The 72,089-nt window shown below is 35.4% G+C and overlaps 3 protein-coding genes across 6 annotated transcripts; 1 reads left to right on the top strand and 2 right to left on the bottom strand.

The window, feature by feature from the left end:
• Positions 1-22,892: 22,892 nt before the first annotated feature.
• Positions 22,893-24,447, top strand: LOC114299983 (transcription repressor OFP1). Its single transcript, XM_082918984.1, has one exon. It carries the CDS (start codon positions 22,947-22,949, stop codon positions 24,228-24,230), a length of 1,284 nt encoding a protein of 427 aa, XP_082775110.1. The 5' UTR covers positions 22,893-22,946; the 3' UTR covers positions 24,231-24,447.
• Positions 24,448-44,422: 19,975 nt separating this feature from the next.
• On the bottom strand, positions 44,423-47,910 carry LOC114300023 (2-oxoglutarate (2OG) and Fe(II)-dependent oxygenase superfamily protein). The gene is made up of 3 exons (XM_028244877.2): positions 47,268-47,910; positions 45,032-45,362; positions 44,423-44,865 (listed from the first exon to the last, which is right to left on the bottom strand). Exons 1-3 carry the CDS (start codon positions 47,741-47,743, stop codon positions 44,644-44,646), a joined length of 1,029 nt encoding a protein of 342 aa, XP_028100678.1. The 5' UTR covers positions 47,744-47,910; the 3' UTR covers positions 44,423-44,643.
• Positions 47,911-49,121: 1,211 nt separating this feature from the next.
• Positions 49,122-63,318, bottom strand: LOC114300024 (uncharacterized). 4 transcript variants are annotated; one of them, XM_028244878.2, is made up of 9 exons: positions 62,744-63,318; positions 57,443-57,628; positions 54,266-54,358; positions 53,300-53,482; positions 53,112-53,214; positions 52,830-53,015; positions 51,294-52,330; positions 50,146-50,564; positions 49,122-49,598 (listed from the first exon to the last, which is right to left on the bottom strand). In XM_028244878.2, the coding sequence occupies exons 1-9, from the start codon at positions 62,942-62,944 to the stop codon at positions 49,535-49,537; spliced, it is 2,472 nt and encodes an 823-aa protein (XP_028100679.2). In that variant the 5' UTR covers positions 62,945-63,318; the 3' UTR covers positions 49,122-49,534. The 4 variants fall into 4 exon arrangements, with proteins under 4 accessions (XP_028100679.2, XP_028100680.2, XP_082775107.1 ...); XM_028244879.2 differs by having other exon boundaries at positions 57,524-57,628; positions 62,744-63,219; XM_082918981.1 differs by having other exon boundaries at positions 52,830-52,949; positions 62,744-63,215.
• Positions 63,319-72,089: the final 8,771 nt, after the last annotated feature.

Raw genomic sequence — 72,089 nt, 5'->3', positions numbered from 1 at the left:
CAAACTTAGAATTTGTTCACATGGTTCACAAAAGACTTCTGGGAATCTCATCGGGAGGCACACTAGTTGGCTGACACAAACAGATCCAGACTAGAAGTCTCAAGCTTGGTCACACGCTTGATCACTTACATACATAATATAAACAATGAGTTGGAGCCTAGTGAACAACAATAGAGTAAAGGTTTTATGAATAATGTCCATAATAAATTCAGAAATCAAAATTCAGATCAGAAACAAATTCATATATATATATATATATATATTTGGATTTGTAAACAATCATACGTGGTACATCCATTAGCGCTAACACTCATGTGCTATTGAAGGATGACTTTACCTATAATGAATGACCAATCTAAATTGTTAATCGCCAATTCAAAAGATTGAGAAACAAAGAAATCCCATTAGTGAAAGTTGATTGGCAACAACATGGAGGGACATATGTGACTTGGGAAACTGAAGAAGACATAATGAAAAGATATCCGAAACTATTCCCATTAGATCCTATATTCTTCCGAAATAAAGGTAATTTGTAGTTTGGAGGACCAAACTCTTTAAGGGGAGAAGACTGTAACAACCCCGATCCATAATTAGCCGTTAATCTGTAATTAAGAATGCTAATTAAGTTTTAGGAATGAGATTATGTGTTACTTGTGCATTTTATATGTGTTTTGCATTCCTATCCGTTAGCCATAGGAACATCTGTTCAGTATTCTACTTTGTTCTGTTAATTGAATGCCTTATTGGCATCCGAACATGAAATTGACTAACTCAACATATTATTTGGGATTTTTAGAATTTTATGAGAAATTTAATTGGAAGTCGATTTGGATCCAAATAATTATAAAAAATTAATTATTAAGTTATCAACTTAGCTTGAATCACAAGTAATTACTTTAAGCCTAATAAGCCTATATAAGGCTAATGTAGTATCTAAAATACATTCATACATGCATTTCATCATCTTTTGAGCCTCAAAACAGTGTAGAGAGAGAGAGAGAGAGAGAGAGAGAGAGAGGTTAAATTCAAAGCTAGGAGAAGAAGAATTTGGAAGAAAATTTGGAGAATTGACTTGCTAGCTCAATAATTAGCTACTAAGAGTCCAATTGGAGAGTGAAGGTAAGGAATTCAACTTTTAACTTTTGTATTTGAATCACCAATGAAAGAATTCTAGGGAACTTAGAGATCAAATACTTGAATTGGACTTAAGAGGTAGAAATAAGAATCACCTCATACATGCATGCATGTATAGTTCATAGATTTTGGGTTTAATTTCCACTCAATTCTTACATGCAAGTGTTTATTTTTTATCAAATTATGAGAGCTCACTATGATTCCACACTTAAACACTTCATTTGTGCATGTTTGGGAAGTTTTGAATTCATATTGTTGCATGCATGTTCATAACATGTAAAAAAGAGCATAGTTTTGAAGAATTGACAAGCTTTTGGGCTTTGATTTTGCGAAATGATCTTCAATTCATTATGTTCTATGAGTTTTTAAGTGTTTTCTAAAGTTTTGACCCAAAAGAATGGGTTTTTATGTGTTAAACTTGTGTTTTGAACCTTGAATGCAAATTTGGAAATTCCAAAATTTGGTCGCATCGCTCGAGCAACCAAACCGTCACTTGAGCGTAAATTTTGAGCTCTCAGAAGTTTTGTAGAGTTTGATGGTTGGCTCAAGCCACCAAAAGACCGCTCGAACGACCACCCTTTGTTTTGAACCTTGGCTCGAACGACCAAAAAGTTGGCTCTAGCATAAAATGAGAACATCTTGTACTTTTGTAGACTAAGGGGTTCGCTCTAGCAACCAAAGCTTCGCTCGAGCGAACTGTCATGTTTTCTGAAATTTTGTAAAGTGTTTCAAAGTGCATAATCACATCCTCATTTCATCTTAGGCATTCTTAAGCCATGATTTAGGCTACAATAATAAGGATAAGGATTAGAAATACACCTAGAAAGAAATGAAATATGACAAGTGTTTACAAAGCATGTGTTTCAATGTGTATTTGTCATGTGTTTGTGTAGGTCACGTGCTACCGTTTGTCTGATTCGTCTATTCTGCTTTCGGAGTTATCTATGAGTAACAACTATGCAAAGATACGTTTGTACTTAAGTATTTTCTAATTTAATGGTATACTCTGTTTCTAAAAAATTATTTTCTAATTAGAATGAATGATTGTTCAACTCTCTAAAATGTAATCATGGCATCCTTAGCGTCTGTTATCTGATATGTGTGATCTGTTACCTGATACTAAGGATTTCTGTGGGTTCCAATCATGGAACTATCTGTGAAACCTATATGGTTATCTGTTACGATTGTACACAGTCATCTATCTGACATGGGTCTTAATGACCATCTACTTTGTATATGGGTCTTTATGACCAATCTAATCTAATAGCGCTAATGGATGAACTGTGTATGACTGTTTACAAATCTGAATATGTATATGAATCTGTTTCTGATCTGAATTCTGATTTCTGAATCTATTATGGACATCATTCATAAAAAATTTACTCTGTTGTTATTCACTAGGCTCCAGCTCATTGTTTATATTATGTATGTAGGTGATCAGGCGTATGACTAAACTTGAAATTTCCAATCTGGATCTGTTTGTGTTAGCCAACTAGTGCACCTCCCGAGGAGGTTCCCAGAAGTCCTTTGTAAACCATGTGAACAAATTCTAAGTTTGTTTTATTTTCTTATGTTTATTTTGTACGCAAGGCTAAGTCTTTTTTTTTTGTTTATCTGTACTAGTGATGACGCAAGTATAACGTCATAAATATAAAGTTAAATTTTTTGTCCCATATAGGTCTACACAATTCTATAGACGTTGTATATTTGTTATTTGTTTCTGCTAGCCCCCTAATCTGCTAATTTGTTTCAGAGGCCTTCGATAATCTTATGATTACTGACCGGTTATGATACTAAACCTATAGGGGAGGATTTGGGTTGTGGCAATGTGAGTAATTTTTTTTTTTTTCTCTATTTGACCTTTTTTTCCAATGTATTTTTTTCCCAACTAAATTGATAATAAATATATATCTGTTTAACTATTTTTGTTTTAGGAGTTGATTTGAAGTTTTATTTTTATTTTTTTGGGTGGATATTTGTGTATTTTCTATATTGTAGTTATTATTTCTTTTGATATATGTAAATTTATAATACGATTATGAGTTTTCTTTTATAGAATAGAGCATCTTATATTGTTCTTTATAATTTGGCCATTTTTTTAAATTTCTTAAACAAAATTTTCAAATTTTTTTATTTATAAAAAATTAAAAACTTTTAATTGACTTGCCCATCAATAAATAAAATTTTAAATAATGAACACTATTCTATAATTTATAGATTTTAAATATATATATATATATCACCCATATAAGGAATAAGAAAAACTAAAATCACAAAAAAAAATTCATTTTTTATTTTTAACTTTTTAAAACTCTGACGGCACCTTTTTATTTCTCCAACATTGTCTTTTTAAATTTGCAAAGATAAAAAATTAGACCGAAGTTGCAAAGTGGTTAGTAGAGGTGATGAGCATGGCAGCAATAAGAAGATGCTGAGCTTAGTCAGGGTATTGTTTAGATGAGTTTTGAAAATATGAATATTACTTAAAAGAATACTAGATAGTTTGGATGATGAATTAATTTAGAAAATTAATGTGTGGTTCAGATTAAGTGAGAATTTTATTATCTAAAAAATTGAATATGAATCATATATTTTTTTATATATATAATTTTGGGTACTTTTGTATAACTATAAAAAAAATTATTGTGAACACATGTTACTTATTATCTGATGTATTATTGTTGCATTATTGTAATGAGTTTTATTATTAATGTATATTATCACTGTAGTGGTGAGACGTTATGTGATAAATAAAAATATATTTTGTTATTATTATTATTATTATTGATAATATATTTATTTTTTTATTTTTTACAATGTTCAAAAAATGATTTATGTTCATTGTTAGTTTATGTAGATAAGAAGTCAAAAATAAATTATATATAATTCAAGTTATAACTAATTTGAGATTGAAAAGGAAAGTTCAAAAGAAATTATAATTATATAAAATTTTAAAATGTTTTTTAAAAAATACAAAGAAAAATTGGAATTATAAATTATAAGGGTAAATTATAAATACACTCCTGAAGTTTAATTAAAATATGAATCGCTCCTGTGGTTCTAAAAATTACATTTTATCCCTTGAGGTTTCTAATTTCATAAAAAATTACCAATTTTATTAATAAATTAACAAATCAATTAATAGTTTTTAATGATGTTAGAAATACATTTTAATTAATAATTTAAGTAATTTTATTATTGTATATGAAAGCAATTATAATTTTATTTTTTTAATTAATTATGTTAAATAAAAAATTTTGACAAGAGAGTATTTGTAATTTTCCAAATCACATGAGGTAATTTGTACTTTAAGCAAACCTGAGGGGGTGCATTTGTAATTTTCCCAAATTATTAAATATAATTATCAAACAACCTAATTCTATTATGAAAAAAATTTAAATGAAAAATTGATCACATTTAAATTTATAATTATTAAATATTTTTAATAAGCCATTAATTTTTTATTCAAGTTCTAGCTTGATCTAGTCTTAAATAGTTTTTCAAATATAAATATATCTTAATTAGACATATTTTAAGAAGGATAAATTATATCAATAGTTCCTCCATTTTGTCTCTTATGTCAATTTAGTCTCTGTAATTTCAATTAGCTTGATTTTGACCATTAATCTTAGATTTTGTATCAATTTGATCTAATTGATAATGCCGGTTCAAGTTTTTGAAAGAAAATAGTTATTAAGTTGGTTTAGATTAACTTACTGAGTTGAACAAATTTATAATTTTGTCATTAAAAGTATAACGGATGCTACTCATGTATATATTTTCAGTAAATAAACACTGACAATTATAACATTTTTTGCCAAATTGAGACAAAATTATAAATTCAGGATTAAAATCGAGCAAATTAAAATTACAATGGAAAAAATAACACAAGAGTTAAAATATAGGGAGTACCAATGCAATTTATCTTTGTAAGAATAACTATATAATTTCTTAATTAATTTCAAATTATTAATAAATATACCAAACAAATATGTACATATTTCCTATTTTTGTTATAAATTTTTTAAAAATATATATTTACTAATTAAAAATTAAATAAATAGGTGGGTCTACTAACTCATGAATTGGACATGAATTAGATGATTCTCCAAATCAAGTATTGGCCAGAAAAAAGCAACTTGAACTAAATTTTTGGCTACTTTTTAGTGTCTAATTCAATATTAGAACTTCCAAATTAGTTCATATCAATCACGAACTGATAAACTATGATAAAATTTAAATTGATTTCAACTAGAATATGACCTAAAATTTAGAGTCGCTCTATCTTAGATAATTTTTTAATATATAAATATATATATATATATATATATAACTATTCATTTAATTGTTTTGAACATAAACATAAAGTTTTTTTTAAACTAAGTTCAATTTTTTTAATAAGTACGCATAGAATATGTCAATATTTCTTATTTTTATTATAAAAAATACTTACAAATATCTATTTGCTAAGTCAAATGATTAATATAAACTGGGAATAGTCCAAGACAATTTTTAATGATTAGGTAAAGGACAGTTGGCATAAATCTAATGTTAAATCCAAATTTAATATCGCAAGTGAATCTTAATTCATTTTTACGCAAATCTTATAATATAAGACAAATTATAATTTTGATGCTAGACAAATTTTTAAACTTTACAAAATATGAAAAAAGTTAATATATTGACAAATGTAATTTACGACTATCATATAATAAATTAAATTTACGAAATTCATAAGGCAAAACGTATTTATATTTTATCATAAATATAATTTTTTTGATTTAATTTTTAATTTTTACCAATTAAATTATGGCATGCATTTGTTATTAAGAACTTAGAGCACACAATTAATGATATAAGAATAAATTTTAAAAAAAAAATCTATTATATGTAATTGTGATAAAAATGAATAAAATTTAATTGATTCTAAATGATTTTTGCTAAATATTCTAGATAAATTTTTCTAGATTTTTATTTAATTTTAAAAATTAAATTTTAATTATTTATTTATACCCGTGCATATCACGAGTAGTTATGCTAGTATTAACAAGTGCCATGAGGGCATTTGTTAGTATTTGCTTAGAATAATAGGCACTAATAGAAGTTCACTACAAGTTTTATTTTCATAATTTAAACCATTTATCTTTTAAGTATTTGTGTGTAGATCATTCTCGAAAAAGAATCATATTGATCCGATCGTAGTCACATAATTTTATTGTATTTGATTTGAAAAAAAAAATAGATTGGATATTTTTAAAATTATATTTGTTATTTATTTTTCAAAAATAAATACGTTGAAATTATGCAACTACACTTTCCCGATCAAAATGATTTATTTAAAAATAATCTACATATAAGTGTCTAAAAAATAAACAATTCAGATAATCAAAGCAAAAGTTATGGTGCGCCCACGAGTCCAAAACTAAATGATCAACAAGACTAGAGACAAGCCAACTTCATAATAATAAAATTTACGTGCCAAAAATACATAATTTTTAATGAAGTCTAACAGGATTGTGGAAGATGTAAAGCATCGTGATACTAGACGAAACAATGATCAGACGAACTGCTTTGAAAGCCAGCATGCTATCCACTTCTAATTTTAAGCTCTGTCTTGTAGCCAAACAGAAGCTGAGCAGGACAATTATTAGGGATCAAAACTGTCTAGCGTAAGAGAATCATCCAATCACGAATAAAGTGTGTAGAGACGATACAAATAAATTTGTTGTGTGAAATTTTTGTATAAAATGATGTGATTTTTTTGTAATTTTTTCATTTTAAATTATTATACATTTGACTAAGTAATTTCAAAATACAAATGTCGCAATGATATCATTTTGAATTAATCTTTTATATTAAAATTTTGTTTTTAATGATTTTTTTTTTATAACTCAAGTATCTTTAACTCTCTAATTTTAAAGGAAATCAGGACTAATCCTGATAAGTATATAACCGGTGTGTTTTTAATGATTTTTAAAATGGGTATTCAAGTGAAAGTGGGAAAATTTGCAAACTTAAAAAAGTATTAAATCTTAAATGACCTTTTAAAGAAGCAACCAAGTGCAGGAGTAGAAGTTATCTTTTTTCAGCTTTCGATCCAGTACTATGAATGTAGAAATCGATCAAATAATCGAACACATAATATATATATATTGTGGGAATATATTTCTGAGTACCAACACATGGCAAGATGACGCCGACGTGTCAGCCGAGGTGCCACGTGTCCTGATCATTATGCCGAGGTTATTTCAGCGTTGCCGAGGTTATCTCCGAAAATATCGGAATCCGAGATAAACGGATAAGGGACAAGAGTTCTACAATGAAGAGGAGACTTAGTCAAGATGAGGATAAAACTCTTGGGAAGTTTATCTTTATCTCTTGAAGAGTCCAAAGTAAATATTGAGATGGAATCCATAGAAGTCAGGCTTCTAGTGGGACTAGGATTGAGTTAACTATAAAAGAGAGGCACCCCCGTGGGTCTAAGGTATGCAATTTTATGCTTTAAGGAGGGAGTTTAGCACATGATTATCTTTGAGAGATATACTGACTTGATCGTCGGAGTGCCCCCGGGTGGAAGAGCCACCGCCGGAGCCTTTTCTTTCTGTTACAGGTTACAGAAGCCATCTATTCTGCCAATGCTCTCTAGCTGATTACTAAATGGGCAGTGTGATCAGAAAATTACTCACACAATTTGGCGCCGTCTGTGGGAAGAAGGAAGAATAGATGGCCAGTAATCCACAGAAGGAAAAGATTGGGGACGACGCTCCTACTGGGAGTGGCAGACCAATCGACCTTGATATTGAAGGAGACAACCACAATGTAGAAACTCGTGACCAGGGCCACGGAGAGAACGACGTCGGCCAGGAGGGCGACACTTCGAAGAAGACAAACCAAAGCAAGTACTATAACGAAGATAACCTCCAGGTATGGAGGGACAGGTGCATGCGGAGGGATGAAGAAGTAAAAGAATTAGCAAACAAGTTGGCAGACCTACAGTCGGTCGTCAACTTCATGATGCAAAACAATGTCATGCAGCCACCGTACCCGCTGCACGACACGCCGATTCCAGCAACTAATACCCAGAAAGGAGGAAGGAAAACAATCCCCGAAGCCCCTCAGCACACCAGAAGCGGAAGGCACTCTCATCGACCTTCCAGGGAAGTCGGACGAGAGGAGTCCCGAAGGACGTACCACACGAAGGACCCAGAGCCCAAAGAACATCGGCACGTTCAAGGCAGGCGCTCTGCTTTGACACAACCCATGGAGAAAGGTCAAAACGGGCTCACCACGAGGCCGAAAGTAGTGTGCCGAAAAGATTGAAGTCCAAAGATAGCCGAGCTCCAGAAAGGAGTAAAGAAGACTTGAGAGATTACCTCAAAAGGAAGCAACAGAATGCTGAAGCCGAGGTAACTTCCCCGGTTAAGCCGAAGACACCATTCTCGGTGAAACTGGACAAATTTGAAGCACCAAAGAGATTCAGTATGCCGAGGTTCCAAATATATGATGGTAAGTCAGATCCCAACTGTCACGTTGGACTATGCCTGAATTCAATGGCATTTTATAGTGGGAACGAGCCGTTGCTCTGCAAAGTATTCCCCTCATCCTTCGGGGAAATTGCATCAGATTGGTTCCATAAACTACCGAAGGGAAGCGTAAAGACTTGGGAAGGCCTGGCCGAGATGTTTGTGGCCAGGTTTGAGACAAATAAACTACAGCCCTTGAGGGTCGACGCACTAATGGCTTTAAAAATCACCAAGGATGAAGGCCTTAGGGCCTACGCAAAAAGGTACTACGAGGTGTTCAATTGAATACCTGAATGCAACCAAGAGGTGGCGGTCGTGTCTTTCAAGAACGGCCTGAAAGATGACTGCCCACTACAGAAGTCTTTGGCAAAGACATTGCCAAAAAGCATAGAGGAACTCATGGCGAAAATCGAGAAGTACGCCAGAGCCGAAGAGGATACGTCGGGAAACAAAGAGACAAAGCAGGAGAAAGGAAACGGCTCGCCGAAGCGAAGCCAAGGTAACAATGGACCGGTCAAACAAGAAACGGAATTGAGGCCTAAACAGGCAGTGACGACTGTGTTCCGAATCCCGATCCACAAAGCCCTGGATCAAATACGAAACCAACCCTATTTTAGAGGACCGACAAGAACACCAGGGAAATTTATGGGAAGAAACGTCGATAGGCGTTGTGCTTACCACAATGAAGAAGGGCACCCAACTCAGGGTTGCAGAGCCCTAAAAGCACACCTAGAAGACTTGGTGAGGCAAGGCCATCTGAGGGACCTTGTCGATGAGGCCAGGACAAGGGAAGAACAGGCAAGATTGCCTCAAGCATCAGCAGCTCCGCCTCCCCCAACACAGCAACCACAGGCAGGAGGACCACGGGTAGTAAATGTAATTCACTCAAAAGTGAACGAAAACGACATACGAGGGGAGACCCAGAAGGTAAAACACCTACAGCACGTAAACTAGGTCGGACATAAAAGACCTCGGCCTGAAGAATGCCAGGGACCAACGATAGCCTTTACTGAAACCGACCTAGAGATGGTCCAGCATCCACATAATGATGCCTTGGTAGTATCCCTCCAGGTTGGGGAGTGCCAAGTAAAACACATCCTGATTGATCAAGGCAGCTCTTGCGACATCATATATGCTAGATGTTACAAGGAGCTAGGCCTTCATCCTGATGACTTGGAGCAATCCAATGGCCCGATGGTCGGCTTCAATGGAACGCAACGTGGCTACTGGGCGCAACAAGCTTGGAAGTACAAGCCGGCACTAAGAAGGTCAGGACAGAATTCATGGTGATTGACACGTCTTCGCCATACAACATCATCTTAGGAAGGCCATGGTTGCATGCAATGGGGGCAGTTCCCTCAACATTGCATCAACTACTGCGATTCCCAACAGAGCATGGGATAGAGGAAGTTAGAGGCGATCAGCTTAGGCGAAAAGTAGCTCCATGGTAGCAATGAAATCTACCTGCAGCGTGCGAGAGCCAGAGAAGGCAGAAATTGAATATGAGGACTTGGAAGTCCTAGAAGACGTCGGCAAAGAACCAGCCGAGAAGAACGAAGAGGTGCTGAAGAAAATCCTCGTCCAAGATGGGGATGAAGAACGCTTTTTTCTTCTCGGCTCGGGCTTTGCCGAAGAAGAGGAAAAAGAGTTAGAGACTTTTTTAAGAGCAAATATTGAGGTGTTCGCTTGGACACCTTACGAAATGCCTGGCATTGACCCCGAGGTCACTTGCCACAAACTGAATGTTGACAGGTCAGCCAAACCTGTAATTCAGCGAGCCAGAAGACTGACGTTGATACACGTCGAAGCAGTATAAGAAGAAGTAGACAAACTTCTGGAGGCCAGGGCCATTAGAGAAGTACACTACCCAACATGGCTATCCAATACAGTGGTGGTAAAGAAGAAGAACGGTAAATGGAGGGTCTGTGTAGACTTTACCAGCCTTAACAAAGCCTGTCCCAAAGACAGCTTTCCCCTGCCCAAAATTGACCAGCTAGTAGATGCCACTTCAGGGCATGGAAGAATGAGTTTTCTAGACGCCTACAGGGGGTACCACCAGATCGCCATGTACCCCCCAGACGAAGAAAAAACCGCATTCATCACCCCAAAAAGCCTGTACTGTTACAGGGTAATGCCATTTAGGTTGAAAAACGCAGGAGCAACTTACTAAAGGCTGGTAACCAAAATGTTCAAACACCTGATTGGCCAAACGGTAGAAGTCTACATCGATGACATGGTCGTGAAGACCAAGGAACCTAAGGGTCATCTTGCCGACCTAAGAGAGGTCTTTGATATACTCAAAACATATCGGCTCCGACTCAACGCATCGAAGTACACGTTTAGAGTTGGATTAGGTAAGTTTCTGGGGTACCTGGTAACAAGAAAGGGCATTGAGGCCAGCCCAGATCAAATCAAGGCCATCCTAAAGTTGAAGAGCCTGACATCGGCAAAACATGTACAGATGCTAACTGGAAGGGTCGCAGCCCTAAACAGGTTCATTAGCAGAAGCTCAGACAAATGTAAACCCTTCTTAAACCTGGTGAAGAAGACCACGGACTTCCTATGGACTGAGGAATGTGAGGCCGCTTTGTCCAACCTAAACAAATATCTGACCACGGCTCCAGTCCTCTCAACACCTGAACCTGGGAAAGAACTATTTTTGTATTTAGCAATTTCAGAACACGCAGTAAGTGCAGTACTAATCCGAGAGGAAAAAGGGAAGCAAAAGGCTATTTGTTATGTAAGCAAAACCTTGGCCGATGCAAAGACAAGGTACCTACCACTAGAGAAATTAATGTTGTCCTTAATAATGGCTTCAAAGAAGCTGAACCATTACTTTCAAGCACACAAGATTATAGTGCTAACAGAGCACCCACTGAAGTTCTTGTTACAACAAGGAGACTTAACAGGAAGGATAGCAAGATGGGCAATGGCCTTGGGCCAGTACGACCTGGAGTTCAGGCCGAGAACAGTAATTAAGGGCCAAGTTTTGGCCGACTTCGTGGCCAAATTCACGCCAGAATCCATCAAACATCGGGCTCCGTTGAGCCAAGATGAACGATGTCCAAGCAAACAAGGAAAAGCCCAGCCAAAGGCAAAAGAACAAGGAAAGAAAAAACTCAGACCCTACAGTATTTACATCGGCGACTCCTTTCGCCTGTTTGTCGATGGGAGCTCAAACCAGCAAGGAACAGGGGCAGGAGTAGTGTTAATATCTCCTGATAGAGAGATATTAGAACAGTCTATTCGATTAGGGTTCAAGGCCTCGAACAATGAGGCAAAATACGAAGCATTGATTGCAGGACTAAAGCTGGCAGTGGCAGCAGAAGCAGATGAGGTAATAATTTTTTGTGATTCACAACTTATAGTAAATCAGACAACAGGAGAGTTCGCAACCCGAGATGAGAGAATGTCGACATACGTAAAGGAAGTCATCAGGCTGGCAGCCTTATTTCGCAACTGCCGACTTCTTCAAGTTAGCCGAGATGATAACAGCCACGCCGACGCGTTGGTCAACTTGGCAAGCTCAATGCAAACTGGAAAAACAAGGACAATAATGATTGACTATCTGTCAAGCCCGAGCATAGAACAACCGATCACAGAACAAGAAGTAATGTGTGTGGACTTGGGACCAAGCCGGATGGATGCAATTGTTGCATTTCTAAAAGAGGGAAAGCTGCCAAAAAACCATAAGGAAGCACACAAGGTCAGATTGAAGTCGGCAAGATTCAATCTGACAGCGGACGGACATCTTTACAGAAGGTCCTTCGCTGGCCCCTTTTTAAGGTGCATACACCCTTTGCAGGTAGAAGATTTTCTATATGAAATTCATGAAAGGATTTGTGGAAGCCACGCTGGGGGTAGATCACTAGCTCATAGGGCCATTACCCAAGGGTATTGGTGGCCTTACATGCAAAAAGATGCAGAAGCCTACATGAAAAAGTGTGAGCAATGCCAAAGATTCGTACCTTTGATACACTAGCCAGCTGCTGACCTGAACCCTGTATCCAGTCCATGGCCATTTACCCAATAGGGCATGGATCTCATTGGGCAGTTACCCCAAGCCACTGGACAAAGGAAGAACTTGTTGGTAGTAACAGATTACTTCACGAAGTGGATACAAGCAGAACCTCTAGCCAAAATCCGAGATGTGGACGTCAAGAACTTCATATAGAGAAACATCATCACCAGATTTGGCATTCCAAGGGCAATAGTTGCCAACAACGGAACGCAGTTTGACAGCAAACTCATCAAGAACTTCTGTGCAAAATTCAAGATAAAGAATTACTTTTCAACACCAAGTTTTCCCCAAAGCAATGGGCAAGCAGAAGCATCCAACAAAGCAATTTTGGATGGGACAAAGAAGAGACTGCAGGCAGCAAAAGGAAAGTGGGTAGACGAGTTGCCCAATATACTCTGGGCATATCGGACTACGCCGAGAAGATCAACAAGGGAAACCCCTTTTGCCATGGCCTACGGCACAGAAGCAGTCATCCCACTGGAGATCGGCATCCCAGGGATCAAAACCCAGGGAGTAGAGAATGAGACTAATGACATACTTCTAGCCCGAGATCTGGATCTCTTAGAAGAAAGAAGGGAGAAAGCTGCAATTCAGCTCGTAACGTACCAGCAGCAGCTTGCTAGAGCTTACAACAAGAAGGTCAATCCAAGAGATTTTCAGGTCGGCGACCTAGTCCTTAGAAAAGTTGTTGGCAACAAGAAGGACCCCAAAGAGGGCAAGCTTGGCCCAAACTGGGAAGGACCCTACAGAATCACTTCGGTATTTGGCAATGGAGCATACCGGCTTGAAGACAATTAGGGCAAAGCATTGCCAAGACCCTGGAACACTTGTAATTTGAAATTTTTCTATCATTAGATGTTCCTTGTTATTTTTTACCGACGTCATCAATAAAATTTTAGCAGAGTTCTCCAAAGACTTGTGAATTGATAAAAGATGCATAATGTTGTTTCTGAATAATGAGAACCCAAGTAGAACTCAGGTTCACATAGGGGGGCAGAGAGAAGACAAAAATGCTTAACGCTTGTTAAAATTTGTAGCAATTTACAAGTTGAAGTTAAGCCGAGATAATTGTTTATCTTCACTTGTTGAAATTTGTAGCAATTTACAAGTTAAAATTAAACCGAAGTAATGCTTAACGCTTGTTGAAATTTGTAACAATTTACAAGTTGAAGTTAAGTCGAGATAATTGTTTATCTTCACTTGTTAAAATTTGTAGCAATTTACAAGTTGAAGTTAAACCGAAGTAATGCTTAACACTTGTTGAAATTTGTAGCAATTTACAAGTTGAAGTTAAGCCGAGATAATTATTTATCTTCACTTGTTGAAATTTGTAGCAATTTACAAGTTGAAGTTGAGATTAAACCAGTATATGTTTATCCATGTTAAAATTTATAAGCAATTTACAGGACAAGAACTTACCGAGGTAAATCTTCAGGTGACATAATCGAGGTGTCACCCCGAGAAGATTGCACAAAGAAAGAAGAGTACATAAGACATGCAAAATGCTCTAAGTATAGAATGAGGCACAAAGTAATAAAGAAAAGACAAGAAAAGAAAAATTATATTCATTCACCAAGAAAAAGGCACATCGGCCATACAAAAAGCATACATTGTTCCAAAGATAAAGAAACAACAAAATACAAGTAAGCAAAAGAAAAACATGAAGCTAAGACTCCTCCCCATCAGTTGGTTGAATTTGAAGATCAGATGCTGGTTGAGAAGACATCCCAGCAGCCTTATCCGCCGCTATATTTCTTGCAGAGTTTCTTCAACACTCTTGTCCGTAGAGGAGATGTCGGCTAGTGCATTCTTGGGAACAGATTCTATGGGAACCTCATCATCTTCCTTATCCTGAGTCAAGTCTAGGACTTGCTCATTCTGGGAAGGGGACTTGGGCCCTTCGGCATCCTTTGGATTTTCTCACCAAGGCCTGATCCTCATCCTCATCATTTTCTTCGGATTCGGATTCGCCGACATCTTGATTTGGAGGTTGAAATGGAGGGAATGGCTGAGGAATGGCATCAGGTTTTCTTAATGGCGAGTCCTCTAGGACGTTAAGTTTCTTTAGAAGGGACATCCAACCAAGGGTAAAACCCTTGTTGCATGCCTTCTTCACTTGCTGTTCGTAAGCATCTGTGACGTCGGCCATGCCTTGGGCATATGCCTTTTCATCGGCAGCTTTTATTTCTGCCTCTTTAGTGGCCAAGGCTTCTTGAAGCTCCTTCTCAGCTTGGGCCATATTCTCCTCGGCCTCCTTTCTTTGGGATTCAGCCACTTTTCTGATAGCCCCAGTAGCCTCAGCCTTCTCTTCGGCCTCATTCTGAGCTTTAATTGCAGTCTCGGCTTGATCCTCCAACTTCTTTATTTTTTATTCAAGGCCCTTATTGATCTTTTAGAGAGAAGAGAACTCCTTCTTCATGTCGGCCAGCTTTTGCCGATTTTCAAAGGATTGAACAGAAAATGAGTGGGCATGCTGGATTGCCTGAAAGAACAAAAGGCAAAAATTAGCACAAAATTTTCTAAATACAAAACAGAAAGAAGAAAATTACCCAGAAGAAGACACTTACTTGAACAGAGCGTTGAAGCATCAACGCATAATTCTCGTACTCGCTCAACTCGGCGTTGCGGTCAAGGTCGCCGGGAAGGAGCAGAGCTGTGCTTAGGGCTACGCCGACATTGATGTCGTCGGCACTATCAGTAGCCAAGACTGGCTTGTCCTCTAGAGTAATTTTTTGGGACCAGGGGGCATCGCTCTTCTTGGATCCCGAAGTCGTAGCGGAAGAAGACCTCGGCTTTTTGAATTTTGGGGACTCTGTTGGCTGGGTTTCCGAGCGCCTCTTCCCAGTAGAGGGTTGAGGTTTGTCACTCTCAGCCAACCTTGATATAGGCAAAGCATCCTCAGACTCAGTCTGAGTAACTTTAGCCTTTGGTTGAGCCTTCTTAATTCTTTTTGGCTTAGGTGGAGGAAGGGTTTGTGCTGGTTGCTCATCAACAGATGATGGAATACTGGCTAGAAGATCTTTTGGAACTGGCTTAGGGCGACCCATCTCGACAGTAAGGACAAGTCGATGCCGACGTTTTCGCTCTAATATTGGAACCAGATATGGAGCTGAAGTGGGTGGCTGATCAATTGGATCAGATGTTGACCCCTGATCTGTCCGAGATGTGGATGCAGTCTATGGAGTAGTGGCAGAAGGTGGAGAGAGGCTTTTCTTCTTTCTCTTAGGGACGTCGAGCAAGGTTGACTTATAAGTTGGGATAAAATTGAGGAGCAGAGGCGCCTTTCTTTTGTGGATTGGCAAGGCTAGAAGTTTCTTCAAATCCTTGCTGGGAACAAAAGATTGACGAAAATTTTTCGGTGGCTGACGAACAGCTGCAAGAAGAACAAACGTCAGAAATAGACAAAGTATTTAAGACTTCGAAAGAAAAACAGGCAAAGCTGACTATTGGGCTCTTACCCTTGCCCTCTAAAACTGAACGAGGAAGAGGGTAGAGATGGATGTCCTCGTCTGGAGCAAACTCCCAATTTCCTGAGGTAATGAAATAGTCATCTCCAGCCCTCTTGTTGGAGTTTGGGAGGTCGGCTACAATTTTGAATTCTGTAGACCTCGGCTTAAGGTAATAAATGTAGCCTTTTTCTTTCAAATTAAGGGCACACATGGTATAGCAATACTGGATATCGGCTAGGGTAATCCTAACGTTTTCCTGTTTAGCTAAGGCAATAATGTCGTGGATCACTCGATAAGAGTTAATGGCCAGTTGCATGGGGTTCAACTTGTAGTAATAAAGAATCTCGCGAAAAAGGATGTTAAGTGGAAACCGGAGTCTACACTCGATAAAGGCAACCACAAGGAAGGGCATGGAGTTTTCTGTAGGCATGATGGAGTCATCATCCCCAGCCAACCTCAGATTGACATCGGTTGGGATTTCAAACTCTTGCCTAAAAAATTCCAGCTTAGAGGGGGTGTTTACCCGATGTTCCCACATACCCATGATGTCGGGATAACAAAGGGTATTGGGTTTCAATAAGAAGATGGTTCAAATAGGGTTATTGGGACCTCAGCAAAAAACCTAAGTTTTAGTTGATGAAGAAATTTGAAAGGGATGTTTCAGTTTTGCCCTAAAATGTGGGTTTACAAACAAATCCCAAACCTAAAACTATGGAGATGAAGATCAAAGGCACAGATCTGGAAAAGACACAAAAAACAGAAAACAAATACGAAGTTTCAGAATCAAGAACAGAGATGGACTATCAAGAACATGAAGAATATAAAGGGTTGAAGGCCAAGAACAGTGGCAAGGCGTGCAAGAATAAACTATGAACAGTACATGTATTCAAGGCATAAGCAAAAAGTGAAATCAACGCATTCAGATGTATGATTCACAAATTGATTATTTAAGCAAGGCAGTAGTAAACAAGAAATTCCAGAAAAGATCAAGAATTGGAATAAGAAGAAAGCAGTTGCTTACCAGAAAATATGAAGCCGGTATGAAGATTGCCGAAATCAGACGACAGTTACAGATGTAAAGAGGATGACGAAAGCTTCACAGGAAGGGAGAACGGAAGGCAGTTGCAGAGCTTGAAAACTGGAACAATGGCGTATCTAGGAACTAGAGAGAGAAAAAGCAAAGAGAAATCGAATGCAGAAGTGAAAAATGAAAACGGCGGCAAAAAGTAATCAATACGCCTAGAAGAATGTATGCATCAGACGGCGCACGTGAGGGAGAGACGGCTTGCAAGCACGTCATGAACACGGTCCAATGAGGTAAAGACACGTGAATGAAACGGTTGAGTAAATGATGCGTGACAGCTCATACACGTGAAAGACTTCACTGGAATTCTTGTTCTCTAAAAAGAACATGTCGGCCTGAAATGAATGATCTCGGCTGAGGAGTTCTTAAGCCGATATACAGAAGGAAGTACCGATATAGGTTCCATTACCTCATAATGCCGAGAAAATAGAACCTAGGGGGCAGTTGTAGGGATATATTTCTGAGTACCAACACGTGGCAAGGTGACACCGACGTGTCAACTGAGGTGCCACATGTCTTGGTCATTATCCCGAGGTTATTTCGGCGTTGCCGAGGTTATCTCCGAAGATATCGGAATCCGAGATAAACGGATAAGGGACAAGAGTCCTAGAATGAAGAGAAGACTTAGTCAAGATGAGGATAAAGCTCTTGGGGAGTTTATCTTTATCTCTTGAAGAGTTCAAAGTAAGTATTGAGATGGAATCCATAGAAGTCAGGCTTCTAGTGGGACTAGGATTGAGTTAACTATAAAAGAGAGGCACCCCCGTGGGTCTAAGGTATGCAATTTTATGCTTTAAGTAGGGAGTTTAGCACTTGATTATCTTTGAGAGATATACTGACTTGATCGTCGGAGTGCCCCCGGGTGGAAGAGCCACTGCCGGAGCCTTTTCTTTCTATTACAGGTTACAGAAGCCATCTATTCTGCCAGTGCTCTCTAATTGATTACTAACGGGCAGTGTGATCAGAAAATTACTCGCACACACACACACACACATATATATATATATATATATATATTAAAATATAAGATTTTATTAGATTTATTAATAAGATCTACTTTTAAAAAATCTTGTTTCAAAAATATTAAAAACACAAAATCTAAACCCACGATATACAACACTCGTATAATTGTAAGACCTACACTCTATTCATTTATAAACTTCCCATAAAGAAAATAAATTTGTTCACACACAACATACAAATTATGATTGATCCAAATATGTAGGCTTTATACGTAGAAGTTTAAGATTCCAATGAGGTCTTGTTTGAATTGGCTATTTTAATTGATGTTTTATAAAATGTTGTATAAAAAATAAAAAGGGTGATATAATAATTTATAATAATTTTTTGATTTTTTTATTACAATTATTATGCTGCCAAACCAAGATGATAGAGGTCGCGTTTGGTAGAACTGTAAGAAAGTGATTATAGATTATAACTTAACAGATTATAGATTATAGCTTTAAACATGAGTTATTAACTTGTTTGGTGCAGCTATGAGATTATGAATTTAATCAGGAGAGTAGTGTTTGGTTGAACAAGCTGTAAAATCGCTTTTTGCTATGTAATGTCCTTTTTGCCCTTTTTTTCTTTTTCTTCATTTTATTTTCTTTTCTTTTCTTTTTCTCTTCTTTATTTTTTATTTTTTCTTCTCTCAATTATTTTTTGTTCTCTTCTTTCCTTATTTCTTTTTTTTTTCTTTTCTTTTCGTCTCTTAATTTTTTTTCTTTTTCTTCATTTTATTTTATTTTCTTTAGTTTATAGTTTATTTTTTCAAATTAGAAGTGGTGCATGCATGGTGAGATTAAAATTTTGAAAAAAGCTGAAATACCAATTAAAATTTTCAAACTATATTCATTTTAGTTTATAAATACATAAATATTAATTGATATTTTTTTGATTTATTAAAAATTGTTACAAATACCAATTAATATTTTTTTAATTTATTATTACAAAATTGTTACAAAATATACCAATTTATTAATATTTTTTTAATTTAATTTATTATCAATTAATGGCTTAATTAGTATCAATTAATACTAAAATTATTAATTAGTATCAATTAATATAAAATTTATTTCATTAATGGCTTAAAATGCTTTTTATTTATTATTATTATTATTATTATTATTATTATTATTATTATTATTATTATATTAAAAAAATACTGAAAACCCTAGCCGCAGTTCCATCGGTAATCTAGCAAAGGCAGATGCTCCTGCAACCTCTTCTTCTCCTCTTATCCCTCGTCGCCGTTCCATTGTAGACACAGAACAACGCTGAAAAGAGAGAGAGAGAGAGAGAGCGCTCTGGTTCACCTAAAAAGGAGCTTTACCGAGATCACTTCTCCATTGATCACGATAGGGGACGACGACAAAGGCACAGCGGTGACGTGACGGTGCTATGGTTTGAGATCGCGACAGCGAAAGGTCTATCGTGACGGCATGGAAGGGTTTCAGATCGATTGCAGACACGAACATCGCCAAATTGTGAAAGAGAGCTAGTTCAAGAAATCGCCGCCGGAAATCGCCTCTCAAGCTTTCTCTCTCTAAAGAAGTGAACAGTGTTTGGTTGTGGGTTTATGTATTGGTTTTTTTTATAATAGTTGAAGTTGATGATGGGCATTTAAGTAATTTTGCCCTTCCCTTTCTAGCTTGTCGTTTAAGCTGAATCAGTTAAGCACCCCTACGGCAACTTCAAGAAAAAGTTTATTTTTGACTTACGAAAAGCAATAATCTGTATTATTAAGTTACACCAAACACAATAAAACAGCTTAAATTAAGTTAAAAGCTATAAAAAAAAAAAAAAAAAAAAAAACTCTACCAAACAGGCACAAAACCCACTTTTATACACTAAGCCTTGGTTTGGCTATCATTTTGGGGCTAAAAAAAGTACAAAAATGACAAAATAAGCTAAATAAGCTAATAAGACAAAATATCACATCTAACCCATAATCATTACACTTTTTTTATTACAAAAGTCAAAAAAATCAAAAAAATCCAAACCAAACGAGGCTAAAAAAGTTCCAACACAAAAAAGTTGGATATATTAGCCAATGCCAAACAAAGCTTAAGTACTCGTTTGATATGTGGGTTTGGGTGAGGTTGGGACTATTTTAGCCACAAAAAGATAAAATGGGTTTTTTAACCCAATAGGCCTCGTTTGGAAACAGGCTAATTTAGTAACTTTTTGGCTATTTGGCTAAAATATGAGCTAAAAAAAACTAGTATGTTTTGGATGATTTTTTGGCTTTTTATAAAAAGATGTGCAAAAAGTAGAGAGAAAAGAGAATCTTTGACTTTTTAGTATAAGTTGTTGACTTTTTGACTTTTTTAGTAACTTTTTGACTTTTTGGCTAAATAGGCCGCTTCCCAAACGATGCCTAAATGTCATATCCAAACTATAATCATTTTATTTTTTTCTCTCAAAAAAGTTAATAAAGCCAAAAAGTCCATCCCAAACGAGGCTTTTTAGCCTTAGACTAAAATAGTCAAAAAATATAAAAAATATAAAAAACCAACCTACATCCCAAACCAACCTTAAGCAAAATATATGTATTATTCACATATTTCATACTTTTTAGGGTAAATTACACTAACCTCCCCTAAGATTTTTGATAAATACAGGGACCTCCCCTGTGGTATGAATAATTACACAAACCTCCCCTACTTTAAGTAACATTGTCAAGATTCTCATTCTGTCAAATTGGCACAAACGACGTTACTAAAGGTCTCGTTTGACAACATCACTTTTTAGCCTAAATATTAAAAAGTCACTAAAAAAATCAAAAAGTCAACAACCTATACCAAAAAGTCAAAATTTTTCTTTTCTCTCTACTTTTTGCACATCTTTTCGTAAAAAAATCAAAAAGTCATCCCAAATATACTAGTTTTTTTACATCATATTTCAGCCAAAAAGTCAAAAAGCTACTAAAAAAATATGTTCTCAAACGAGGCCTAATTGACCTTATTACCCTTGCTTTGGAGAATGAAAAGACGATAATATCCTTTGTACCCTAAATCCCTAATTCACTAACTATTCTGATTTCGATCGACTTTGTGGGAGAAAGAAGAGAGAGATATAGACAAAATCTTTGAAGAAGATAGATCGATGTGGACAAATGACGAAGAAGCTTGAGATTTTGGTTCGATTATTGTTACCAGCGCAAAATGTAAAAGAGATTGATCGGTGAGAAGTTGTTTTTAGGATTTCTAGGTAAGATTTCAGTTCTTTTATACTTCATCCCCATTTGTTTTCTAGAGTAACAGGTCACTCCAGACTATTAGTGATGAACAGTGAGCCTAGCTCATGTTTGTTTTGGTTTTGGAACTCTAGATTTGTAGTCCCTCTTTCGAATTTGTACGCCTTGACGAAAGGATGAGCAATCTGGGCTAGGAGATGTTGGGTGACCGATAGTCTGTAGAGACGTCCAACCGGACATCCGGCCGATCAACTGGCCAAGTGTAATTTCTTTTCTTTTTTTTAAAATGTTGGGCATTCTTTTGTCTTCTTTTTGTTATGATTTTTGATTTTTTGCAATTATGATTATATTGTATGAACTTTATTTATGTATGTTATGAAATTGGGGATTTGGTTTTGTTAATTTACTGTAAAAAAAATAGTTTTCTTCTTAATTTTCTTAGAAATAATGTTTGAAGGATTTTTTTTTTTAATTCTTTTGTTATGCAATTATGATTGTATAACCTTTTATTCTTATTTTTATGTCTTCTACTTAAGAATTTTGTTACATTTGGATGAATAATTGTTGAATGGAGTTGTCTTTTGTAATTAATTGTTACTCATTATGATCGCAGTATTGCTATATTCCCTTATTTTGATTTAATCATCAACTATAAAGGCAAAGTGGGCAAAGCATGTGATGTAGACCCAAATATATATTGCCATATTGATGCCTTGAAAGATGTAACTACATCAGTCCTCTCTCACATTGCTTATGGTGAAGCAATAGCTATCACATTATATTGCTACATTAATTGTTGTTTTGCTCCCACAATAGCATATCTTAATTACCCATCTTCCATTACTTGATGATGATATATTCATATGATCCTACATTTCATGAAATGTGAGAGTTATAAGGCATTTTTAGAACATATATTGCATTATTTGTAACCAATTCTAAACCGTTGTTGTGCTTTATTTGTGGACTGGTTGGACTGTGATTGTGCTTTAGTCTAGACTGTGCTGTAAGCAATTCAGGACTGTGGCTGTACATTATTTGTGTTGGACTTGGTTTTGATTTCATTTTTTTAATGGGAATGGTTGGTTATACTTAATGTCAATTTTTTTTTTTTTTAAATACTGAAAGTGAATGGTAACATACCTGTATTATTCTTGGTTGTAGAGCTCTGTCTTATGCCTCTTTTTTTCAGTTCTGGCTACTTTTTTAATTTTTCTCTTGGCTTGAACTTTCTAATTTGTGTGCACTGTGAATATGTGTGTTGTGCTTGATATGTATAGTTGAGTTCAATGGCCCTGAAGGCATTATTGGTATTTTTGAATTTATCTTAGATGACATCAATAGGTTCTATTACTTGTATTAACAGAGGTTAAAAAATGAAAAAATCTTAACAATATCAATTAAAATAAAAATAAAAATAATGTAATTATTATTCAAATCACAGAAAAATTTTCTATATTTATCAGAAGCAAAGTGAGTGTAATTTACCTACTTATTATCAATTTTTGTGTTCTCAAACATACGCTCGACTTTAATGCCAAACTTTTCTATGGTTGTGGACCCCACCCCTACCCTACAAAAGTCTCTGCCTACTTCTCTTCCAAACTCATTCTACACTGGAGAGGGGGAGAGAGAAAGAGCTATCTTCACCATTTGCTCTCTTAATAGATCACAGAGAGAGAGAGAGAGAGAGATAGCGAGAGAGAGAGAGAGAGAGTTTGTGATGGGTAACCACAGGTTCAGGCTATCAGACATGATACCAAATGCCTGGTTTTACAAACTCAAGGACATGGGCAGTAGAACCAGAAATCGAAACATCAATCACCCCAGAATGAAAAAACAGCCAATCACATCATTATCAACAACATCATCATCCTCATCATCATCAATCACCACTACTACTGCTTCAAATCCACCACAACACCAATCCAAACCAATCCAACCCCACCTCCTCCTCTCTCACCAAAGAAAATCCTACTACTACTCTAGAGACCTCACTCCTTCCCCACAATCCCCCCTTCACCCCCCAAAATCCCCCCCAGAAACCATTTTCCCTGAATTGCCTAGAAAATCATCCAAACAGAGTGGTTCCACCAGAAACAGAGCCTCCATTGTTAAGCCAGCTCTTAAGCTTGTCACCTCCTCTGTCTCCTCTGTTTCTACTAAGCCCGATTCAACCTCCGAGGAGTACCCAAATTCTCCACTAGACAGCTCATCCGACCCTGAATCTCTCTTCCCTGAATTTGGCTCTGACCATAGCTCTGTTCGCTGCAGATTCGAAGATGATATCGTTATCGACATCATTGACTCAAAATTTGATGTGTTTGATTCAGTTTCCAAGCTTCAACTCCCTCCAATCGTAACAAAAAAAACCATTAACGATTCAATACAGGAAATCGAGAAGAAGAAGATTATTAATTCCAATGAACTCACAAAACAGAGGACTAGCCCTGTTCGGAGACTCTCTGCGAGCTCTCCGGGGCTGAGACTCCGAACCAATTCTCCTAGAATTGCAAACAAGAAGATTCAGGCTCATGCTCGGAAGAGCGTGTCATCGAGCACGAGCTCCGGTGGCGGCGGCGGAAGGAGGAGCAGCAGCCTGTCGGAGAGTTTTGCTGTGGTGAAGTCGTCGGCCGATCCACAGAGAGATTTTAAGGAATCAATGGTGGAGATGATTTTGCAAAACAACATAAGGGCATCAAAGGACTTGGAAGATCTTCTTACTTGCTATCTGCAATTGAATTCAGATGAATATCATGAACTCATTATCAAGGTGTTCAAGCAAATCTGGTTTGATCTTGCCAATGTTAAAGGTTGAAGTAATCTATCTTTTCAAGATTCTTAAAGAACTCAACTTTATATCTATATATCTATATATGTGTACGTATCACCTTCTTTTAGGTTTAAGTTTCTTCTTATAGTGTTTTTCTGAGGAAAGCTTTTTAAGTTTCTCTTGGTGGATCAACTGGGGATTAGTAGTAAACCTTGTATATATTTTTAGATTTATAATTAAAATGCAGTTTTATTTGTCTTTATCTTTATTTAGTTGTTTATATGCTGGAATGGGGAAAAAAACAGGTTGGGCATATTTAGCAAGCATTAAATTGATGCATATTTCTTCAGATTCCTTTAAAAGAATGAAAATATGGATATATGCATTTTAATGCATGAAAGCCATGAAATAGAAGACTTAAGGTGGGGTTAAAAGGAAAAAGTAAACAATAAACAGTAAAATGATAACCTTTGGGGAGATGGATTTTATTCATGGAAAAGAACCAAAGATCCTTTACTCATAAATTTCTCAGTCTTTCTTTCTCTACTTCCGCATAATTAAAACACAAAATGAGCCACTGGAAGTATAATGATAGACTGCAATTTATTATGAATATGAACTCCTCTATAACTGAATTTAATCTTAGCCTTCTATTGCATTGCATTTGCTGTGAGTCATTTTATAATTTGTTATGTGTTTTTAGCGTTGTTGTTCTTTCCCTTCCTAAACATTCATGACCATTTTTGTCATGATAGAATCTTAGAACACGCCAAGTTTCAGACATAATTTAATAATTGTTAGTGTTTTGGATTAGGAAGACAAAAATTTAAAGACTAATTAAGAATTGTTTGCCCTACAAAAAGTTGTATGCACATTAAAATATAATAGAAAGTATACCAAAAAAATTAATGTGTAGCATAAATTTCTTTTTTTCTTTTTTTTTTTTATGGTGTACAACGGCCGAAGCCAATGTGTAGCATAAATTCATTTTAACTATAGTTTCCACTGCACTCAAAATATCTATATCATATTTTGATTTTTCTATATATTTTTCCATGCTCTGTTATAGAAACAAATTATCCACCCCTCATTAATGAAGTGGTTTTTCTTTCAACAATACTACAAACAAAAACAAATTACATGATGAAACACAAGCACACAAATGTGTGTCTCGTTCTGTGATTTATTTGTGTTTAGTATTATTTTTTTGGGGACAATTACAATGCACTGATTTTTCCAAAAATTAATTATTAATTAATGGAAGAACTTATTTTGTACTTTAATTTATGCAAAGTTCCTCATTAATTTAAAAATATTTTTATATATCTAGTCTGCAATATTTCTTCCTTTTTTTTTTCTTCCTATAGAGGACGAAAAATGCGGCAGACCCTAGTAAAACCGACTCCCAGTGACCCCAGTACCATGTGGCCCTGGGTGATTGGAAGGAAAAGAAAAAAAAAAAAAATTATTTTTGCCTACTGAGGTTACTGGGGGTCCTAGCACCACCAAATGGACACATAAATTTTGGGTATATGAAAATATGGGAACTCACAGACCACAATTGGTAATAATGACTGAAACTCTCAACTACATATATGCAAATAGAGCAAGGATCCTCTAGAGTGATTTTTCCCTAAAGTTTTCTAAAGTGCTACAGTGTATGGTTGAGATTTACTGGCAAGTCACATCAATTTTTCTGATGTGACTTGCCAGTAAATTTCAACCACACAATATAGCACTTTAAGAAACTTTAGAAAAATTTCACTCTAGAGAATCCTTGGTGATGCAAATATGTACAAAGAGACCCACCTCTACACGTACAAGTGACAGTTTCTTGTATCATCAGTATTCAGTTTCTACCTTCAAAAGAAAGAAAGATACCCCTTTTAAAGGCTAGATTTGAGTTTTTTTTTTTTTTTTTTTTGATCTTTCTTTGATTCTTCACAAACAGAGGTCTCTATCTCACGGCACTATATTCAGCTTTAAGTCCACCACTCATTCCCACCTGAACAAACCAAAAAAGTGAGAAACCCACAAAGAGATGAACAGTGAAAAAAGCTGTGAAAAAGATTCAAAAAAAATTGAATTGAATTCATGAGAATTAAGATTTTATTTTTTGTGTGTATTGTGTTTGCAAATCGTAAAAAGCTTGTTGTGGGTTTAAAAAAGAAGCTTTAATATTTTCTCATTTACTGTCTAAAGTTGTTGTGGAGTTGGTTTTCAAAAGCAAAAGTTGCTTCGATTGTTACAAAAGTTGTATGCATTTTCAAACCTTCTGTACTGTTCGTGTAACAGTAAACTATTCATAGTTTTAATAATTAGACTTAAGGGTTGTTTGGAATTAATTAAATAAGGGTATTTTCTATCTTTTCATGAAAAGATATGGAGAAAAATAAAAAAATGATGTGATGAAAAAAAAGATAAAAAGATAGATTAGTTGGGACTTTTCAAACTTGGCCTTAATTTTTATCAAGTGTTATTAAAAATAAGTCTTAATAAAATTGTCATTAAAAATATTTTTTTTTGATAATTTTTTACATATCTCGCTAAAAATTAACAATTATTATTTTTTTTATGATTTTTATGAATTGTCACTAAAATTTACAATTGGTGACGTTTTGTTGTGATGAATTTTTTAAACTGTCATTGAAAATTAAAAGTTAGTGACTTTTTTGTGATGATTTTTTTAAACTATTGCTAAAATTTATAATTAGTGATATTTTTTTGACACAATTTTCAAACTATCGCTGAAAATTATCAATTATTGACTTTTTTTAATAGTATTTGATAAAAAATATCACTAATTATCATAAAATTTTATTAGATAATAAATTCACCTATTATGACCTATACGTAAGTCTTCCTATTTATTGTCTGGTAGAAGATGATGTTGTGGTTTAATGCAGATGGGCTTCTAGTTTAGATTAGGGGTGGTTTTGTGAATTTCCTTTTTTTTTAGTAGTTTTTTTTTTTTAATTTCAAAAAGTTGATGCATTTAGTAATTGTTAAAATGGGAAAAAATTTATGGGCATTTAAATTTTTTTTTTCTATTTGTGAGAATTTATCATAATACCCCTTATAGTATTAGCCTTTGTTAATATAATAACAGAAGGGATTCAATGAGACTTCTCAAAGTATGGAGGATAAAATCGTCTTTCAACAATTTTGTTGAGATATCCCAAATGAGTTGCTATAGCGATAAAGAGTATGCTATACAAATAAATAAATTTTATATGTGACACCAACCTAACACTTTATTGAAATGGGTCTTATTTCAAAATTCTAATTTTTTTCTCTATTATATGACACGTTACTTAATAAGAAAATTTTGTTTGTTTGTATAACATTTTTCTTTGATAAAAATATTTGAAAAAAAGATCCCATTTAATTTTGATAAAAATATGTGGAAACAAATCCCATTTAATTTTCAAAAATGCTTATATACTAAATCTAAGTATCAAATTTTAATGGATATTACATTGCGTGTCTTATACCAATTAAATGATAATATTTACGAGTATATATCACCAAAATAAAATAAAAATATATATCCAATGAAGCTTGAGAACATAAATTCACTGTGGTAAAATACTAAAAAGGTCATGTATTAAAAAAGTCAAAAAGTTACTATCCTATTTAAGTCATATCATCTTATTTAAGTCACATCACCTCTCTACCACATCACTTCAAACCCAATCCAAACTCAATCCATATTTTATAAAAATTCAAAAAATATACTTATTTAGAACATTTCAAACCATCCCTTAACCTCTTGGTAGGCTGGGCTACCCTAAATTTTCGTCAATGATTTCGAAAAAATAAGCAGTGAGAGTGGAGAGGGTGTCCTCTCTTTCTCAGACAAACATGGCTCATGCATGATGATGATATACTTTGCCATCTGCCTAACAAAATAGGAAATTGAATTCTTTACTTGATTGAATAGTACAATATTGCTACACACAACCACTTCAATTTATCTGTAAAATATGCTGTACTATCAAAGGGTTGGTTTGTTTAAAAACGATAATTGGTGAAAAGTGAAATAGTAAATAGTAAAGTGAATAAAAAAATGAAAAATAAAATATATTTTTTCATATATATTTGTTTAGGATGAAAATAAGAGAAATAAATTTAGAATTTTAATTATAAATAATTATTTTTACGATTCAATTTAAAATTTGCTAGGTTTTCCTGTGCTTTGTCTCTGTTTTGTTTCAATTTTATATTCACTTTTTCAAAACAATTTTGGAAAAATAGATATTAGTTTAGAAAAAATAAACACTAAAAAATATTTGGACAAATTACCAACACCCCCTCGAGATTTGATTAAAATATGAATTTGTCCCTGAGGTTTGAGAAATTACATCTTGCCCCCTAAGGTTTATATTTGCATAACAAATTACCCCCTCATTTCTTATACAAATATAAATCTCAATGGGCAATTTATAATTTTTTAAATCTCAAAAGAGGAATCCGTGTTTTAGTTAAACCTCGAGGGGGTGTTGGTAATTTGTCCAAAATATTTTTGTTCTCCAAAAATATAAAATCGTATGAGAATGATGAGTGCTTTTTATTTACTATTTTTTCACTAGGGCAAGTTTGGCAATAGGCTATTTTAGCCAATAAAATTACTACCAAAAAGTCAACTATTCTCTTTAATTTTTTAAACATCTTTTTATAATAAAAAAAAACTAAAAATTCAACTAAAATAACTAGTTTTCAAAACAATCCTAAATTAGGCCTTGTTTAGGAAAATGTTATTTTATTAATTTTTTGGCTTTTTAGCTATAAAATATGAAGTAAAAAAACTAGTATGTTTGAAATGAATTTTTAGTTTTTTACGAAAAGATGTGCAAAAAGTAAAAAGAATTTGGCTTTTTAATATAAATTATACGTTTTTTAATTTTTTTAGAAACTTTTTGACTTTTAAGCTAAAATATTAACATGCCAAATGGGGCCTTAGTTTTTAATTTTTTGTCAAAAAATTTTGAAAAATAAATTGTGAAAATAAACTAAATATTTCCATGTAAATATAAATTGTACAAAAAATAAAAAATAAAAAATAAAAAAAATAACTTTCCTATAACTTTTACAACTTTTCATGCTAAACAAAAAAAAATTCTCCTAACCAAACACACTCAAAGGACATGTATAATATATCAAAGGCTATAGTGTAAAAGATAAGTCTACGAATGATCTGCATCAATTAATCATCGTGGTAGGTTATGTTCATGTGATATTTTTTTACTATAACGATTGTGAAATGTAATGAAATATGGGTTATATTGTTGGGTGTTTGAAAACATATATATATTTGTAATTGGTAAAAGTGTAGTGTCACTTAGTGCCTGTAGAGGGTCAGAAATTAAACCTCAAACTAAGTATAGGTCTAAGTACTAAAGTCGCCCCAAAGAGGCAACCATGAATGAAAAATGAGCATAGGCTAAAGCCCAAGGGAAATGGGCCAATAGTGGGCCGAAGCAGGTTCGACCCACTAGGGCTCCAAATAGACTCCACGAAAAAAAATACCCAAGTCAAGTTGCAGAGGCAGCACCTGTAGCGGTGAAGTTGCGGAGGGAACATATGTAGCAGGAAAGTTGCTAAGGCACTTTGCCTCAGCGCTGCTATTTCTAATATCTTTGGTCTCGCCACCATCTGAAGTTGCCAAGGGAAAGAAAGGCCGACGCAACTAAGTTGCAGAGGTAACACTTGCGACGGCCAAGTTGTAGAGGCACTTTGTCTCAGCACCGCCATTCCAAGTAATGTCGGTACCACAACCATCTAGAGTTGCTAATGAAAGGAGAAAACCAAAGCAATTAAGTTGCAGAGACAATACTTGCAGCGCCCAAGTTGCGGAGGCATTATGTCGACGCTGCCATCTCTCATATTCTCAGTTTTTCCGTTTGGACTCGCTGCGGGAAATGGTTAACGCAACAACTACGACCACAGCAACTAAGTTACGGAGGGAATATCCTACCAAGGTGATAGCAATCTTTGAGAGAGGCTTCCCTCTACAAGTAGAGGCTAATGCTTGGCACCCATAGCAGGCCCCAAGGCATTACTAGCCTAGGGCTGATAGCAGGCCCCACAGTTTATTAACTTGAAACTGATAGCAGGTCCCAAGACTTACTGGTTAGAGCTGACAGCAAGCCTAGAAATACCAGTTTACCGCGACAACCCTGCGAAGATGGAAGTAGGGTAGCCCGAACATGAGGGACTCTCTTTCCATTACCCGAGTCATTGACCTGTCTTAGTCGCACATGCATGACTAAAGAAGCCCCCTTGGGCTTGGTACTAAGGCACAGTATGGCTGATAACAGACTTGGCTGTGGCCTTCGCCCTAGGAAGCTGGGGAGTTTGTGGTTAGGTGGCTAAGGGTGGAGGCTTCGCTAAGATGAACACAAACATAGTCGATAGTAGGCTAATGGAGTCCTGATAATGCATGTATTAGCCAACTAGAACTGAGAAAGCAAGTGCAGCGGCAAGGTTCACTGCTGCAAGTGCACTTGCTGAGGTTTAAGCTGAGAGGGCAAGTGCAAAGGCAAACACTCCCGTCACAACTGCACTTGCTGATGCTCAAAAAGGTAGTTGCGGAGGCAAACAGATAGTACACAGTACATGCAGAAGAACATGTGGCATCTTCAGCCTAGTGGCTCAAGACAGAATATTCCATGTGATCCTCTAGGATACATGTCTTCTCTCTATTTGGCCACTTGGTGTCCTCTTAGTGCTAAGGAAAAGCCTATAAATATGGCCCATTTCCCAAGGTTCAACAAGAAAAATTTTGAGAATTTGGGGGAGATGCTGCACATTTTGGCACTGCCATTGTCTTCTTCTTGAGCCATTTGCTTCACCCTCACCCAGCTATACACTCTCTAACTCCCAGATAGTTGTTACTACTCATTCTCCAGCCACTTCCACCATTGTCGGACCATTAGCATAGTTTTGCCTCTCTAATCACTTCTCTAACCTAGAAGACCCCTACAGTGCCCTATTAGTATACAAAACTTTTTCATATGTTCAGGTCTTGTTTGTTTTTCTGGTAGTGAGTTTAGCTAGCCAATTGTTGTAGTGTTGAGTTTTTAGGGTTTGTGGATTGTTGTAATTCCTCTATTTTGTTGGTTTAGCTTCCTTGGCTTGAGTTAGCATTTGATTGTATGTTCGTCTTAATACCAACATAGTTGGGATTATAGAAACTATACTATATGATGCTCTTTGTTCTTTCTTCCTATTTATTGATATAATTTCATATGTATTTTATGATTGATTTCATCAATAAAGTCTCTTTCTTTTGTTGATAAAAAATAATAATAATCATTGGTATTCACTATAAGAAAGCTCTAATTTAACGACTCAAAAGTTGTGTGACCTTGAAAAATATTAGAGATTAAAAAACAAATTTAAACTCAAAAGTTGTGTGCGCTTGTAGAATATTAAAGGCATAGAAAAAGGTTTATTAGTGAATACATTTTTTTTTTTTTTTTGGGGGGGATAATTCAGGATGTCCAGACTAGCTTGCGCGCATCTCGACTAATCATTAGGGGACCAATCCCACCGTTCACTAACGGGGTTCATTTAAAGTCAGAGAAAAGTTTCGTATGAACTAGTCCAACACAATGATTGACAGTACCTAAGAAGTTTTGAATCTGAGACCTAAAAAAGAACAAACTCATAAGTCCTAAGCTTATACCACTAGGCCAATCCTTAAGGATTTTTATTAGTGAATACATATGAGACCCATATCTATTATTCTCATATCTCGAATTTTTTTATTATCACACAATTAATCTTTCCAACGTTAAGAATCAAGGAGGTTTGAAACTAAGAGAATGCAGACTGAAGACAAAATCATGTGACACTAATATCATTTATATTCTTGTTTTTAAAATTTTATTTTAGTCACACGATGAATCTCTTAAAAAAGAAACTCACAATGAGCGAACGCTAAGCCAAAGATGATTGAAAACAAAGAAACCTATGACAATATTCACTCCTTGCATCCATGCAGGCTTTATGACATAACCTCATAAAGCTCAAACATTTTTTATTTCCTTTTTTGTGTATATTTTGTACCCTATCTCTGCAATTTTCCATTCCTTGCAAGTTTTTCTCAATTATAAGATGTCTTTTCAATCCATTTGCCCCTCACATCATCAGCAATGGAGTTTGATTTTTAGCCAATTTAGGCCAAGCCTTGCTTTAGCCACCCCCTCCTACCCATGTCACCATACATCCTTTTAATCTTAAGATTATTAATATCTTTTTTTACAAATAGAAAAAACCTAATCACTAATGACCAATGCCATATTTAGGTCTCATTTGAGATGACTGTTTGGATTAAAATAGTTATATAGGACAAAATATGTTATTTTAGATAAATAGGATAAAATGTCACATCCAACACATAATCATTTCATTTTTTTTCTCACAAAAGTCAAAAAAGTCAAAAAATATATCCCAAACAAGACTTTTTAGTCCCAAACTAAAATAGTTAAAAAATCAAAAAACCAACTCATATCCCAAACAAACCCTTAGTTTATTGAAATAAGTGCAAATGAAATGATCAATTTATCATAATGGCATCCTTATATCATATGTGATTTACATTGCAAATATAATCATGACTCATCATTGCAAGAGAATTAAAAATAAATAAATTAAAGAATAATCATTCAATTTCAATCTAATTTCAATTCCGTAAATTAAACACTACCTAAGAAATTCGAAATTTAGGTTGTCACAATGACAATAATTCATGCAGTAGGTTTCCCTTCGTCATGACTCAAAATCGTATATGCTTTTGTACTATTATTTCTTTTTCTTTTCATATTAGGTTTGCAATCTTTCTCACCAAGATTCACCATTTTTATTTATAAGATGGTGACAAGGTCTACCAACTTTTGTGCAACTCATATTCTTACAATAATGTTCATATATACTATATATATATAACCATTTTGTTCTAAATTAATTCCACCATATTTTCACTCAAACAGCTAAAACCAACAATAATTAATAATTATAGAAATAGATACAAGTTAAACAAGTTTTGATAATTTTTTTAGAATTCCTAACATTATTCTTACTTGAATGTGTCTGGTGATTGTTAGAGTTAGAGCATCACCATTATTAGACAAAATGTCTTGAAAAAAAAATGCGTTCTTTATTTTAGCAACTACTTTTCACATACAATCGAAAAATAATGTTTATATTTTATAGATATATAATTAATTAGGCTAGAATGGTTTTTGGACTGCGCCCAATACAATATTTATATTTTATAGATATATAATTAATTAGGCTAGAATAGCCTTTAGACGGCGCCCAATTATATATGTGTGCCACATATAAGACCCACCACAATTAAGTAACTCATGGTAGTGACTATAAAAAATCAAGGTAATACAGGAATAAAGTGAGCAATACTCTATATCTTAAAGCTCTCATTTCAAACTATGAATTTATTCCATTTGAGGGAACTAACTTAATCATCAAGGGATTTTGGATGGCACCACATTAGTGTCACCGGAGATTCACCTCTTCTCTTACACGGGTTCATGGGATCAACTCAAGGCTATATAGATTTGATCACCATCAATATTCTTTGTTTATTCCTTTATGCTGTGTTTGGTTGGGGGATTTGGAGAGGGATTTGGAAAGGGAAAGAGAAAAGGTGTGTGAAACTAGGTGAAATGTAGGCATATTTTATTCCCATTTCACCTAACTTTTCCCTTTCCTTTTCCAAATCCCTCTTCAAATCCTCCTACCAAACACAGCGTTAGGGAACAAAAAAAAAATCATTCTTCTTAATTTAAAATAGTGAAAAATGAAAATGTTATATGTTTTGACAGGCAAGAACAAGATTGTTAAACAAATCTCTTTTATGCAAAATAGGGAGTCAGCTAATCAATTGGAGATGCAATTAGGTACCTAGTGAAGGGTAGACATAAATTTTAGATTAATATTAGAAATTCAATAAACGACAAAATGAAGTGCAAATATAGACCATAAAAAAAAATCTTATGAAATGACAAATTAGAGAAATTAAACAATTCATCTGTCTTTTATGTATTCAATTTTCTTTCTTTCCATCAACCATAACAAATTTTATTATTCCCACACGCACATACATCAACATTTCTTACATACTGTTTCATATATAACATAAAAAAAGGCAAGTGCATGCATCCACAAACAAAAAAACATGCTAAAATCTCTTTGTACCATAAGACAATATGAGCATATATTGTTATTATTATAACCTTGTGATAAAGACTACTATTATAACCTTATGATAAAGACTACTATTGATTATAATAACATTGACGGTGCACATACAATAATTACAAGTCACTCTAATATATGCATTTCATAAGTCAATTTTTTTAGAGATAAAAAATATTAGCAGAAAAGTTATGAGTGTAAAAAATAACGTCAATAAATGCATTTTAGATACATAACAATCTTGTCCTGTAAAAATAAATTTTCTTTTTTAGATGAAACTTTTAGTCCTAAAATGATAATAATTTATCATGTTTAATTTTGTCATTAAAAATATAACAATGATATTTTTTAGCAATTAAAATATTTAGTTTTTAAAAAATAATTTTGTTTTTAAATTTTTATTAGGGTTTGAGTGTTTGGTTTGGTGGGACTATTTTGAGACTGATCTTTGTGATCTAAATAACTGTAGGTTTGAATCAAATTGATACAAATATAATTCATTTATTTTTGAAATCTTAATTTGAGAAAACTCAATCCCTTTTTACTACTAAAATCTTAATTTGTTGAAGTGAGTGACAACTAATTTATTTATTTTAGAAAAATACTTCATTCACATAATTTTTCTCTCACAAATCTCCCAAATGATATAATAAAAAATATAAAAAATTAATGATCCACGTTTATAAACTCTTCTCTTTTTTCAAAACATTCTAGCTAACCCTACCACATTATTAAAAAAGTTTGTATAAAAAAATTTAGTGTGAATATTACTCTACTGTTATTTTTATTTATATTTGTGTTTGGATGTGTAGAAAAGAATCATCGCAATCAACGGAACGGTTGGAATTGAGGTCAGTGTCGGCGAGCTGTAAGGAGAGACCAAGTCCACCAGCAGCAGAAGTTGGATTTAACATATGAAAGAAAATGACCCACACCCCCCGACCACCAACACGTTGCGCGGATTCTGTCTTGGATCACTTTCTTTAACATTTCTTTACTCAAAAGCCAACACCTATCTCTCATCTCTCTCCTCTTCTGAGGTGACTTCTGACGTTTATCGATTTCTTATAGGATCTAATCTTCAAAGTTATTCCTATGTAGTTAGCTTTTTTTTATCTCACTCCTCCTCTATCTAGCTTAGAATGGGTATTCATCAGGTCAAACTGGGCCAGTATAACGCAGAGTCGATGTTATCGTGGTTAAGATTTGGGACTTAAGTCTTATGGTCATAGGTTTAATTCTCTCATTTTTTTAATCAATTTTTTGGACAAAGCACAGTTAGTTAGGAAGTTAGACCTTAAATTGTTCGATATTCTCTATGTGCAAGTCCTGATTTAAGCAGAGCTTGTCTTGGGAGGTCGGGGCAAGTTTTCAGGTTATAGTCTCCTCGCTCGGAACGGCTAATAGGATACTCTGGTGATCTCTGCAAGGGGCACTGCCTTGGACCTGCGAGAGGATAGGGAGGATTTTCCTGCAAAAAAAAAAAAAAAGCTGGGCCAGCATTATATAATAAGTAATTTTGTGTTTGTTCATGTCCGATCCAACTCTAACATCGAGCTTTTATATTTATCCAAGCCTCTTTTAAAAAATAATTATAAAGCTCAAGTCCACTCATTAAGTTATATGTTAAATTTCTTTTTAAAACATTAGATAATTAAATTGAATCACACATTATATTTCTTAAATAAATATACTGACAACATTATAAATTGAAAGATTTTGTGTATAAATGAAAAGATTTTTTAAATAAATTCAATCAAACATGACCACAAATGTGAGTTTTAATAAAATTAACAAAGATAAAATTTAGATCCTAAAAATATATATATATATATATATTTTAATATATTATAATGAATTAATATATATATTTTAATATATTATAATGAATTAATTAATTAATTAATTTAATAGCACGTCAGGCCGGACCGGGTTAAAAGTATATCCCAAACTCAGTCTATTAACATATGAACTAAGTCTATTAAAAAAAAACTTAGTTTATTAATATATTAGGTCAAAAATGTTAGCCCAATCCGGTCCTATGAACTAAAAGAATCTTTACAAACCCCAAAAACATAGAATCGACCCGGCCGACTCAACGGGCCAATGCCCACTCCTATTCCGGCCCCCACCTTTCAAAAAAATTGTTTTGTGTAAATTATATTTTTCATTCTTATAATTTGATTTAAATTTTACTTTGATTTTTATTGTTTTAATTTGAATAACTTAATCTCTACAATCAGGGCCCAGTGATTATGTAACACCTTTTGTAATGTGAAATGTTGAGTTCAACTCCTATTGAAGAGGAATTTGATACTCTTTGCGATGGTTTATCTCTCCCCTATTATAGGGGCTTATATACTTAGTGGTGATTGTGTTAGGCTAGAGCTAGTTGGTCTATCAGTTGTTAGGTTTTGTTAATTTTCTAACTATTGTGGGCTATTTGATCCCTACAAGTTAAGTCCTCATTCTGTCCAAAATTCAATTAATTTTTTTTTTCTAACATGTATATCTTACAAAATTGACAAATATCTCAAAATCGTTAATTTTAATTTCTAATTTGAACGGAAGAATCAAATTAAAATTAAACTTAAAGTGTAGAGACTAAAATAAAATTTGAGTCAAATTATAAGGATTTAAAGTGTTATCTATCCTAAATTTTATTATTTGATATCCCATAACATTAATATAAAAATGATGAACTTTATCATTTAGACCAATGGCTAGCAAATTGAAATACTATATAAACTTGCATTAGGATAACTAAATAATTTCTTGCACGTGTGACTATCCTCTTAGTTAAAGACTTGATCAATTAGGGTCTGTTTGATAATCATTTCATTTTTAATTTTCAGTTTATATTTACAAAAATTTTAAAAACTTGTTATAAAAAATTGTTTGATACTTTTTTTGGTTTATAAATTGTTGTCTCAGTTTATAAATTTGAGGAAAAAACGTAAACTCAAAAAATGAGTTTACGTTTTCAGTTTTCAATTAATTTTTTTTCAATTAATTTTTTTTTCATTTAATTTTTTTTCAATAATTTTTTTATTAATTTTTTTGCAAATAATTTTTTTTCAATTATATTTTTTATTTTTTTTTCAATTATAATGTGTGTGATCTCATTGTCATAAATAATAAAAATAAATATAAATTTTTTAGGCCCGAAGAAACATATTTTTTAGTTTATGTTTTTAAATTTTTTTAAACATTTTGTTCAAACCAAACGCATTTATAATTTATGTTTTTCTACAATAAACAAAAACCAGTTTATAAAATTTTTATAAACATAAACCAAAAACGTAAACGTTACCAAACGCTACCTTAGGAATTGGATTTTCTGCCCTCAAAACTTCATTGTCCCCGCATACAGTCACAGCCATATGATTTCACATTTAATTGTTCAAAAAAGACAAAAACAATGTGTCATTGTAAGTGCAAGGGATAGAGGGAGGGATATAAACAGAAACTAGTGCATACGTGTCATTGTTTGTGAATGCTACTAAAGTTACTCATAAGAAGGTTTGTGAACTAGTACAGGCAATTCCTCTGGCATGTTTATGTCTAAAAAAGATTTGTAAATTTACGCCTCGTTTGGCATAACTTATATAATCCATCTTTTTATCTTTTTATCTTTTTTTCATCACATCACTTCTTTACTTTTCTGCACATTTTTTCGTAAAAAGACAAAAAGTACACTTTTTTAGGACACCCCAAACCAACCCTTAGTAAATGTTGTTATGAAACTAAGGGTTAAAGAGCTTTGAAAAAAATTAAGATAATTCTAAACACAAGATATAAAGGGTGTATTTGGTAACGTTTACGTTTTCAGTTTATATTTATAAAAATTTCATAAATTGATTTTTGTTTATTTTTTATTTATTTTTAAAAAAACATAAACTACAAACGCATTTGGTAATTGACAAAATGTTTAAAAAAAATTAAAAATATAGAAAAGAGTGAGAAATGGCAAGTGGTGGCAAGTGGCGGCAGAAGACGGTGGTGGAAAGTGGTGACTGTGGGTGGTGGGTAGCTGGTGGCGAGTGGGTGGTGGGGGTGGGTGGGTGGGTGACGGTGGCGGGTGGTGGGTGGTAGCGAGTGGGTGGTGGTGGTGGTGGTGGTGATGGCAGTGGCGGGTGGTGGTGGCAAGTGGGTGGCGGATGACGGGTGGTGGTGGGTGGTGGCGGGTGGGCAGGTGGGTGGTGGTGGCGGGTAGGTGGCGGGTGGTGGTTGGTGAGTGGGTGACGGTGGCGGTAGCGGGTGATGGGTGGTGGCGAGTGGGTGGTGGTGGTGGTGGTGGTAGCGGGTGGCGGGTGGTGGTGGTAGCGGGTGGCGGGTGGTGGTGGGTGGTGGCGGGTGGGTAGTGGGTGGTGATGGTGGGTGGGTGGGTGACGGTGGTAGGTGGTGGGTAGTGGTGGTGGTGGCGGGTGGCAGGTGGGTGGTGGTGGTGGTGGCGAGTGGCAGGTGGGTGGCGAATGGCGGGTGGTGGTGGTGGTGGTGGTGGTGGGTGGGTGGGTGACGGTGGCGGGTGGTAGGTGGTAGCGGGTGGTAGGTGGTAGCGAGTGAGTAGTAGTGGTGGTGGTGGGTGGTGGTGGTGGTGCCAGGTGGGTGGTGGTGGTGGGTGGGTGGCAGGTGGCTGGTGGTGGCGGGTGGTGGTAGAAGGTGGGTAGTGAGTGGTGGTGGCAGGTGGTGGTGGGGGTGGGGGTGGGGGTGTGGGTGGTGGGTGGTGGTGGCGGAAGACGGTGGTGGAAAATGGTGGCGGGTAGTGGCTAGTGTTGGGTGGTAAAAAAAAAAAACTCAAAACTCAAAACGGAAATACATTTTTTGTGTTTTCATTTTTTGGCCAAATTTATAAACTGAAACGACTGATTTATAAATTAAAAATTTTACCAAACAAGTTTTTATTTGAGTTTTTTAAATTTTTATAAATATAAATAGAAAACTAAAAATGTAAATGTAAATGTTACCGAACGACGCCAAACAAATTGGTTCTTTCGGCACTATTGAGAACATAATTAATCTTTTGGACCAATGATAATTTCATTCATGTTACTGTTAAGTTTTCTTGACAAATGAAGATGATGAACTCATATGAAGAAAAAGAAATAAGGCAACAACAAATGCAACTATTCCATCATCTCAACTAATACCGTACAATGACTATGGGAAAATATTATAGACCCCAAATAAATTACAAAATTTTCTATCAAATCTCTTATATGGGTGTGAGATCCATACAAATTACATGTGTATGGGTCCCACACCAATGTAAAAAGTTTGGTAAAAATTTGATAATTTATTTAAAATTCCTAACGTAATTCATGATTATGTAGCTGGTGTCAACCACATTTCCGATGTTTATTTATGTCTAATAATGTGGTGAAAAAGAATGTAAATTAGTACTCTTTTAATTAAAAAAAAGGACAAGTTAGACTTTTACCTAGATTTTAGCTCATGTTTCATTTTGTTCTCTCATTTTAAGATCCTTAGAGGAAAAAAAATTATATAACAAATTACATTTTCAATATTTAATTTTCAATCAAATTTTATTTTGATCATTCACGTTTTAACTTTCATGAGTTAAAGTTTGAAAAAATTGTTACAATTAGAAGATGAAACACTAAAGTAAAATTTAAGTGAAAATTCGTAAGTGAAAATTTTAATTATTATTATTATTTTTTTTAAAGTATAATATACAATGAATTACAAGAAGAGCTAATAGGGAAGTTTATGAGGATAAATATGTGCACGTGTGAATGAGTAGAGAGGGGACAAAGATCTGGGAGAATCCAACATGGATTGGGGAAGAGTCTTTGTACACGTGCGCCTTGGCATTTATATGTTGTATGTGTAAATATCAGTTTTCTTTGTGCATGTGCAAATGTCTACGTTTTCCCTCTCGGAAAATTATTAATTTCTCTCCAAATATTATGTGATCATAATTTTTTATCAATTATAATTTATTTTATTTTTTTTCTATTTTTCAATCATCTAATATAAAATTATAATATTTTATTACTAATTATAATATCATAAAAACAGTATATGAGTGTAATTCGAGAGTATCTAATAATTACCTGTTGCACCCTTTCCCTGTGTCTACCTTTTCTCTTTCTTTCTTTTTTTCTCTCTCCTCACCTCTCACCTCGCGGGCCATACCCCATTACACAAGACAAAACACATATATTTGATTCACAATCTCTACACGCCACCAGCCCCATTTTTTTCTCTATCCAAAACAAGACGGAGTGGGAGTGGGAGAAAGAGAGAGAGAGAGAGAGAGAGTGAGTGAGAGGAATGTAACATTCCAGAAAAAAAGTTTTGCCGCTACAATGGAGTTTTCTCCTAGGAGGTTGCCTATGTTTGTATCTGTATTTTTTTTTTTGGGAATGGCTTTCCCCCGGTTCAATCACGGATTGGAGGGTACTCTTGGACTTGTGAGGGGCTCATCACGAATCTCATTTCGATAATTTGAACCGTACAATGTGTACAATTTGTCAAGTACTATAAGCCTATAAAAAATTACGTTGATCGGATATCGATAATTATGTGATCAAATCAGTTTTGTATGGAAAAAAAATAGACGGTGAAAAGTAAACGACTTACAAAAATCTGATTAAATCACATAACTATCAATATCCGATCAATATAATTTTTTACAGGCATGTAGTTCTCGACAAATTCTACACATTAAAATATTCGAAATATCGAAACGGGAGTCGTGATGAGCGTCACGGGCCCAACAATAACCCCCATTTAGATCACAGATCGAAGGAAAGCCATTCCTATTTTGAAGGAGAAGTTGTTCGGTGCCATGTGCGGCATGCTGCACCCGACATCTCAACTATCGATTGATGTGGGTCCCACTCAAGGTTTACATTACTCAACAGCTTAGATACTGCACCGGTTATGACAAAATAAATGAAAATCAAAATCAAAATGTCAAACAAAACAATCACATAAGAACATGTGGTTCAACTATAAACATCCGACTAGGGGCAAAGAAGGGTTCTCCATCTCAAAATGTTCTGAAATGATCCTCGAAATAACCCATCACGTATACTAGGCTCCAAATATAAACATTAATTGGGTCGGACCTGATGATCCAGGTGTGGCCTGCTAACGGGTCATAAAAACAAACCAAATAAAATACGAGTCACCTACAACAATACCTAATAATTTCTGGTATGGGGGGGGGGGGGGGGGGGTGGAATTGCCCATCTCTATCACGGATTTAGGTGTCCCACCCAAATGATTGTGTGGGTCTGGCCAGTGTTGAATTGTTCAATCAAATGGTTGACTTGAGGTTATGAGGTAGTTTAAAAATTTTAGCTTCTAACCCTCCCTTTCATTTCAGTTTTCATTTTTAAGGCAACTTTCTCATCTTTTGAAAGTCTGCTGATTTTACTATCACTGGCTAATTAAAGAATATTGAACCATTAAAAAAAAAATTAATTAAACTAATCAGCAACTCTTACCAATTCAATCCAATTAAACTCAAGCCCATCAACCACAATCAAATTAAACACAGTTGATCTGCCCATTGAAATTTCATGTTCAAATCCGTAGCAGTAAATTCAGACGCTTTGGATTCGATTCTCAGTGATATCTTCTAAAGCTTAATTGATACGTGTGATTTACAAATGATTGCAAATATTCGAGGTTTACTCTACAAAGTAAGTAAAAAAGAGAGTTTTCTCACCATTAAAACAAATACAAAACCAAAAATCAACTAAGACTATAGCCTAGTTGACCAAATGTACCCAAAAAAATTGAGAATTAAAGATGCTACTTCATCAATATATATATTTAAACCTTTCTTGACTAATACTGCCCCTGTTCAAGTAATTTTGTAACATATAAAGCCAAATGATGGTGATTAGGTAGCATAATTGTTTAATTAAAAGCAACCTATAGAAGGCAAACTGCACCCTATAACTCTACTCTCAATAGACTTTGTGAATGAAACCACTTAACCATTTTATTTAGAGAAGTGCAAGGCAACCCATTAAGTTGATTGGAAAATTATGGTAGACTTTTTTGCAAAGATTTGATCTTCTCCAGTTGTTGGATGTTTAATATTAAACTCAAAATCAAGTATGATTGAAATGATTCCACCATAAGTACTTTTTTTTCTTTTTTTTTCATTTTTTGCCATAATTAATTAGTGAGTTTTCCTCCTAACACAAGATACTACTAATAGTGTGATATCAAGACAACAAATCTTGGGTTGTTTTATCATTAGATTTGAAATAATGGAACTTTCATATCTGACATCTCCACTAGATAACTCTGTTTTCTCGAATATGGTTGCACAACTACTTCAACAGTTTAAACATTTTTTTTGAGTAAATAGAGTTTTCTTAAACCTATAAATAAACTATATTGATGTGGAACACACAAAAAGATGATACAGTGATCAAGTTAATAGAATCAATAGCTTTGCTTATATATCTATGTACTCATACACAGTAGATACCAAGCAAACAAGACAATAAAACGGATGCAGATTTTTCAAGGCATCTTTCCCATTTGGTTAGAAGGCCAAAAGTAAACAAGTAAAAGGATTTGTACATATATCCTTCAATAAAATTTATTGGGTGGCACGTGCCAATCACTATAATGAAGATTGAATCCCAGAAAAAGAAAATATAGAAGTCTACACATCGATATCATTATGTAAACAATGGCCTGCGGATGATCTTCTAACCAACCGAGGCAATTAATAGACCAGACGATGAATTGAAAGCTCCACAACTACGCCTCTTTTATGTGAATGACATTTCATTGGTAGTGAAAGGTTTTGTTGCAGTAAACTATTTATGTGGTCATGTATGTCAGCATTTAGCATATAGTTTTTGACATTTTGTAAGGAGGTGATACTACTATTTGACGAGGCTAATTTTAAAGATTGCACATACAGAAAAGAAATCAACACTTTTTGCAGTTTTAACCATGTAGTTCTGTAAATAAGACAATATTTTTAGAAGTTTCAAGAATTTGAGAAATTAGAAGTTTGAACTTTTTAAGCTCATACTGAGTTCTTAAAATAGGAGGAAATATAATGACATTTGAACACTCTCACCCCTAGCATTGGGGGACAAAAAAATAATTATGTCAATCAATCTATGGTATGAACTTCAAACCCATAAGAATTAACTGATAGCTTATTTTTAAGGTTGTGGCTAACAAGGCACGTGGCTTGGGTTCGAGTCCCCTAGGGACCAACTCCATCTCACCTAATTACCAACCCTTATTTGCTGTAGTATTTTGGTGCTTTTGGTGATGACTACATTTGAAGCCACCATCATTGAGGGTTTATTGCTACGATTAAAATTAAGCTTATCACTTCTATGTACTTGGCAAATCCTACAAAGTTCCTTCCTTTATTAGAAAATTATTTTAAGTTTCACTTGGATGTCAGATCCGTTATGCAAGACGACCACAACTTATCCCTATCTCTTGTTAATCATACAAAAAAAAAAAAAAAAAAAAAAAAAATTCTCTTTGGACTTCCAAGAATACATTAATGGGAGAACTAAATGCAGGTGAGAGTTGAGAAAAAAAATTACAAACATGTGGTGGTGCAAGTGTGTCTATGGTAAGGAGCAAATGAAAGGCTGTGAGGGAGCAAGTGTCACTTGTATCCCTCCATGTGTTGGTAATTTTTTTCTCTAACTCTCACATGCACGTAGTTCCCCTTACATTAATTAATCTAAACCTAGCAAGCCATGACTTCAAAGAATTTTCCTTTAGGGCCATCTTGGGCCACACATATTAGGGTTGTTAACTTGTTACAAATGAGTTCACTCATTCACAGGCCTGCTGGACCTCCTTTTCTTCCTCAAATATTTTTGGCAACCTCAAAGACAAATATTATTACAATCAAATAGCAGGGTCTCTACTATTAAAATCAAACAGCAGCGTGTGCTAATATGACTAAAAATATTTACAATCAACAATATTTCAAAGCTCAAACACAAACAATCAAATATTATATAATCAACCATATATATTTCAAAACTCAAACAATTAATTTTATTTGTAACCAACCATTTTTCAATCTCACACTAATTCAAAGTTCAAACAACAATGCAACTACTGTACAACAAATGATCTAAAAAAGAAAATATAAATAACCAATGAATCTTGAACCCTCATTCAGCACCACCATGTTGAAGCACACTGACACAATGTACGACATCCCAAACGCATGCACATATGTTCTTGTAAATCAATAAAATATAAATACTAAAAATTTGTATAGCAGTGCAATGACGATAATAAATAAGATTTGATCAGCTAGCGAGATTGTCTTACTAATCTTGGCAAGACCATGATTGAAATTTGAAGGGGAACATTTGAGCTCGATGGAGAAAGGTGATCCAGCACTAGAATCCTTCGGGTCAAAGGTCAGCTCCCCACTTGTAGGTTTGAATTCTCCAAGGCTCCATTCCTATTGTCACAAGTGCACATTCAATATTTATTAGGTATATCAGCTTGAACAAAGGTGACTTTTCAGAATCGATATCCTTTTGCCTCACATTTAGCTATTGACCAAATAGCAAATTCCTAAATAAAATAGCATTATCAAAATAAACGACAAAAGAAATCTAAATTACCTCCAATTGTTTTCCAACTGTAACAACAATTGAGTCTGGGCTTGCATTGAATGACAAAGATCCGCGCTCCAATTGGACATGAAATACACATTGTTCCAGTAGAAGATGAAGGCTCAGAGCATGTTCATAATACGTTTCATGGTTTTTCTCGTTAAACAGAGGTGGAAAGTTGCCCATGGAACCAACCTGGTCGTATCTATATAAGCTGAGACTTGATTCTCTTGGTTGAATTCCCTTGTGGATCAGATGCTTATTTGCAGTCTCTGATATGACCTGAGCCAATTCTACTGCAATGGCTTCAAGTTTATTTGTAACATTCTTGATCTTTTGGCTGCAAAGGAAGGAAGAAAAAATATCTTTGCAAGGTAATTATTACTTCTAGCTAGTGAGCAAGCAAAACTGCTAAGTTGATAACTTGATTGCACCATTAACCTCTCCTTAATTCATTATCTTGTTGACCGCCAAATAAAAAGAGTTAGCAATCTTGCTTTTATAATATGGATAGTGCCATAACAAATTTTGCAGTTGTTCGAAAGAACCCAATTAAGTTGTACAAATAAAAATGCAAAATATGACGTTAGAAATTAATACTAAACTAGATTTTTTAATTTTTTGACACTGGAAGAAGAAGAGATTTTAGTAAGAAGATGAAGGACCAAATGACCTGCAATCAAGAAGAGAAGGCCTAACAAAACTAGAAAGGTTAAGGTATGCAGCCAGCTCACCCCTAGCTAGCACCCTTGGTTGACATGTAGTAGCACCGGATAGTCACTCAATGATGCTAGATCAGTTATTCATTGCGTGTGTGGCAATGCCGCAACTCAATGATGTTAGACCATTTGCAACATTGTTGAACATGACAATGAATAAATCTTCATGATGCTAACATATGTTAATCTATGGAGGTAATAAGATGACCCTGCACTACCATACACCAAATAGGATGGTTTGAAACGCATTTATCTTATGCATATAGTTCGTTCTAGTATGTGAAGCATTTGTTTAGTTAAAAGGAACTAAGCTATAATAGTATTTTGACAATGCATCTTTGTCACTATTTTTATGCTCTTAAAAACAAGATCAAATCTTCTGTCTTCATTTTTTCTGTCCAAAACGACTTCTCGATCACATGATTATTGTATGATATAAGCAAAGTAGGAGAATTGGAAAAGAGGATTCCGTGTGCTCAATAAATATGAAAAAAAATCAAAGGATAGAGCACTAGGATGTTTTTGGTCTCTAGTTTTACGGCAACCCCCTCACCTCATTGTATTTCTTCCCAAACATAGTTAATTTCCATTACTTTCTTTTATAGCTCGCCTACTCTTAAGGGTATAAGTAGGTGAGTCGCTAAGCAGTAAAAGCAAGAGGCCCCACAACAAGTGCGGGTAGCATAAAAAGGGAGTAATAAAGCTCCTCCATCCAGCCTCGCTTCTAACATGAGATTTAAATCCCCAACCTCTCATACTATTGCTTAGAGTTGCAAAAACGAATAAAATTATTCCAACTCAACTCAACTCAACTCAACTCAACTCCTGTTTAGTTCTTTTAAAAGTTTCCTTCGGTAACGAAGCCAAGTGTCAATCTGTTAAAAGTTACTACTCGATTCAGTGCGACTTATTTGCAACCTTACGAGTTCAACTCCCATTGGGCTTAGCACATTACTTCCTTATGTCAGTTATGTTTCCTACTTCTACCCAATAATATTTTCTGACCTTGTTCCTCATGGGCCTGTATATGGGTTTAAAGGCCCACAAACAAAGCCCAATTGTTTGGACCATGACCAGTAAGCTGTTTGGGTGGTATATATATATATTATGTAGGGATATGGTGTATGGGTTAATCAGCACATCCCTGATCGATACCCACAACTGTCTCAACTGCCAATTGAAATATTCCAACCCCAACGCAATCAGTTAAACCAATATCGTTACCAGACCGAAAAATGAATAAAAAAAAGTTGGGCAAATTACATATACACCCCTCGAGGTTTGGTTAAATTACAGATACCCCTGAGGTTTCGGAAATTACATCCCGCCCCCTGAGGTTTGTATTTTCATAACAATTTACCCCCTGAGGTTTATATTTCATAACAAATTACCCCCTAATTTCTTATGCAAATATAGCATTCAGGGGAGAATTCGTAATTTCTCAAACCTCAGGGGTATTTATAATTTAGCCAAACCTCGAGGGGTGTATATGTAATTTGCCCAAAAAAGTTTCGGCCCTCGCTTACCCGAGACTCCGATACTTTTCGGCTCCGATTTCATTTCGGGCTTGTTCCGTCACCGTCTTCTCGAAACGCCGCCACACAAACTCTTCACAGCCGCCGTAATGCCGGCAATATCCACTCCTTCCATGGTCGGAAATTCGGAAAATCAAGTCGGCTTCCGCCAACGCCGATCGCAATTCGTCTACCCGAATTCCATGCCCACTGATCCGAAACACACCGAAATCCGCAGCGGATCGCAAAAGGCGATTGACCGAACCAGCGTCTCTGGATAAGAGGGAGTGGAGATCGATGTGGGCGGGAACGGAACGATGAACGTAGTCGGGGAGGGAGAGTTGGGGGATTTTGAGAGATCGGTTGAGGTAATTGGAGAAGATCGAATCGGCGGCACAGCGGGAGCCTTTGCCGGTGGGGATCGGGGATGGAGGCGGTGCCTGGGATGATGAGGAGGATAAGCGACTCCTCGACCGCATGATAGACATTAGAGGTGGTGGTGGTGGTGGTGGTGGTGGCGGCGGCGGCGGCCGCGGCGTTGCTTTTGTTTGGCGTTTGACAAGTACAAAAAAAAGTTGACAGGCGAAAGAGAAGCACTTTTTTTTTTTTTGCAAGTTTAGAAGGGCACTACCTATCTACAAGTAGTAGTAGTAGTAGTAGTAGGCCCCGCTATGGTGCACGTTTGGTGTAGTATGCACGTCTGCAGTGAAGATGTGGCACCACATTCCTCACGTTCACACCAATGAATACGACGAGTAAAGAATCGCAAAATATCAATTTTTCCCTCCTCTGTAACAGTATTTTTTTAATGCCTAAAATTACTGCTTAATTATAATCCCAAACTATGTAACTTGACATTAATAAAAGTTACTCACATTATTCCAATTTTATTATTTATAATCATTTATGTGATTGGCTAGTAATAACTTTCCTCAATTGGAGTTACATTTGTTTATTATTGACTATATAAATTAATAATTTTTTATTTTTGAAAAAAAAATACTCATGTTACAGTTATGACGTTTCCATCCTAAAATTTTAAGGATCCGCCTCCTTTCCAGCCATCTCTTACACTTTACAAGAGATGAAGACACGTGGCAACCAAGGATCCAAAAGCGAGGGAGAGGCCACGTTTTGTGCATATCGATCGACCAATCGGATGACTGGTACAACACTCGTCTACCGCGGTTGTCACCCTCATCAACCGTAGCTATCATCTTATCTACGATAGTTGTCACCTTGTCGACCGCGACCGTAGCTATCACCTTATTTACAGTGTTTGTCACCCTATCGACTGCAAATGTCATCTTGTTGCTGAATGACCGACCAAATGACCAGCTGATTGACCGACAAGGAAGTGCAAGACATGACTGGATTGAAATAGTGCTGGAGAGGAGGCAAATCCAAATTTGCAACCGGTTGACCGACAAGGGAGTGTAGGACATGGCTGGATTGAAATAGTGCTGGAGAGGAGGTGGATCCAAATTTTGGTAAATTCTATTTTAAATATCAAAATTTAATTATTACATAGCATCCCATGAGTAAAAATGTTGATAAATTTGGGTGATTGATCATAGGTACAAAGTGAAACACAACTTTATTTTCGATGTAACCAAAAAAAAAAAAAAAAGTGAAACACATTCAACCAAACACAGCAAATCCCTTTTTAATTGGACCTTGAATTTATAGAGGAAAAAAAAGGGAGAGAGAGGGAGAGAGAGAGAGAGAGAGAGAAGAGAAAAGAGAAAGTAAATGAAGTACATACTATTTTTTTCCTCCACAAACTCAGGATCAAAAGACAGTATTAATAAGTTTTATTAAGCAACACAACCAAAAAGCAAAAAATGCTTCACTTACAAGAGGACAAGCCAAAAAGTATTATCATTCCAGTTACAAAAGAACATGCCAGTTGAAGTTACATTTAACCTAAGCAACAACAAATAATCTGTGTTCAAAGCTAAACTACAAGGTTGGGAGGCCAAAACAAGACCTGTTTGAAAACCATACTTTTCAATATCCTATATATAGACAATCACTCAATGCAAAGCAATTTAATATGGGGGAGAATAATTAGTAGAATGTACAAAAAGGCATTTGCATTACCCTGAAGGGTAAGAAGAAAAAAAATGACTCATTTCCTAAAATCCTAGGCAATAGTGAAAATGAGCCGCAATGGCAGAAAGCTCAGGATTAGGCCGGTTTGTTAGCAGAACCTGTTCTATCCGTACTTACTATGCCGATGTAAATAGAGCATCCCTTCCCTTCCCTTCCCACCACAATCAGTTTGACAAAGGTGGGAAATCATCTTCATCCTTTAGACGGTACAATGATTTTGCCGTAACCCTACATGTCCAAAACAAAAGGGCTCAAACACAATCCTAAGATGTCATTTGATAATGTTTACAATTTACTATTTTATGTAAACAAAAATATAAAACATGTTTGATACACAAGCATTTTGAAAACAAGTGAAAGGAATGGTCGGCCGGAGGTGGAGGTTGAAGGTGGTGACTGGAGGTGGTTGCTGGACGTGGGAGGTGGTTGACAGTAGCTAGAGGTAGAAGTCGGCAGCATGAGGTGGTGGCCTACAGTTGGAGATGGTGGTTGTCCACCAGAGGTGGTTGTTAGAGGAAGTCACTAGCAATGATGGCCAGGATGGGGGAGGCCAGTGGGGGTGATGAGCAGTGGTGATGGCTGGAGGATGTGGGAAGAGGAAGGAATGAAAAATTTTTCTCTAAACAACTGAAACCAAACAAGTTTTTTGTTTGCAGTTTGCAAAATTTTTATAATTAAACAGAATATTGTAAACATAAACGTTACCAAACCGACAATATTTCAACCACACAGCAACAACAAATAATAAATTTCAGAGATTGTAAAATTCTCATACCTATCCTGATTCATACGCAGTGCAAGTTTCGATTTTTGCATCCCCGTCGTTGGAAGGCTTTGAGTAGAAGTTTGAGGGAGCAAAGAGGCAGGATTCAATTGCCTGCTGCATTCTGGCAATGTCACTGCTAATGGAACGTGCCCAGCTGACCCAAACTCAATGACTCCATCAGATTGGAGAAGTAAACTATTGATGTCAGGGTACACAGTTCCACCAGGGGAATCACACTCATAGGAATCTGAAGACCCGGACTTCCCATAACCTTGATCAGAAAATTGAGTTTGTGACAGTTCACGACTGCTTCTGTCTAGCAAGTTTGTCTCCATGGGTGTCACTGCCTGCCCATTGTTACGAGGGGACCTCACTGGTCCCTGATTCCTCCCCCTCCCGGTCGAAGTGTTCTGGTATGGAGGCCGGTTCTGCAAAAAATTACCCATAAAACCACTTAAAGGTAAAAACACTCACCACTGAAACAATATAACATAAAACAGAACCTGAAATATGACACCAACATACACTGAACATGACATTTCATCTGTTAACGTTGTCAGTTTCCTGTTTTCTAAAAAAAAAGAAACAGAAAACTTGCTTTGTGTATAAAATTGTTTTGAAAACAAAAATAGAGAAATATGTTTGGTAAGATGCCGGAGGTGGTGGCCAACGGTGGAGGGTGGACAGATGTGGTGACCTGCGGTGGGGGGTGGCCAAGGTGGCAGCCATAGTTGGTGCTCGAAGTGTTGCCAGAAGTCACAGAGTGGCCATTGGGCCGCCGAAAGGGGGCCAGAGATCACGGCATTGACCGTCAGATCACCGAAGAGTCACCAAAAGGTGGCCAGAGCTTGCCAAAGGTAGGTAGTGGTTTCCAGTGGTCAGTGGCAGCAGTGGGTGATGGTCGGAAGTGGAGCGGGAGAGAGAAGAAAATGAAAACTTGTTTTGAAAACAAGTGAAAACACCTTTTTTTTTCATTTCCAATTTTTTCTTTAAATGTTGGAATCCATTCCATTTTTTTGAAAACAAACACAATATACCAAAAAGTTTCTAAAAAGACAAAAACAGGAAACTAAAGTGTTTACGAATGACCCTTAAATGCCTTGTTTCCATATAAATCTCAAATGCCCAAAACATAGAGAGGTAAGAAACTAGTATACCACATTTGGGAAGTATGTCCCCGTTCCTCGCGGCTTTGGCATCTCCTCCGCACCAAATGTTGTGCCAGGTAAAAGCAGCGTGTTCATGTGGTAGAAAGTGGGTCTTGGGATAACACCATTAGCATTCACATTGGAAAACCCATTCCGCTTGAAGTGATATGCATGCCGGATTACATCCCATGAACTCTTACTATGAAACTGTGAGGGCAACATTGGAATCATAGGCAAAGCAGGCACACTTGAGGAGTGCTCGTAGCACCACCAACCATATTGCAAACTATGAAGGTGACTTTTATAATCCCCACTGAGATCTGAAGCAACATCCTTTGATCCAACAGTGTTCGGGACCTCATGATTACCAACTGGCAAGTTCTTGTCAGGATCTGCAATCAAAACAGAGAATTCTAGCTCTTTCTTATCAGATTTTCCATATCCCGGTTTTCCATTAGTTGATACAGAGCCAGAAAAATAAAGATGAGGTGCATGATATGTAATGCCCCGTTGAGGCATACTCTCCTCACCACTTGGATGGAAAGCTTTAGTTGTATCATTGGAAATTTTAAGACTTTGAATTCTGGAAGTCGCCAGGTCTTCTGCATCCCCAGAAAAACGGCTTCCCATAACAACGGTCCTATTCGGAGAACCGTCAGTTTCTGACAATAATGCGGCATTAACCACCTTCGTATAGCCATTTTGATATCCATTCACAGTTCTACCTACTTTTGTCTTGATCCCTGATAATTCACTGTTATAATCTCCATTGTGGGATGATCCATTAGCAGAGTTTAAATCAGAAATTGCGCTCTCTTTTTGACCTGATACAGTTTCTAAAATTGATGACGCAGAAATGAAACTATTGTGACCAGACATGGGGACTGGATCTTGAACATCAGGCCTCTGAGCACTTCCGTGAATATCCAAAGTGTTTGAGAAAAATTTGCAGAGTTCGCCGGCAATGTTATCTTCTGGCTGCAAAAGGATTCGCCCAAGTTTACGGGCCCCATATGAGAAAGCACTCCGTATTCGATAGTAGTTTCCTGCATAGAACAGACAGGTTATCATTAATTGATTATTTATAATAAAATAAATAAGTAAATAAAATAAGAGGGAGTTTGAGAACATCTGATAATTTGGTGTTCAAGGACTCCATGCCCAACCAGGCGACGTATCTCTGCTTTTAAAGTCCAAATAATTGTGCATGCACACAAAATAAATGATAAAGTTCAAATATTTTCCAAGAAATGCTTAAAATGAAATACACGAGGTTTACATTCTCAATGAGTAACAAATTTAGCTAGCTAATTTTTCACACATAATTTGGCTAATCTTTTTCCATGTCAATGAGAAAAGAAACCATCAGTTTTTTTTAGTTGCATCCCCAAAAATGGTGTTCTTGGTGCACTAAAATTCTACACATGCAAGATTCAAGATTATAAATGAAACATATCTAGCCTTGCCTCATAAGTACAGCAATTTCAAAATCTGAAAGCTCTCTTTCACAATGGGGTTGACGAAAAAGAAGACATGTTTCTCTACCTTTGCTGACACTGCGTCCAAGGTTGTTGTTTTCTTTTAGTGGATCAATTATGTTGAGATGCTTTTGGCAAAAAGTTCGTGAATTTATGTCAACCCCCCTTGAAGGAACTGAGAACTTGTCTGCACAATACCTCAGAAAATCATTACTAAGCAGTAGGTCACTCATACCATTTTCAGGCTTCTCAGCTGCAAAACAAAATATAAATTAAAATTTAAAAATCTCAATCAAATGAAAAGTAGACTCATACGATATGGTACCAAATGTTAGAAGATGCTGCTCACCCACAATCTCTGGCAATGAGGATATACGGACTGGACCAATTAAACTAATGCAGTAATTGTCCCAATCGAATTTGCTAAAGTAGTCCAAAAATCTATATAGAACCTAAAATTCATCGGCACAGTCATGAAGTTAATTTTACGTCAACTATATGTATGGAACACAAATAATGATTTACATGAGAACTCACTGCTAAAGGACCATTCAATGCTGAATGGAAAAAATGGAAGATGTATAGAACCAGTGTCTCCAAAGCATATGTAGAAATCAAGCCATGATGAGCACCAAGAATACGACTTTCATAATAGCACCATGCCTTAATCAGTATAATACTGCGTTTAAATAGATGATCTTTGCCAATAAGGTGATCAACCTGTAAAAGAACAAGCAACATAAATGTGATATGCTATTTACTCTAAAAAACACAGTGGCATAAACAAGTCCACGTCCAACACCCATACCAGAGCCCATGTAACATAGCATACAACTCAGCCAGTCAAAATTACTTAATTAGAACATTTTTTAGAATAGTTTCAAATGCAAGGATAGTTTTCTAATAGAACAGAGATGGCTAAGAGTATTTAAGGTGCAACTCTCTGCAATACTACACCCGATTTTTGCTTTTGGGACTTGCAATGCTAAAAGGATGATGAATGAAAAATGCCAGAATACTGCAAAAGCTAATTGCAGCATATTCTAGATCAGAAGTGTACTGTGTGCCATACCATTTGATCCAGATGCTAAATTGTTGGGGCATCAGTTCCCCGTAATCCTGAGTCCTGACCCACAAACATCTGTGTTCCATTGTTTGTGATGAAATTTTTTTTGTGGACTTGGTATTTAAACCAAACCAAACCAAGCCTTAAGTCCCATCAAATGGGTTTGGCTAGAACTTGGTATTTGTAGGAAAGAAATAAAGAGTGGGGGGGAGTGTCCTTCCATATTATCTAAAATCAGATAACACTTCACTGACATTTTTCTTGACAAAAACAGCAAAAAGCTACAATGCTATAGACAGAAAAAAGAAGAATCAGTACATGCCCAGGATAACAGATGGTAAACAAGTGCATGAGTAGGTTACCTTTTATCAGTAGAATCAGTTACTTCTTAAAAAGTGGCATCATATTAGAATTGCACATTTAAGAGGGTAATCTACCTGCTCAAGAAAGCATAGTGTACAGAGCCCTCCTAGTTGATTGAAGGAGATATCCACCACAATATTCTGTACGATGCATTTAACGAGCTTAACCTGCCAGAAGAGAATCCGATATCTAAAATATGAGCATGCATACATGCATCACCAAACTACAAATTCTTTTACCATCTGGTATAAGAAAATCAAACAAAAGGGCAAAATGAACAAAAAAATAAAAGCAAAAAAAAAAAAAAAAAAAATCACAAGTTAAACAGGTATATTAGCCCAATGGAAATTCCACGACTTTGTGAACCAAGAGAGAGGACGTAGGACAGCCTAGTATTTTTTTAGTATTCTAGGGCTGTAACACAAGGGAAAGTGGTGAATTTTGAAGATTTGAGTGAAGAAATTGGCTTAGGGTTTATAAAAACAATGAATGCCAAAAGTGTAACTTAGGTTTTGATAAGTAAATTGATGCAAGGACATGTGTAATAACAGAAATTCAATAAACAAGAAAACAAAGAGAAAAGTACCCTACTCCACAAGGGCTTGATTGATCACAAACCGACTGATAGAAGAGTCACAACTATCTTTGATTTAGAGAAAAATTCCACTCAACTCTACATTCATGTAACAGCAAGGGGCCTAGTGCCTAGACAACCCTAAACTTAAAGACACAAAGATGCCTAATAAAAATTGCCTCCTCATACTTAGAAACGCCGACGATTAGGAATAGCGGTGAATTGGAAGAATGGGGAGAAGAAGAACTGAGAAACCTGGCAGGTTTCGCCAACTTCTCCCTTGGGCCTTGTCTTACTGCGGTTCCTTCTGGAAAAGATAGTCTTCCACAACTCGAGGAAAGAATCCCAGGGCTGGAATATGCTTGCTGGAAAGGCTGGATCATCAAGCCTACCCCTCTGTTATCCACGTTGAGACCCTTGGAAGGGGTTAGCCCTCAATGTACTGGAGAGGAATCTGGAGATGAATCCGAGGATTACGAATCCTACACGTACGTATTTGACGAAAGAGATCCATTGAGGGGCGAAATCGTCCCTGGAGGAGCCAGAGTGGACTTTGAAGGAACGATGATCGCCTTGAACATGAAAGGGGAAGTAGTAATTCATGATAGTAAAACGGGCGCCACTCTATCAGGCACCAACAGAATGGAAATTAGCTTTCCACGCGCATAGCTTTCATTATAACGAGTCTCATTTTTAAGGGACTCCTTTGAGTGACAGTTTGGGTAGGGAGACGGGAGCGAGAGCTTTACCTATGACCAAGAATTGCACCTTCCTACAGGAAAAAACGAAAAAAAAAAAAAAGGAAAAAAAAAAAGATCGGCTCATCCTTATGAAATTATAGTTAGAGGTTATTTATAACTTTCACACCCTATTATTCTTCACGTCGCAATTCTTCCTGCAATGTTCAATTCTTTCACCCTTTATTTCATAACCTTGCGCAAACTGCTTATTCGCTTCACTCCTTGATGTGCCGGAAGTTATAATTAATCCTTAATAGCCAGCCAGAGAGTGACTTAACTCCAATCCTGCAAAGAGAACAACCCCTGTAGGCAATCAGTTCCTACCTATTCTTGCTAAACTCGGCATCAAGACTAGTTGCCTGGTGATGTTAGGAAATCTGCACAGATAGGATTGCATACTTGGTCACTCATGCTATGGAGGATCCCACTCCAGTATCACTTTGATTCATGCAGCTACTATGGAAACAGCTGGCGTTTTCATGATAGCAAGGTGCTCCCCTTTATTTGAATACCCACCTGAGGCTTTGATTGTTATTACTTTTGCAGGAGCTACGCCATCATTCCTTGCGACAACCACTGGAATATTACAGAACGATCTAAAGAGGGTCGGTTTAGGGGATTAATTGATTAGATACCCGAGAACCATAATCTTTCCTAGGAACAGCTTCTACAACAATAGATAGGGGTTAGGTTTGTTTGGCATCTATGCCCCCCTGCCCTCCAAACAGTATAGGAGCCTTTTAGCTCGTACTGCTCACACTCCTAGATCTTCACAGCACCTCCTCCACCATAGTGTGAGCTGGGAGCAGCTCCGAAAAGCGAGGCTACTTAAAAATTCGCTTTCAACAACAACACCACAAATAAAGTAAACTATGGTTGCCCACTGATCTGATCATAGGTGAAATCCAATCCCTTTGCTTAAGTATCAGATCGACCAAATTGAACAAATGATAGGTCAACATCATGTTGTTCATTGGGAATTGAAGAGGGGAGAACGAGCAGACATTCAACGATTAATAAATATTTCTTGTTATCGGAATTCGTCATGAAGATGGATCGCCCTTAAGTGGTTGAGCTGTTCATCAGCTAGGGATGGGAACTCCTTTAACTTAACTGAATTGAGAAGTCGAAACAGAAGTTCAATCATTTGAAGTTCTGTGTTCCACGAGTGTACAGGCGGTGGGAAGGCAAAGAATTGATATGGGATATGAATGCGGCAACCATGGAAACTACATTTATTGGAAGAATTAGATAGGAAGAAGCATGTTGCCAAATTGTGAGTTCAAACATAGGAAATCTGGATATCTATAGCAAATAATTGTTTGACGCCAAGGAGTGTTACATAACAGAGATATGTGGCATAGCCTGAGAAAATTTGTAACAAATTCAAAATGCTTAGACATTGTCTTCATGGGGAAAAGCGAAAATTATTGTGTTTCCCTTAGTAGAATTGAACTCTTTTGTCTAATGATGTTTACCAACAGATTTTCTCTCATAGAATACTGCATTACCTTTCCTGCAAAAGCTCACTTCCATTTGGAAGCAATCTGACGATTGACATGTGATGTGAATTTTTCATTAAAATAGACCAAGAAAATAATAAACGGAATACTCGGTATGAAATATGATCAAATCAGATATGTGGTTCCTTCAGCACCCTAGGGAAAGAAAAATTCCAGGGTCAATGTTATGATAGCTTCTACATTTTTATCTAAACCCACATTCGGCTTGTGGCTTTCTCCAATAACGACTGTATACTTAGACACAGATCAGTTTATTCAGCAGTATCCACTATCTGCAAATTGAAAAATTCAAGCATCCCAAAATGCTAGCAACAAATGGACATGGCAATACGACAAAGAAATTAAATGAAGATGTCCTCAGTTTAAAACAAGCAAATATCTTCAGAAAAGTATATCAGGGTAAAAGCAAAAAACCTCAGCCCAAATGAGTTGGACATCCTTCACTATGAATTCAGCAGCCCTATTCTTATATTCAGCTTCAAGTACAGATACTACCTCATTCACCAAAGCATCCTCAACATTTGTACCACCAAAGGCTGTCAAATCAATATCTCCATCAGGAAGATATGTTTTTAGTGGTACCGATCCAAATGGAAAGACCTGTAAAAAGTTCAAACAAGAACTTTATGAACATCATAGAAATTTATCAAAAGATACTTGAAAAGATAGTAGATCGGGCTCAAATTTGAATACAAATTGGAAGCCACATAATTTATTGTAATTCTCCAAGGTTCCATAAGAGGAATGGAAAGAACCTACATAAATTCAGGAAAAATACAAATAACCTAAAGACCAACAAATTATCAAAAATTGTTGGAAATGCCATCACCAAACCAATGGTTGGACCATCTCGGCATCAATTTCAACAGAAAATTTCACTTCTATCAAATTTTGTTAGATATAAATTTGCAATTGGTAGGAAGAATTATCTTTTGTACTTACAAAAGGCTGAGTGGAAGTAAAATATCCTCTTCTTTATTCAATGATTTAATTGAACTCCAAAAATACTAATAAAATTAGTAAGTGATACTAATACTTGATCATTTTGTCCCAGTATTTGAATATTTGTTCCCTTGTAGCCTTCTATCATACTTTTGTGGTTCCCTCATTAAAATCAGCAACACCAGTCCACTACAAATTTGGCTGACAAAAGTTTCCGCCCAAGCAGTTTATCGACCTTATAATTTGGCCCGATTTTAATTGTAAACCAAACCAAGCCAAGCCTTAAGTCTCATCAAATGGGGTCGGCTACATGAATCCTTCTTCTCCACGCGACCCTATCAAAGGCCATTTCGTTAGTCAAATTAAGTAGATCCATATCTCTATTTATAACGTTAGCCAACATTAATCTAGGCCTACCCCGTCCCCTAACACTCCCCTCTACCGTTACAGTATCGCATCTCTTCACTATTGCCTCTGTTAGTCTACTTTGAATGTGACCAAACCATCTCAATCGATTCTCTCTCAACTTATCTTCTATCAGTACTACTCTTACCCATTCCCGAATACACTCATTCCTAATTCTGTCTTGTCTAGTCTTGCCACACATCCACCTTAGCATCCTCATCTCAGCAACACTCATCTTATCTACATGTTGTTTCTTAGTTGCCCAACACTCCGTCCCATACAACATCGCTGGTCTAATAGCCATTCTATAGAACTTACCTTTTAGTCTAGTGGGTATTCGTTTTTCGCACAGTACTCCAGACGCACTTCTCCACTTACACCATCCCGCCTTAATCCTATGGGCCACATCCGCATCAATCTCCCCCGCTGTTGTGATAATCGACCCTAAATAACGAAAATGTTCACTCTTAGGCAATTCTTGGTTCTCAATCTTCACTTCTCCTCTGCTTTCATTGTTACTGTTACTAAATTTACACTCCATGTACTCTGTCTTATTTCTGCTTATCTGGAAACCTTTAAATTCAAGAGTTTTTCTCCAAATCTCCAACTTTGTATTAACTCCTTCTCTAGTCTCATCCACTAGCACGATATTGTCTACAAAAATCATACACCATGGCACGTCATCCTGAATATTTCTCGTCAACTCCTCCATAACTAAAGCAAATAGATAAGGGCTTAAGGTAGATCCTTGATGTAACCCAACAGTGATAGGAAATTCATTTGTCTCTCTAACAGGCGATCTAATAGTGGTCACCACCCCTTCATACATGTCCATAATCATATCAATGTAACCTTTTTGTCACCCCTTTCTTCTTTAACACCCACCATATTATATCTCGGGACACTCTATCATATGCTTTCTCAAGGTCGATAAACACCATATGAATGTCTCTTTTCTTTTCTCTATACTTTTCTATTACTCTCCTCAAAAAATAAATCGCTTCCATTGTTGACCTGTCGGGCATAAACCCAAATTGATTATCTAACACCTCTGTTATATCTCGCAATCGGCGTTCCATCACCCTCTTCCACACTTTCATTATATCACACATTAGCTTGATTCCTCTATAGTTGTTGCAATTCTGGACATCTCCTTTATTCTTATATATTGGCACTAAAATACTCTTCCTCCACTCATCTGGCATGTTCCTAGTCAACAAAATTTTGCTAAACAACCTAGTCAACCAAGCAAACCTCTTTTTACCCAAGCACTTCCAAACTTCAATAGGGATATTATCGGGTCCTAAAACCTTATTTAATTTCATCTTCTTAAGTGCAATCTCCACTTCAAAGTTCATAATCCTACAATAAAGCTTATAGTCTTGGTTTATCGTATTACTAACCATTTCTTCCCCTATTGTCGTACCTCCATGTTCCTCATTTAATAGTTTCTTAAAATAATTCTTCCAACTTTCCTCAATCTCTTCATCCTTCACCAATACCTTAGAATCATCATTCTTGATGCACTTAACTTGATTAAAATCTTTTGTTTTCCTCTCTCGTATCTTAGCAAGTTTGTATACTCTTTTCTCTCCTTCTTTACTATATAGTCTAGTGTATAGGTCATCATAAGCTTTCAACTTAGCATCTCTCAATACTTTTTTGACCTCCTTATTAGCCAATCTATAGCTCTTAAGATTTTCCTCAGTTCTATCATTCTGTCACTTTTTAAAGCACTCTTTCTTTGCCTTAACTACCGCTTGAACCTCTTCCCTCCACCACCAAGTTTCCCTTTCGACTCTCCAAGCACTTCCCTTGAGATTCTCCTCATACAATTGGCCATCGAGTTCCACATTGTGTTAGCATCATCTTCCAAGTCCCAAGTACCTTCCTTATCCATTCTATTCTTAAATATTTCTAGTTTATCCCCTTTTAGGTCCCACCATCTCGTCCTACGACGCCCACCATCCTTCCTAGCTTGGTATTGCCCTTTAAAACATAAATTTAGTACCAAAATCCTATATTGAGAGGTCAAGCTCTCTCCAGGAATCACCTTACAATCATTACATTTTAGGCGATCCACTTTTCTTACTAAGAAGTAATCTATTTGGCTCTAAACTGACACACTCTTAAAAATTATCAAATGCTCCTCCCTCTTCTTATACATAGTATTGGCCACCACCAGGTTAGAAGCCAACGCAAAATCTAAGATACTCTCTCTAGCCTCATTTCTGTCACCAAAATCGTATCCACCATGCACCCTTTCATAGCCTAGTTTATCTATGCTTATATGGCCATTAAAATCTCCACCTATAACCAGGTTCTCTCCTACGGGCATCTCCTATAAGATCTCATCCATTTGCTCCCAAAAATCCCTCTTAGTATGATCATCTAATCCTACTTAAGGGGCGTATGCACTAATAACGTTCACTATATTCCTTCCAATAACTAGTTTAACTAACATAATCATATCCCCTTTCCTAATAACCGCCACTACATTCTCCACCAGACCCTTGGCAATTATGTTTCCTACCCCATTCATGCGTCTATCCTTACCACTATAATATAGTTTAAAACTGGTATCCTCAATTTCCCTAACTTTCTCATCCGTCCACTTAGTTTCTTGTATGCAAGCTATACTAACTCTCCTTCTAATCATAACATCTACCAATTCCAACGTCTTACCAGTTAAAATTCCTATATTCCAAGTAGCTACCCTAAACCTGTAGTCTTTGACTAACTTCTTTACCCGCACTCGTCCAGAAAAATGCGCAAATCTGGCATCCCTAGGAATTGCATCCAAAGTACACTCACTCAGCATGAGTTAATTTTACGTTAAAGCACCATAATGATTTCCCTATGATATAAGATTTGAGATTGCCTCTCCAAATTTGGCAACCATCCATTCTATTATTTCCTACCTATATAAAGATTAATACTTTACAATGACCCTCCCCAAAAACCAACTATACAAAACAAACAAAAATTTACTCTTAATTCGCAAAATAGCCTCTTGTTCTGCACAAAAATTCTATTTTGTTCACCCCAAACCAAACGCCAAGCTTTCCTCCTCCTCCCCAAACGAGCTCCCCTTCCCCCATCTTCCTATCAACTCCAAACATGAGGATCAAAGATCATAACTCTCACCCACCTGACAATGGATACAAAGACAGCTAGTTGTTTCCTCATCATGCTTACATGTGCACCACCAATTAACATGCACTTGCCTCCTGATCAGATTATCAATAATAAACATCTTACCATACAAAGAAGGTCATCTTAGATGGGAACTTTGTATTAAGGAAAAGGGGCTTCTATGACCCACAAGGGTCTCATATAAAGGCTACACATTAAATTGATCAGAAACGGATCTCATCCATCGAATAGAATCACCTCCGTCACCAGACACCAATACAAGTAGCAAATAAGCACCCAAGGAGATCCAACAACTCTCCAATCTCTCAATCATTTAGCCCTCTTTATTCATTCAATTCAACAGCCAACCATAAACTTGTATCACAAATATGTACACATAATTGCCATGGTAGTAAATTTGTAACCCGCCAAAAGAACATAGACACATACTACACACACGTCGCGTATAGAGAAAGTACCGACACTCAAAATAAAACAAAACAAAAACACAACAACAACAACAACAACAACATATTATATTAATTTCAAAACAACAACAACAAAATACGAATATTTCAAGAATCGACATGGCTTATAAAAACAAGTTGACAATTTATAGTTGCACTAATGTCCAACCTCACGACTTTATGACACATAAAATGGGAGATCAATTAATTATGGTGCAAGACAACATACTTCTTTGGCACATCATGGAACCACATTCAAAGCAGAATATACACATCTCTTGCCACAATTTAATTTGTAACAGCCTCGATTAATACCAATACTAGACCCCTGGCACTTTCTACCAGTCCCCAGCTAACACATAGCCGATGTTGAAAAAATTCCGCCAAGCTAAACTACCATAAAGTTCAGTTTTTTCTTTTTCCAAAACGACATACATTGCACGTCATATTGGTCACAATTCAATCACTTTTAACCACTAACACTTAATCTCCAATTCACAGAAACCAGATCAACAAACTGTATCAATTCATACAATCTATTGCAGTTAAACATGTCCAAAACAAGCCAAGCGCTTCCATGATGCTTCAACTATCTCGAGTATTGAACTAAACCCGGGTTCCAAACCTTACAAAAAATCTAAATTTTCAACCACAACAAACAAAACATATACAAGAAGCAAAACATTCAAATGGAATCACATACAACATAAAACACTCATTTATATACACATTTGTATATATGTGTATCAGCACATCAAATGCTCACCTCGCAACCAATAGCACCTCCAATCAACCTCTCAACGTAATCTATAACCTCCCTCCTCCTTTTCTCAGACAAGACAGTGGGCTGAACCTGCCATACAATCTTCTGGGTCGCTTCCTCTGCTCTGTTCCAGCGCTCTGGGTTCGACGATGACGGTGATGGTGGTGATGGAACTTGCCTCTCTTCTTCTCGGAGATCACCCATTAAAGTACCCAATTCTCAAAAACGCAAAAGAAAACCAAAAGGTCTTCTCACAAACCATATGGGTCTCGAATTAACGATACCATCGTCTCTGTTTCTTGATCAAAATCGTTTGGTTTCTGGGTTGGGTGTTGAACTCGATTCGTGAGGGTTTGCTAGATGGGTATGAGAAATAGTTACATGAAAGTGAAAAAAATTGAAATCTGTATGCACAGGATACCAAAAATAAATAATAATAAAAAAAATACAAAGATGGTGTGTGAAATTTGTTCTGGATTTGAAGAAAAATCCAGGCTTGGTTGGTTTGTATTCGAGAAACATGTTTTGAGATAAAAAGTACAAAATTTTGTTTGGTTTGGTTTTTTTTCAAAATATGTTTTGAAAAATTATTTTGAGAGAGAATTTTAGAAAAAGTGATTGATTTGATGTGTATGAGAGAGAGATTTGTTTGGAAAACTTGTAAACCAAACAAGTTTTGAAAAAAAAATTTAGAAAAATTTGTTTAGTTTGATTACTTTTGAAAACTTATTTGTAGAGAATTTTTTCTATAATTTTTTGAGAAACACAAACCAAGGCCCAATCTTCTGAACTTGGATGAGTACTTTTGTTATTGGGTATTGTCGATTTCTGTTGGGTTCATATCAATCCTTTTCTTTTAGTAAAAATACTTAAAACTCTGGATTTTTGTTGGATTTTTTGTATGTATTTTTCGGATGTGTCCTCTTTTCAAATATGCAATTTATTATTTTTTACCCTTTTTACTTCATCATTTTCCCTTCTTTTATCTCTTTTTCTTCTTTTGCCTTATTTTATAGGGCATTTTCTCAAACTAAGCCTCTTTTGCTTCTTATTTCTCAAATTAGGTCTAGTTTTAATGGAATTCTCAAACTAAGTTAAAGCGTTATTACAAATCGCGCTTTAACTGTTTGGAGGCTAAAATTTGATGAATAGTTAAGGTGTTATTGTGAATCGCGAGTTTAATTAATAAAATGCTGTTAGGAATAGCGATGTTAGCCTCAATTATAAAACGATTCATTTGCTATTTTTTCCACCTCAATTATAAAACGCTATTCTGAATAGCGCTTCATTTTCTGATTGGTTTAATAAAGAAAACGCTATTACAAATAGCGAGTTCACTTATGAATAAAACGCTATTGCAAATAGCGATTTTAATTGTGAATAAAACGCTATTTAAAATAGCGTTTAAACTGTTTCACTGCAAACCCCTTTCCTGGTGTCATTATTTTAGTGATAATGTGATTCAGAAAATTTTATTGGCTTTAAAGCCATTGTCATGTTAAAAATTTTTTTTTTTCTTTTGTTTTTGTTTTTGTTTTGGTTTAGAAGGTGTAATTCAGAAATTTTACATAATATGAGAAAAACCTCTTTTCATATATTTATTTTACATAATATTTTTCATATGTATAATTTTAAAATCATATTCATTTAGATATTATTAAGCCAATCAAGTTCATTTACAAAAGTCATGGTTTCATTGTTCACTATTGTAAGCATGGATTGAAACCACACTTTCACTGTTCATTTAAATTAGATTTAATTTTTTTTTTGTAAATATTTTTTTTTCTGTTGTCATTGTTTCGGTGATAATGTAATTTATAAATTTTGTTTGGCTGTACTGAAGTTGTTCTCATATTAAATTTTTTATTTTTTCTTTTGTCTTTGTTTTGGTTTAGAAAATATAATTCAAAAATTTTTTTGGTCTTTACTAAAACTGTTTTCATGTAAATTTTTTTTGTTTATTGTTTTGTGTTTGTTTTGGGTTAGAAGGTGATAATGTAATTAATATTTTTTTTTTTTTTTGCTTTACTAAAGTCGTTTTTCATGTAAATTTTTTTTTTTGCTTTTGTCTTTGTTTTGAGTTAGAAGGTGTTATTCAGAAATTTATTTTGGCTTTACGAAAGCTGTTTTCATTTAAATATATATATATATATATATTAATCATTTTGTCTTTGTTTTGGATTAGAAGGTGAGAATGTAATTCAGAAAACCAGTTTAGTAAAATCGTTTTGTACCCATTTTCATTAAAAAAAATTATTTTTTTGTTTCATCTTTGTTATGGGTTAGAAGGTGATATGCATGCTCTACAGTCCGAAGCACACCCACACACTGTGCAGCTCGACGAGCAACGACGAAGGGTGAGACGCGAAGACCACCGCGGAGTAGGCCAAGAAAACGAATGCCACAGCGAGAGCTCCTAAAATAAAATTTGTCAACATTTTTGTAATAAATCTTAATACATAATATACGAAGTCACTAATTTACTAAATACTCATACAAGCATGAAAACAACATAACTGAAGTTGCAAATGTAATAGTTTTCAGTTACATAGGTAGTACAGACATAATTCTCCCACAAAATACATTCTGGACACCATGAACTGAACACATATTACATACATCCTGGACATCCTGAACTGAACACACAATACATAAACATAACAGTTAGACAGACAAACACATAATTCATGACCTAATATTGCATATTAATAGCCGCAACATTTGACAAACACAATACATAAACATAAACATAAACATAACATAACAGTTATACTTACTCTAACACAAACATTACATATTAATGCATGACCTAATATTGCTGAAGTGTAAACATTAACACCTAATTCGCGCTTAAATCGGCAGGTGGCTCAGAGTCTGAATAATCCGAAAGCTCAGCATCAGAGACAAGCTCAGGATCCTCCATGATACCGTTGATAGCCGCAACATTTGGTTCTGTTCTGTTCTTCTGGGCATCCTTCTTAACTATATATAGCTGCATATCGCGGGCTAACCTACGGCGCATTTGAGAAATCTCACGTTGTAGTCTTTCACATAATCGATCAACATTATCAGGATCTTCCTTTTGGATCTCAACAGAACGTGCTTTTGGCACCTTCAATCGATTTTCCCGACATAATCTTTCCATTTGCACTCGCTCTATAAATAGTGCAGGCCACTTCAGAAGTCTAGCGTCTGCTAAACCATATCCTGTTTGATTATCTGATGGATCCTCCACCAAACCACATGGATCTCGATAGTATTTGGGCATGACAAAATGTCGCTTCCCAAACCTATCATGATAAGCACAAGAGGCATCTAACAAAGGAAATGGTGTTTCATTTTCAGCATTGCCACTTCTCCTTCCCCCTCCTCGTCGTGAACTGTCACCCCTTTGCAAGTTCCTACCACCTCTGCGATTCCCACTCCCTCCCATGAACCATGTAGCCATGCTAATTTTTTAAAACAAATAAATGACAATTTCGTAAAGCGAAATAAGTTGTAAGGTTGTGTCTTCACCTTTAGCCGTTTATATAGTTGGTTATGAACGGCTTTAGAAAGATGCCTCTGCATCACAATCCCACATATATCAACAAGGTATGAGTGTCACTAGACTGAAAAAACAGAGAAAAGCAAATAATGTGTACGAAGTCACGTGACTTGACAATCCATCTGCATATACGGACAAAATAAAGGCATGCTGACTGTAAGGTAAATCAGTGAATTCACTGTTGCCATGTGACATTTTGAATTGAGAATCCCACATATATCAATAAGAGATGAGTTGTCACTGTAATTAAAAAATCGAGCAAAACATCAACTTGACCAAAGCCTGTGCACAAAGTCACATGACTTGACAATCCATCTGCATATACGGACAAAATAAGGGCATGCTCGCTGTAAGGTAAATCAGTGAATTCACTGTTGCCATGTGACTTTCTGAATTAAGAATCCCACATATATCAATAAGAGATGAGTTGTCACTGTGTATCAAATAATCGAGCAACATATCGAGAAAACCAAAGCCTATGCACCAGGTCACATGGCTTTGCAATGACAAGTCTCTCCACGATTTGACTACTCAATGTTTTAAAAAATGAAGCTTATGTAGGCAATGTTGTGTTTTACTTAGCTATGCATTATTCGTTGTTACAACCTACTATTTCTATTAACGGGAAAAGTATGATTATTTGAATTCCTGTTGTCATTTGGAATTATTTTAAAATCAACTTTTGAATATTCGATTTGTAATATTTTGGGAAACATTTACAATCTCAACTTTTGAAATCAACTTTAAAAGAATGGTGAATCTTGTGAGTGAAACGTGGGTTACGTAGGAGTACTTGGCCAGCAATGTTTATGAATATCATGGTGCATTCAAATCTGTCTAGAAAAGTGGTGCATTCAAATCTGTCTGGAAAACTGGTGTTACACAGTAATGTCGGAAGTGTTGTTCTCTTTGGGTATAAATCCGAAAATTAACAAATCAGCGTCATTAGAACTGATAACAATTCTAGTTTCTATACTAAGAGAATCGTCAATTTCTTCAAAAATGTGCAGAAAACAATCAGTTTGGGTATAATTAATTCTAAATAGTGATTCATCCCAACCAAATCAAATAAAACCAATTGGGTTTTAAACTTAGTCCCCCAACTGGACCAACCACTTGGGTTTGAGCTTGTTTGTCCAGCCCCCGAAGTTTAGTTTTCTGTCAACCCCCCATTCCTTACCAGAGTCATCATTTGTACTGGACTTACAAGAATTGGAAGGTGACTTTTTCTTCTTTCCTGATGGAGATTGAAATTCTTTACGTAGAGGATCCCTATTTAACGAGGCGCAGTTAAGGAAAGTTTTTCACCGAGCTACCTGTTCTGTTTTATGTGTTTTAATTATTCACATAATTGATCCGCACATTAATCTATTCATTAATCCAAAACATTCATTAACTCATTGCAATTCAATAAAGAAAGTCATGAACTAATAACTGTAAATTACTATAAATGTAATTATGTCATAAACTTCAGGTTCATAAAACAAATACTTGAAATAGATCCGTACGTAAGATGAACAACAACATTGTCTTACACTCCAGTAACGAACATACGACACAACGTACATACAAACATATATGAAAGATAACGGTGTTTGATTTCTTATTCCTCATCTGACATGTAGTAGTCAGAGAGATATTTTTCATTGTTTAAGACATTATTTCACTCAATCACTGTCAAATCTCTATTGCTTGCTTCTGCCATTTCGGTGGCTAGTTGAAGCATGAAATGTCGACATCTCCGCATCAACGTTCTGTTGTTCTCCTTCTTAATTCTACTAACTGCTTTTTCATAGTCACTCACATTTCGTCTAGCCATGGTCAATGAACGACGATGAGGTACCGGTGCCCCAAAGTTACGTAGATCATTATACAATCCTTCTTGCTCCGTTACCCTGAACGCCCATTCTGCTCGGATACTAGCATAATAATCTTTCGGACTCGAGTACTTTTCGCTCTTGTAGTCATAGGTAAATGGAGGTAGCAGCCACACTTTCGGATTTCTTTGCCGGCGTGAACTTTCTGCACCTCTTGAAGACATTGTTGATAAAATAAAAAATTTAATAATAATAGTAATTGTAGATATATTACTATTGTTATGACTTCAACAAACATCACACTGGGGTATTTATCGACATCATAATGGGGCTTAACTACAGATGATCTGGTGACGATAATGCGTGCTAGGGCACTATGGACAAAGTTATACACGTGATATTATTTTACGTTATTCATTTCATGTAATTTTGAGTACCCGTGACTTTGTGTACCTGTGATGTAGTCACGGACGTGGTTGTCAGATAAAATCATAATTGTAGGCCAGAGAATCAGAATGCAATCCCTTCATATTCGAGTAGTGAGTTGTCAAATAAAACAAAATGCAGTGAGTTGTCACATCGCCACATGAAACTATTTTGTCATGCTTACTTTTGTAATACAGTAAGTAGTCACTTGGAATTGACGATTTCAATACGTATAGGTGTTTTAAAAAAAATTTAATTGAAATCTGAAAATGAAACAACGGCTTTAATTTTCTTTGTTTTAAAGTAATATTGTTCATAAACAACTGTGAAACAAAATGCAAGTAAATACATAACCGTCCAACTCACTTCGACCTACAAAAGAATCGTTGTTTTTTTTTCCAAAATAATAAAATGGTCACCTGATATGTAAACACGATTGGAACTTTGCAGCCTATATTTTATCTTATTTTCACTTAATGAACTTCACAGTCATCCCATTTTCATTGTTATTACACAACCGTCCATCATGTTTTTTTCACCAACATAATAGCATTTTCTGCTTCTTTTCACAGTCGTTTTAATGTGACTTAGATGAATTCTGAAATGTGAGGAAAAAACAAAGCATGTAAGTTGCGCTGCAGAAAGTCACATGCATCACGTAATGTGAGGAAGCATGGCAAAGTCAGAAAGTCACATGCATCACTGCATAAAGTGACATGCATCACTGCATCACTGCATAAAGTCACATGCATCACCGTATCACTGCACAAAGTCAGATACATCACTGCATCGCTGTACAAAGTCACATACCTACCTACTGTGCCCATTGGAATTATGCAATTCATACAAATTTTGAGGGGGTGTCAGAACAAAATAACAATAAATTAATAACCATTACAATACATGTAAAAAGTAAAAAAAATTGTTAAAAAATAACAAATTAAGAAATACATAAAAGTAAAAAATATTGTAGAAAAAGTGGTTTGAACAATGGGTAGAAAAATATATTGTAGAAAAATATTGTAATGTGAGGAAAAAATACACTTATTTTGATCATCCCAAACAACCTCTTAATTTTTAACTTCCATTTGAAAGAAGGTAAATTTACATTTTTACAGTAGCCAGGCTGACACCATCTGCGGCACAACAGCCGATGCTACAGGCCTTTGATTCGTTCATGACTTGACAAAAGTTGAGTCCTGCCAGCCGAATGCACTGTATAAGGTCAGTGGCATGCATGTGATCCAATAGGAAATGCTCATAAATTGGTTGAGACAAAATATTATAATAAATTAAAATAATTTAGTACTTAAAATTATAAGTACATTTCAATGCAATGCTGTAGTCAAAATTCAGACTGTGTTCAGTTATATTTGTCAATTACATTTTTACCCAATTTTACGGCCGTGGTGTTTGTTTTGCATTTTTAAATTATAATTTCACATTTATTTTTTCAAAAAAATTTCAGGCAGAGAAATTTGACTAATTTAGACGTTTAGTCGGTTGATTAGCTTGCTTGTTTTTATTTTTCAGAAAATATTTTCCAGAAAATTCTACTTTCTTACTTTTCGTGTTTTTCTTTTATCGAATTTTTTTAATATGTTAAGCATTTTTTTTTTACTTTTTAGGCACACCTAACATAAATACACTTAAAAAGTAAAAAAATTCTAAACAAAATCTTTTAAAAATTCACTAAATACCAAAAATATAAAAAAAAAATACAAGCATTCAGTACATTTTTTGTATTTTCATGTATTTATTAATTTCTTGAAATATTTTTTCACAAATTTGTTGCCTTTTGTTTTCAAATAACAATAAACTATGCAATTCATAAAAGTCGAAGTGACAACTCCTATCAAGTTGATGCATAGTTGTTCAGATCATCAAAGTTGACGTGACAACTCTGATGCATAGTTGTCATAGTTGTTTACAATAATTTCATATATACAGCTACCATGTGTATATATGGTATAAATATCGCATCATACCACAACAAAAGTTTTACAGCTATTTCGAGCGATATCATCATGAAATATACGGTGGTTGATCTATATTCAGCAATGGGTCGCCAATTTTAAAAACACGTATTTTGTTTTCTTTTCATAAATCTTGATCTATTTTTTAGTATTTTCATAAGGTAGACAGATATATCACACATTTAAAAAACACTTCATTGTATGAAGAATTTTTGTTATGCAGTGAGACTGGATAAAATTGGACAAATCATACAAACATCTTAAATCATAGTGTAAGTTTTGTAGATAATTAAATATTTCTTCCATTGAGTTGAAAGAACGCGATTGATTTGGACAATATAAAATAGAAGTTGCAAACATTGTTATTAATTTTTTAAAACTGGTGATCCAATTCTTCAGATTCATGGACAACATAAGTTAATTTGATTTGTTCAAACTTTTGCCTAAGAACCTTAATGACAAAGTTATTTCCTATGTGAACTAGTAACCCTCGTCCTCTTTGTAGAGGTCATAGAGGCTTTCTTATAAAATTAAAACAAAAGCTCATTTTGGATCGTTCTGAAAAATAAGAAAAAAAATTTAATTTATTTACTCTTTTTTTTCTTAAACATACAAAAACAAAAAAATAATTAGAGAGATAATTTATAATGGCCAAAAATTAGAGAGAATTAAATTGAAGTTGGTGGTTAAATGTATGGACTAAATTTTGGATAGTTAACCATGTGAATCTATCGGGCCATCCGTACCAATTATTTGGTATTACGAAACACAGACCTACCCATCAAAGTGCCATTTTTTTTTTCCTTCTTACCCACGAAATTGCTATGGACTATTAATTAAAATAGTTTAAGACTCTTTTCATGCATATATTATAACTAGTCTAATAATGACTTGTAATTATATAAATAAAAATAAAAATTATTAAAACATAATGTTTAGATTTTCCTTTTCAGTGGTGGTGGACAGTCACAAAGCGAAAGTGGCGATAAGTCACTTCATTCAATACCCATTAGAGAGAATTAAATTGAAGTTGATGGTTAAATGTATGGACTAAATTTTGAATAGTTAACCATGTGAATCTATCGGGCCATCCGTACCAATTATTTGGTATTACGAAACACAAACTTACCCCAGGGCCGGCCCTGAGATTTGTGGGGCTTAAGGCGCAATATGAAAATGGGGCCCTCTAAAATATTTTTTTTAATAAAAAATTTATGCATAAAATGATAAGTATCCACAAATTTTTTATTTAAGTATACTTGAACATATAATCATTAAAATTATAAACTAAAATTTACTTTCATATATAAAGATAGGAAGAAATCAGTACAATGACTCAAAAACATTAAAAACTGGTTTTGTTGCTTTATAGTTTAGCAATATCCAGCTTACAATTAACCCAACGATCACTTAAATACTACTCTTCTTGCTTTTTTAGCTGCAAAATCACTAATTAAGTTTGTATAATCTAATTTATCTACCAAATCCTTTTCAATAGACAATACAGCTAATGCATTCAATCTTTCTTGTGACATTGTTGATCGAAGGTAGGATTTGATCAATTTTAACTTTGAAAAACTTCT

Source organism: Camellia sinensis, chromosome 3, assembly GCF_055761805.1.
Source record: "Camellia sinensis isolate YWXY chromosome 3, ASM5576180v1, whole genome shotgun sequence".
Lineage (NCBI taxonomy): Eukaryota > Viridiplantae > Streptophyta > Magnoliopsida > Ericales > Theaceae > Camellia > Camellia sinensis.
The sequence above is the reverse complement of the archived record's forward strand: the minus strand, read 5'-3'. Positions and strand labels throughout refer to the sequence as shown.

Bases quoted from the DNA above. Each gene is read 5' to 3' on its own strand.
- LOC114299983 (XM_082918984.1), top strand. From the start codon at position 22,947: ATGCCAAACTTTTCTATGGTTGTGGACCCCACCCCTACCCTACAAAAG.
- LOC114300024 (XM_028244878.2), bottom strand. From the start codon at position 62,944: ATGGGTGATCTCCGAGAAGAAGAGAGGCAAGTTCCATCACCACCATCA. The intron at 53,016-53,111 runs GTGAGCAGCATC...TTTGTTTTGCAG, and splicing joins CTCATTGCCAGAGATTGTGG to CTGAGAAGCCTGAAAATGGT. The intron at 52,331-52,829 runs GTAGAGAAACAT...TGTTCTATGCAG, and splicing joins TGGACGCAGTGTCAGCAAAG to GAAACTACTATCGAATACGG.
- LOC114300023 (XM_028244877.2), bottom strand. From the start codon at position 47,743: ATGTCTATCATGCGGTCGAGGAGTCGCTTATCCTCCTCATCATCCCAG. The intron at 45,363-47,267 runs GTAAGCGAGGGC...CTTCCTTTGCAG, and splicing joins GAAAAGTATCGGAGTCTCGG to CCAAAAGATCAAGAATGTTA. The intron at 44,866-45,031 runs GTAATTTAGATT...TTGTGACAATAG, and splicing joins CAGTTGGAAAACAATTGGAG to GAATGGAGCCTTGGAGAATT.